This window comes from Peromyscus eremicus, chromosome 12 (assembly GCF_949786415.1).
Source record: "Peromyscus eremicus chromosome 12, PerEre_H2_v1, whole genome shotgun sequence".
Classification (NCBI taxonomy): Eukaryota; Metazoa; Chordata; class Mammalia; order Rodentia; family Cricetidae; genus Peromyscus; species Peromyscus eremicus.
The window spans coordinates 87823-158222 of NC_081428.1; the positions used below are offsets into that span (position 1 = coordinate 87823).

At 39.6% G+C, this 70400-nt stretch overlaps 1 protein-coding gene across 1 annotated transcript; it reads right to left on the minus strand.

Moving 5' to 3' along the window:
- Positions 1-5146: 5146 nt before the first annotated feature.
- LOC131922492 (zinc finger protein 431-like) lies at positions 5147-53135 on the minus strand. The gene is made up of 4 exons (XM_059277300.1): positions 53032-53135; positions 9515-9641; positions 9233-9314; positions 5147-8071 (listed from the first exon to the last, which is right to left on the minus strand). Exons 1-4 carry the CDS (start codon positions 53032-53034, stop codon positions 6691-6693), a joined length of 1593 nt encoding a protein of 530 aa, XP_059133283.1. The 5' UTR covers positions 53035-53135; the 3' UTR covers positions 5147-6690.
- Positions 53136-70400: the final 17265 nt, after the last annotated feature.

Below are 70400 nucleotides of genomic sequence, written 5' to 3' on the forward strand. Positions count from 1 at the left end.
AAGGCCTGATCATCACAGCTGAGTGGATACAAAGAGCACAGTAGGAGCCAGCTTATCCTCAGGTACACCCCAAGCGTTGCTCTCTGGCCATTTGATTCTTTAGCTTTCACACACAGAGCTCCCTCCCTAACAGTTCTTTCATACTCCATAGCTCTTTGTAAATGCCTGATAGCCCCAGCCTTAGAGTGACGTCTGTTTAAGTCTCAGGATCTCCTGACAACCTTGATGTCATCTGGATTCACCACCACAGCAGGCTTCTAACTGAGGCTTTTGCAGGTGCCAGGGAAAACAGAATAGCATCCCATACAGACAAGTCAGTCTTCATGCCTGCAAGTTCCTTTTCTCTCCTTACAGAAGGCATAAACCCTTCACCATATTGACTACCTTTATAGAGTTTCTCCAGTGTGACTTCTTTTATGGCTGCAAGGATAACTGGCACATGTAAAAGCTTTACCACATTCATTACACTGTTGAATCTTTGTATCTATATGAATTAATTTATAATTTGACCTAATTGTAAAGAGAAATCAGATCTTAAGGTTTTATCACTGTTTACACTCATGGTGTTCCCCTTCATTAGGGTTGTTTTGCATCTTTGAAGATACCTGTGATGGTAAGAGCTTTTATTACATGGCTCACATTTGTAGCATCTTTTTTCTATATGAGATTTTTCACATATTTGAAGAGAACTAGAAGAACTCAGAGCTTTACCACAAATACTGCATTCTTAAATTTTCCTATACTGTGAATCATGCTACATTTGAAAAGTAAACCAGGACAAACAGAAGTATTTATACATTGCTATTCTTACACATTTTTCTGCAGTGTGAATTTGTTGATATATTTTCAATGAAGTCAGAAAGCCAAATAATTGTAAATTTATATCACATTGAACAAATCTAATCAAAGTGGAACTGCTAAATATCTTCTAATTGTTCTGGGAGAAAGAGAAGTACATTGCTTCTTTCCATATCTCCATGTTCACATGGCTTGTATCTAGAATGACATATGAAATATCAATTAAAGGAAAATGAAAAATAATATTTTTCCATATTGAATTTACACAATTTGTCTTTTGGTTCCTCATGGACCTGTGCTATAGGGATTAACATTTCTCCACAACGTTCTTGACTAGTATAAACTGCCCTTCTCACCAAAATTAGCAAAGTCACAAGTATATGAGTAACACCAGTTTTGCTATGGACTATTTGCTTATTAGAAGGTTTTGGACATACACTTATCACATATTCAACATGTACACTTTTGGCAATATTTCAGTGGTATGAAACTAAACAAATTGTCAGTTCTACAGCATAGCTCTCATGTAGCTGTGATTCAAATGGTGATATCTGTAAAGGCATTGTTTCCTTGTTTTCTTTCTTAGAGGAATGCCTTGTAAACACATATCAGCCACCTGGCATTGAGGTACATGATTTTGGGGGAATTTAATAATCATCAATACACATTAAGCTGCACTTATTTTATTCACACTGTTACTTTGCTTTAAATTTTCCAAGTCTTCTAGAAATTTGACAATGTTCCTCAATATTATGGTCTTCTCATTGTAGCCAAAAATATAGAACCAGAAAATGTATGATTTATTACTGGATGGTTTGCAATATTTAAATTACTATCTTCAGTGAACCTTAGATTCATGCTTGATTTATTCACATCATTCTTCTTCTTTCTCAATTGAAGTTACAGAAGAGCATCAATACCCAAGTAACAGTTGTCCCCCTCTTTTAAATTGTGAGGGAAAATTCAGTCTTACCTATAGCATGAGGTTCCTGTAGGTCTCCAGCATCACATTTTTGGACAGACTCTTCTGGGAAGGATCAAGCAAAGCCTACTCTTCCTAAGTGAAGTTGACATGCACATCTTCATAGGTCAATGCATTCTAAAATATCCCATACATGTGTACAGTAGAAAGTGTGATACTAACAGCATGTAGGTGTATACTTATATGCATATAATTCTGGTGCTAGCCACACTTATTCCATGACACAGAAGTTCTAATGTAACCACCAAGTAATTTTGGAAGTAAACTGAATAGGAGGTTCCCATGTGTCATTTCTTGGCCCTTTGAATATATGTAGCCTTGAAAGAGAAACATCAATTAACAAAGATAAAGAGAGAGAAGCAAGCAGATCAATGGTACTGAGAATCAAAGAAGTTGTATGAACAATTAATTACTAACTAGAAAAGAGATGGGCAAGCTGGGTGTAATGGCTCATGACTTTAATCCCTGCACTCAGGAGGCAAAGGCAAGTGAATTTAATTGAGTCAGATGCCAGCCTGGTCTATGTAGTGAGCTCCAGGACAGCCATAGTTATATATTAATAGGACCCTGTCTCCCCCACAAAAATCAATCAAACAAAAACAGTAGAAAGAAATCAGATTTTTTTTTACTGAAGTTCCTACAAAGACTTATGCATTTACTCTAGTTCTATATTTATCTTTTAGAAACCTGAAATGTCCTAGTTTAAATTGTATCATGAATAAGATCTCAATGAAAGCAATGTGTGTTTAAACAGTTACAAATTGACAGAGGAAAATATTAGCAATGTAAATGTTTAAAAATAACATAGGACAGGAGACATGGCTGTTAAGAGCTCTTGCTGGTCTTGCAGAGAGGTGGATTCAATTGCTAGTACTTACATGGGGGAATCACAACTATCCATTACTTCAAGGCCATGGGATCTGAGGCCATCTTCTAACTACTATGAGGACTAGGCACACATGTGGGGCATATTCATGCATAGAGGCAAATGAATCATATTCATTCAAAAGAATTAAAAATGAACACAATAGGTAGGAAGAATGTCACACACTTGCAATCCAATGACTCAGAAGGCTCAAACAGTATTAATGTCATGAATGCTGCCATCCTGGGAAAGAGAATGATACCCTTTGCCAAATTTCAAAATTCAAGATATGGGTGAAGCTCAGCACAATGGCATATGCTTGACATATATAAAAAACTCCATTCTAGGTCTATCAGCCAATAATATATATAAAAAAAAACCCAAACAAACAATAAAAACAAACCAAACAAACAAAGAAATAAAAAAAAAAAAAAACCAGACAAGCATGTGTGGCCCACCTTCAATCCCAGTACTCAGAATGCAGAATCATTTGGACCTCTGATTTTCAGGTCAGCCTAGTATACAGAGGTACTTTCTGGACAGCCAGGGCTATGAAGACAAACCTTGTCTTCAAAAAAGGAAATAGCTGGGCATTGGCTTTAATAATAGCCTTTAATCCTAGCACTCAGGAGGCAAAGGCAGGTGGATCTCCATGAGTTTGACGTCAGCCTGGTCTATAGAGTGAGTTCCAGGACAGGCTACAAAGCTACACAGAAAAACCCTGTTTAAAAAAGAAAAGAAAAGAAATAAAAAAACAATTAAATTTAAAAAGCAAAATACAGGCTAGCAAAATGTCTTAGAATTGAATAGCAATTGCTTCAATTTTATATTATGTAATGTAAAATTGTAATGGTGGAGAAGACATAACAGAATGAGATGGAAGCTGGCTTATCAGTTTCAACAAAAAAAAATAGTAGATACAATTAACAGAAAATGGGTAAATGCTATAGACAAGCATATCTTATCCCTAGTGAGGAATTTCATCAGGAAATCCTCCTCCTATAACAGGTTTTCCCAAGCACCACAAGAAAACTGCCAAGGAGAGACAAATGTTCAAATACATCATCCAATCTGGAAGCTTTTCATCTAATCAACTACATTCTGACCCAGGTCACTATAGGTTCAAGGTCATCCCATGATGAAAATGCATTAAGCCTAACTTTAATGATCCTCATAGTCTGCAACAACCCCTACACAGTTCAAATGTCCAAAGTTTCTTCTGACACTCAAGAAAATTGCTTGACTGTGATATCTTATAAAACCAGAAAACAAGTTACATCTTTCCAACACACAATGGCACAGAATACAAATTTACATTCCAAAAGAGAGGAATGGGATATAATGAGGGAAGATGGGACCAAGGCAAGATTGAAACCCAGCAGGGCAACCATCAAATCCAGTAGCTCTGTGTCAGACACATGGGGCTTCAGTTTCAAAGAGTTTAGAGGCCCTACCCTGCAACTTTTCATACATCTTTCTCTTTGGTTATATTCCTCCCTATATGCAGCTCTCTGTGGCAGATTTCACATAGTTTAGGTATCTCAACCTTGAGGTCTCAAAATGCAACTTAGAATTTATCTTCGCAGCTTCTTGCAATGAACTCTCAGTCTCCTCACTAAGACTCTGACTCTGCCAAACATAGATGGGTGCAACAGTGCTGAACTGAAATCACAGAGGAGGATGCCATGACTTTAAATTTTGCATCTTTCTTGTTTCCAGAACCAGCACATCATGGATGATCCCCCTGAATTCGGCTTCTAAGTTGTGATGGATCCTGCCACACATGGACCATATTTTTAGCAGGCTCTATATGAAGGCTCCTGGGACTAGGAATCACTTTTCCTACTCCTTCCATAAACTGAAGGCTCAGCTGGATGGATTCTTACCCTTGGGGAATCTTTCTCAGCTTCCAATACAGAGCAAGAGCCTTCCCTTTAATGATTAAACTCCCTGAAAATTCCTGCCTCTGTTTCACCACTGGACTGCCATTTGAAACCATCTACTTCTGTTTTTCTCTATGAAACTGACTTTTCATTTCTTTCTGTCCCACTTGTTTCTTTTCCACTGTAGAACTGAATGAGTCATCAATAACAGCCATCCAACAAAATCAATACTTTGTCTCAGAAATCAGCAAACACTAACAAGCAGTAAGTCTTTTTCCATGCATAATCCAGCTTCCAGGAGTCAAAAGGAGAGATGAATGGATTCACCCAAAGAAGAGTGATTGACAGTTTCATTTACAACACAAAGGAGAGTGATTAAAGGAGGTGGTGTCAACTGAAGGCTGAAATCAGTTGAGAGATACTGAAAAGGGAATTTATGTTTTCAAACTATAATCTTAGAAGTGGCTAGAAAAAAATGTTAGGAGTCTACAATGTTAGTATAAATCATGAGTAAGATAAAACCGCCTATATTTCTTCAGGGCTCTATCTTTCTCAGTATAACTCAGCTGCACCATTTTCTGGCAGGGCAGGGGCATCTAGGCAGCTGTGTCACAGCTTGATGTACCTGGTATGCAAAAAGCCCTTTTGTTCTAAATTAAATATCAAAAGGGAAGTCTAGAGATACCACTAAGGCTGTGTAAGAAAGGAGGGTCTGAGCTTAATTTGCACAAGAAACAAAGCTATGTACCTAACATCCACCTGGCCTAGGTGGTGTCTCCATAGGGATATTTACCTTAATTCAGGAGACTAGCAGGTGGTCTGGAATGCTTATTCTGTCTGTCATTTGTCCTTGGCTGTTTGAGAGGTATGTCAGATAAAATGCTTTTGTCCAGAGCTGGCCCTGGCCTTGGATGATAGCTAGAGGAGATATTTGATTCTAAATGCTAAAAAAGAGAAACAAAAAGCCTAGAAGAAGGAAGCCTTGCCTGTGTGACTGTCATCCAAATATCTTAATTGTATATGCCCAAAGAATGATCAATCCACACTGTTTAGAAGTTCTTAGAAAAAAGAATCAATTGGGAACTCTATAATAGTGCACATTGAAATTCATAGCAGAAAACAGCTGATATATTAAAAAACCAAATAATACCAATACTCCTTGAGTCTTGGCTTTCTCTGGAAAAATCCTTGACTCTTCCAGCTAATAGCTTTGCCATAGTCAGCTGAATTCCTACTTCATATTTCTGCATTCTGTAGCACACATACCCACACAAACACTGACATCACATAACTATAATTAAAACTAATCTTAGAAAAAACAAATTTTTACTCTGACAGTTTTTCTCTTGTAAGCATTCAACCCTGTAACACAGGTGCTGAGGCATATAAAGGATTACTTATAGAGTTTTTCTTCATCATGAACTGGTTCATGTAACAGAAAGCAAACATGTAAGATTGAAGTCAGAGAAATCAATCCTTTTCAGTTGTTGGTATCATTTGGAAAGATTTAGGAAATGATGCCCTGCTGGAGAAAATATATCATTTGGGGTAGGCTTTGAGAATTTGCATCCACACACCATTTCCAGTTCTCACTCTCTGCTTCATGTTGCAGGTTAAGGATGTGAAATCCTAGACTCCTGCTTTAGCTGCCATGTCTGACACCTGTTACCATACCACTTTCATGGTGATCCTATATCCCTCTGAAACAAAGGGCCAAATTAAACTCTTTTATAAGTTGACATAGACATTATATCACAACACAGAAAAGGCACTAATACACATCCATAAAGTTTTACACTTGAACTAGCTGTTTCATGTAATTGAAGGTAAATATGAATTTCTCTAAGGTTTATCTTCTCATTTAAATTCATAGGGCTTTTTTCCCCAAGAGTTTGAAGGTGCAAACAAAATAGACAGACATCATAATACGTGAACAGGTTGTTGACACTGTAAAAATTTCTTCTCCAGAATAAATACACTTGTGTAACTGAATGTGTGTTGACTAAAGATCTTACCAAATACTTTATAGTAAGAAGATTTTCAGTAATAGTTTTTTCAGGTACTCAAAGACTATTGCAATATGCAAAGGCTTTAACAGATTGATTGCACACAAAAATTATTACTCTTATATAAAGTGCAAACCTTTATCACACTGACTATATTTAAATGGTTTCTTTGCAGTGTAATTTTTTCACATGACTTTGAATACTACTGAGACATGCAAAGGCTTTACCACACTGATTACATTCATAGGGTTTCTCTCCATTATGTGTCCTTTGATGCATTTGAAGATGACTATGCTGTGCAAAGGCTTTACCACACTGATTACATTCATAGGGTTTCTCTCCAGTATGTGTTCTTTGATGCATTTGAAGATGACTGCAACGTGCAAAGGCCTTACCACACTGATTACATTCATAGGGTTTCTCTCCACTATGTGTTCTTTCATGCCTTTGAAGAGTACTGAGATCTGCAAAGGCTTTACCACATTGATTGCATTCATAGGGTTTCTCTCCAGTATGTGTTCTTTCATGCCGTTGAAGACTTTTGTGAAATGCAAAGGCTTTACCACATTGATAACATTCATAGGGTTTCTCTCCAGTATGTGTTCTTATGTGTATTCGGAAATAACTGTGACTTGCAAAAGCTTTACCACACTGATTACATTCATAGGGTTTCTCTCCAGTATGTGATCTTTGATGCATTTGAAGAGTACTAAGATGTGCATAGGCTTTACCACAATGATTACATTCATAGGGTTTCTCTCCAGTGTGTGTTCTTTGATGCATTAGAAGTTGACTGTGCTGTGCAAAGGCTTTACCACACTGATTACATTCATAGGGTTTCTCTCCAGCATGTGCACTTTTATGCATTTGAAGAGTATTGAGATGTGCAAAGGCTTTACCACACTGATTACACTCATAGGGTTTCTCTCCAGTATGTGTTCTTCCATGCCTTTGAAGATGACCAAGATGTGAAAAGGCTTTACCACATTGATTACATTGATAGGGTTTCTCTCCAGTATGTGTTCTTTTATGCATTTGAAGATTACTGGGTTGTGCAAAGGCTTTACCACATTGATTACATTCATAGGGTTTCTCTCCAGTATGTGTTCTTTCATGTCGTTGAAGAGAAGTGTGAAATGCAAATGCTTTACCACACTGATTACATTCATAGGGTTTGTCTCCAGTATGTGTTCTTTTATGCATTAGAAGATTATTGTGACGTGCAAAGGCTTTACCACACTGGTCACATTCATAGGGTTTGTCTCCAGTATGTGTTCTTTTATGCATTAGAAGATTATTGTGACGTGCAAATGCTTTATCACACTGATCACATTCATAGGGTTTCTCTCCAGTATGTATTCTTTTATGTATTTGGAAATAACTGTGACTTGCAAAGGCTTTACCACACTGATTACATTCATAAGGTTTCTCTCCAGTATGTGTTCTTTCTTTCCATTGAAGATGAGTGTCATATGCAAAGGCTTTAACACATTGAGTATATGCAGAAGGTTTCTCTTCAGTTTTACTTCTTTCATGCCTGCAAGAATAATTGGCATATGTAAACACTTTACCACATCCAATACACTGTTGAATGTTTATAGCTGCATGAATTAATTTTACAATTTGGTCCAATTATAAAGAGGAATCAGATGTTAAGGTTTTATCACTGTGTTTACACTTTGTTGTTCTCCTTCATTAAGTATTGTTTTGCCTCTTTGAAGATACTTGTGATGTTAAGATCCTTTATTATATGGTTCACATTTATAGCATCTTTTTTCTATGAGATTTTCCACATATTTGAAGAGAACTGGAAAAACTCAGAGATTTATCACCCTTATTATATCTATAAATTATCCTGTACTTTGAGTCACACTACATTTGCTAAGTGAACTAGGACAAACAGAAGTATTTACACAGTTCTAATACTCATAGAGCTCTTCTGCAATGTGAGTTTCTTGATACATTAACAATGAAGCCAGAAAAACCAATTACTTGTATACTTGAATCAAATTCAACAAGACTACTCAATGTGAGGACTGCTACATATCTTCTAATTGTTCAGAGAGAGAGGTTGTTATGTCTTTCCATATCCCTATGCTCATAGGGCTTGTGTTCAGAATAATATATGATGTACCCAGTAAAGGAAAAATAACAAATAAAAGGTTTCCACACTGAATTCTCACAGTTTGACTTTTTGTTCCTCATGGACTTGTGGTACAGGGATTAAGGTTAGTCCATGACAACTGCCCCTTGACTCTTGAATCTAACTGCCCCTCATCTCACTAAATTTAGCACAGTTGCAAAAAATATAGGAGTTACACTAGCTTTATTATGGACTATTTGCTTATTAGAAAGTTTTGAAGATATACTTATCACCTCTTCAATATGTATACCTTTTGTAATATGAATAGCACAAAATAAATGGATTGACAGTTCTACAGCATAGCTCTCATGGCACTATGATTCAAATGGTGATATCTGTTAAAGGCATTTTTCTTTTCTTCTTTCTTAAAAGAATGCCTTGCAGATGCAATTCACCTACCTGAAACTGAGGTATATGGGTTTGTGAGAATTTAATAATCATCAATTCATTTTAAGCTGTGCTTATCTACATTGTTGCTTTTGTTTAAAGCTTTCAGGAAATATTACAATTTCTTCAGAGGTACATTTGTATCATCTTGCACAAGAAAATAATTACCTTTCATGTCTTCTAGAACTTTGACAATGTTCTTCAATATTATGACAATGTTCTTCAATATTATGGTCTTCCCAATTATATCCTAAAATGTAGAACCAGAAAGTGTATGTTACATTATTGAAAATTGTGCAAAATTTTAATTTACAATCTTCAGTGAATTTCAGAAGCATAACTGATTTATTCACCTCCTCCTCCTTCTTTTTCAATTAATTTACAGAAGAGCATCAATAACCAAGAACAATTGTCCCTTATTCTAAAACCTGAAGGAAAATTCAGTCTTACCTATAGTAGTGAGGTTCCTATAGGTCTCTAGCATCACATCTTTGTAGAGATTCTTCTGGGAAGGATCCAGCAAAGTCCACTCTTCCCAAGTGAAGTCAACATGCACATCATTATAGATCACTGCATCCTAAAATGTGCCATACATTTATAAAACAAAAAGCATGGTACTGACAACACTGTAAATGTATACATCTTTGACAGTATAGTCATATAATTCTGGTGTCCCCCACATTTATTCCACGACATGGACATTATAATGTAATCACCAAGTTGCTTTAGAAGGAAACTGAATAGGAGGGCCACCTCTGTCATTTTTGTACCCCTTGAACAGGATATCACCTTGCAAGAAAAATGACTATTAACAAAGAAAGAGAAGTAACAGTATAAAGTACATATGAGAGAAATTATATGAAAACTACTAACTCTAAAAAATAAAAATAAGATGGACAAATTGGATGTATTGGCTCATACCTTTAATCTCAAGACTCAGAAAGCAGAGGCACGTAAATCTGTCTCTGAGTTAAATGCCAGCCTAGTCTATTTAATCAGGTCCAGGATAGCCAGAAGTACATATTAAGACCCTGCCTCCCATACAAAAATCAGTCAAACAAACAAAAAAAGATTTAAAAAAAACACCTCAGAAGTTTTTACTGAAGTTCTTACAAAGAGTTATATATTCACTTCAGTTTTGTATTTATCTTCCAGAAACTTGAAGTGCCCTAATTTAAACTGTAACATCAATAAGATTTTACTAAAGGCATTCACTGCATGTTTAAACAGTAACAAATGAGCCGATGAAAACAATAGCAATGTAAATTTTGCTCAAAATAATCAACATGGGGCAGGAGAGATCACTCAGTAGTAAAGAGCTCTTGCTGGTCTTGCATATAGGTGGCTCAATTACCAGTACTTAGCTGGGGGATTACAACTATCCATTATTCCAAATTCAGAGTTTCTGAGACCATCTTTTGATTGCTGTGAGAACCACATGGTACATACCCATATATACAAGTCAAATACTCATATTCATTTAAAATTTTCAAAACAAACACAACAGGTGGGAAGAAGGTCATGCACCTGTAATCCAATGACTCAGAAGGCTCAGGCAGTATTAATGGCATGAATACATGCTATCCTGGGAAACAGAATGATACCCTCTGCCAAATTTTAAATTTTAAGCTATGGGTGAAGCTCATAACAACAGCATATGCTTGACATGCACAAAAACCTGCATTCCAGGCCCATCACCAAATAATATAAAAACAAAAAAAGCCAGAGATGTTGGCCCACCTATAATCCCAGGACTTGAGGGCCAGAGTCAGGGGGATCTCTGAGTTTGAGGCCAGTCTGGTGTACAGAGCTACTTTCAGGACAGCCAGGGCTACACAGACAAACCTTGTCTTCAAGAACAAACAAACAAAAAATTAAAACAGCAGGCTATTAAACTGCCTTAGCACTGAATAGCATTTGCTTCTACTGTATCTTATATGATTTAGAGAGAGTCTATAATGGTGGTAAAGGCATGACAGTACAAGAAGGAAGCCAGCTGATTAGTTTCAACCACAACCCAGTAGACACAAAGAAAAGGAAATGAGTTGAGGCTACAGAGACTGATATCATACCCCCAATAAGGAATTTCACCCAGAAAGGTTCCTCCTAGTAAAGGTTTCACAATCACACTAAAGAAAGCCACCAAGGAGAGACACATGTTCAAATACATCATCCTATCTGGGAGGTTTTTCATTCAATCAACTACATTCTGACCCAAGTCACTATAGACTCATGGTCATCCATGAAGAAAATGCATTTAGTCACTTCAATGATCCTCATAGTCTGCAACAGTTCCTACACTGTTTAAATGCCCAAAGTCTATTCTGACACTCAAGACAATCTCTTGACAGTGACATCTTGTAAGATCAGAAAACAAGTTACATTTTTCCAACATACAATGGCACATAATACCATTCACATTTCAAAAGAAAGAAATAGAGACATAGTAAGGGAAGATTGGGCCAAGACCAGATTGAAACATAGGATAAACATCAAATCCTGTAGCTCTGTCTCAGATTCATGGTGCTTCAGTTTCAAAGGGCTTATGTGGCCCTATCCCTACAAATTCTCATACATCTCTTTCATTGGTTACTTCTATTTCCTATATGCAGCTAGGTTTCCATGATAGATGTCTCATAGCTTAGGTATCTGAACATCTTGTGGTCTGAAAATGCAACACAGGCTGTAGTGGAATACTATTTTAAGATGAATTTTATTTATGCTTTGGAACATTTGTTTTAATGATGCAAAGATGTGCTGCATTCTTTTATGTTGCATTTGTTTAACTGTGAAGCTGTAATACTTTGCTTGTCTAAAATATCTGATTGGTCTAATAAAAAGCTGAATAGCCAATAGCTTAGCAGGAAAGGCTAAGTGGGGTTAACAGACAGAGAGAATAAATGGGAGGAGAAATTTGGGAGGAAAAAAGAAAGGAGTAAGAAAAGAAGAGGGCACTAGGGCCAGCCACCCAGCTATACAGCAAGCCATGGAGTAAAAAGTAAAGAAAGGTATACAGAATAGAGAAAGATAAAAGCCCAGAGGCAAAAGATAGATGGGATAATTTAAGAGAAATTGGCTAGAAATAAGCCAAGCTAAGGCTGGACATTTACAAGAAAGAGTAAGTCTCTGTGTGTATGTGATTTATTTGAGACCTGGGTGGCAGGCCCCCAAATGAGTAAAGTGTTTTTTTTTAAAGGGCAACAACACCAGGCTTCATCCTCACAGCTTCATGTAATGAACTCTCAAAGTCACCTCACTAGGTTTCTGACTCTACCAAACATAGATGCCTGCAACAATACTAAACTATAACCTCAGACTAAGAATCCATGAACTTAAATTTTGATTCTGTTTCCAGGACCAGCACATGATGGGTGATCCTGAAAAGTTTGATTTCTTAATTGGGATGGACACTGACACACTTGGACCACGGGCGCAGCAGGTATTGTATGAAGTTGCTTCCTGGGACTAGGAATCACTTTGCTTACTCCTTCCATAAACTGAAGATTTAGCTGGATGGAGTCTTACCTTTAAGGCACTTTGATAGGCCTCCATTCCATAGCAGGGTTCTTTTTTATAATAGTGATAAACTCCTAGAAAACTCCTGTTTCTGCACTTGATTGCCATCTGAAACTATCTTCTCATTTTCATTCATTTCTGCCCCACTTGTTTTTTTTTTCACTGTAGACCTGAAAAGGTCATCAGTAATAACCATTCAACAGATTCAATATTCCATTTAAGAAATTAGCCCATTATTTTTTAATTCTGCCTTACTAAATTTCCAGGGCATAGGCTGAATAAGAAAGATGTTGGAGCAAAAATATCACACAAATGACCTCTACCTTAATTTTTTATGGAGTCTATCTATTTCCAACTGAAATCCTATAATATCAATCTCCATTTTCTATTACTCTTTTTTTATTTAAATCAGTTTTATTTAAGAATTTCCAACAATGACAACTCTTATAAAAAAGCATCCAAGCACAGGACACAAAACTACAGCAAACAGCATTCTTATGAGTAGCTAACAGACATGAGAACTTCCACCCTTCTTTGAGACACCTGAGCTCACTAGTGAACTCTGCTTCCAAGTTCTCCTGCAAAGCACACCACAAGCTCAGTCCATGTTTGCAGCCCATTAGCTTCAGTTCGAATCTTCAGATTGGTTTGTTTAGTGTGGAGTATATTCAGCAGTATTTTTGACATTTTTCTTTAGAAAAAGAGGAAAAGCTAAATGAATTTTATAAGTTTTGTTATATAAAGGGTTAAAATACTGAGTGGATGAAAATGAACTGCTTGTTTGCCTAATTGGTAAACCAACACTACAGTTGATCTCAGAAGGTTTCTCTGCAATAGTCTATCATTGGACTTGTTAAATGGATTCTTTGCATGTTCAGAGTAGAAACCATTGGTTAGACCTACATTCTTTTCTTATTTTAATTTGAATCCCACCCTATGAATTTTTTTTCCTTAGGAAAATCTCCATTTGGGAGATCATGATGTCATGGTGTTTGGTTCTTTTGGTTTTGTTTTTAACACTTGTCTTCCTTCATATATGAAAGTACAATATGAAGCCTTCATTTAATCTCTGCAGTTCATCTCATTTCAAATGTTTATGGAAGAAGCACTTCATTGAAAGTAGTGCTGTAAATATTCTGCCATAGGAATACTTCTGTCTACATGCCTTCTCATCCAAGAATTCGTCATCACGCTGCACAGGCTGCGTCTTTGACGGTTGGTGTTCCATTTTTATCTGCTACTCTTTATTTCATGGAGTTGTATCAATGCTATGAATGCAAGGCTGTGATATGGAACCAGAAGGCTGTTTGAACTTTTGAAACCTTGTGTGGGATCGATGGTGGTGCTGAGGCATGAAAGGCTAGTATGAGCGAGGAAAGGAGAGAGTGCGTGCAGAGACTTGGTGGTGCAAATGGATATTTTTTAACTTGGAGAGATGTGTCACTCAATCCTGTGGCTTTGGTGAGACAGTGTTCAGACAGCAATGATAGCAAATAACGTACGAATGTTTTTGCATCAAAAGACATCCACATCTATTGGAAGACTTTGAGTTTTGTTCTTAGAAAACCCACTATAGTTGAATGTGTTAAGTGAAATACTTGTACTTCCCTCCCCCTCTGTCAACTGCTGTGAATGCTGTATGGTGTGTGTTCTCCTCTGTTACTGATTTGGAAGTATGGGAACGTGAACTGAATCTGCTATTACTCTTAACATTCTCATCTTCCTGGTCCTACAAGAACAGCCAATTATGTTCTGGGTATAACTTTCTATGGTTTTTGTGACCCAAAGTATTGATGTCTTTCACAGTCTTCCAAAAGACAACATTCCCAGGTTCCACCTAGTAACAAAATCAACTTTGGTATTCCATTTTTTGTTCTAACTTGCTTTTATGCTGCTTTGATTAAATTTTCTAACAAAAGTATTTTAGTCAATGAATGGGTTTATTTGGCTGATGGTGTCAGATCACACTCCATCATTTTGGGAGCTTAGGATAGAAACTCAAGCTAACAATTCAAGGTAAAACCCATGGGGCAAAGACTGTTTCCTGGCTTTCTCTCTTGCCTAGTCACTGTCAAAATGCTTAGATAGCTCCCTTTTTTAGCCCAGGCCCACTTTCTTAGGGATATTGCCACCCTCAGTGGAGGAGCCTTACCATATCAATCATCAATCAACACAGTCTCTCACAGACTTAACACTTTCTGGCAATTATGAATAAAGCCACTATGAATATAGTTGAGCAAGTGTCCTTGTGGTAGGATGGAGGGGCATCTTTTGGGTATATGCCCAAGAGTAGTATGCCTGGGTCTTGAGGTAGATTGACTCCCAATTTTCTGAGGATTGCATTTGACTTCCACAGTGCCTGTACAAGTTTGTACTTGCAACAGAAATGAACCCCCTTGCTCAATGTCCTTGCGAACATTAGCTGTCACTTGTGTTATTGATCTTAACCATTCTGACAGGTGTAAGATGAAATCTCAAAGCAGTTTTGATATGCATTCCCCTGGTGGCTAAGGATGTTGAACATTTCTTCAAGTGTTTCTTAGCAATTTTAGATTTCTCTACTGATAATTCTGTTTAGAAGTGTACCCCATTATAAATGGATTGTTCAGTTTGTTGTCCAGTTTCTTGAGTTCTTTATTATTCTGAGTGAGGCAACCCAGAAGCACAAAGATAAACATAATATGTACTCACTTACAAGTGGAAATTAGCAGTGAAGTACAATCACAGTAATCACAGTTAATCACAGTACAATCTAGAGATGCAGAAAGGGTAAGTAACAAGAACAACTCTAGGGGAGATGTATGGATCTCCCTGGGAAAAGGAAATAGAATAGATTTTGTGGGTGCACTGGAGGCAGGTGGGAATGAGAACAGGAAGGATCAAGTGAGCATGGAAGGGACAGAGGGGGAGAATACAGGGAGAGATGACCAAAATAGGGGAGCTTTTAGCAGAAAGTATGGAAAAAGGGCAGTGCAAACTTCCTAGAATCTTTAAGGGTGATCCTAGTGAGGACTCCTGGTAGTCAAGAATACAGAAACTTAATTAGCCATCTTATGAAACCACATAAGGCTCCCAGTGGTAGGAGTGGGACACCAAGCCAGCCACAAAACATTAGACCCACACTTGTCCTGCCTCCAAGATATGCTGGGACAATGGTGGCTCAGAGCTTCTATAGTGATCAACCAATGACTGGTCTAACTTGAAATCCAAGCTGTGAGAGGAAGCCCATGCCTGACACTGAACTTGGATGGCTCAGAGAACTAGGGTAGAACCAAATACAACTGACCAAGAAACAAATAATAAAATGATTCATAACTATATTCTGCTATAATCATAGATTGGTTCCTAGCCCAATTGTCATCAGAGAAGCTTCTTCCAGCAGATGATGGGAGCACATGCAGAGATCCCTACCCAAACTTTAGCTTGAGCTCTAGGAATCCTGTGGAAGGAGGGGGTGAAGACTGGAGGATCCAGAGGGGTTGAGGAAATCAGGTAAACATGGCACACAGAATCAACTAAGCAGGACTCATAGGGGCTCAGAGAAACTGAAGTGGAAATCATAGAGCCTGCATGGCTCTATGTCAGGTCCTCTGCATACATGCTATGGTTGTTTAGCTTGGGGTATTTGTGGGAACTAACTGTAGGAGTTGTGGTATCTCTTGACTCTTTTACCTGCTCTTGGAACCCTTTTCCTCCTATTGGGTTACTTTGTCTAGCCTTGATATGAGGGTTTGTGCCTATTCTTATTGCACCTTGTTATGATATGTTTGGCTGATATCCTTGGGAGGCCTGCTCTTTTCTGAAGGGAAACAGAATAGTAGTGGATCTGGGGGAATGGGAATTTGGGGAGGAGACTGGAAAGAGTGGAGGAAGGGGAAGCTGCAGTCAAGATGTATTGTATGAGATAAGAATAGATACAAACAAAAAATACAAATGCATTTAGTCTAAGTTCAATAATCCTCATAACTGGTAACAACCCAAACAATGCAAATGTCCAAGGTCTCTTCTGACACTCAAGACAATCTCTTGACTGTCATATCTTATAAAATCAAGAAACAAATTATTTCCAATATACAATGGTCACTGTCTTGCCCTAAGCTAGATCTCTTATCCATCTCAGGACCACTTGCTTAGGGTATTGAAACCTTAGTGGAAGAGCCTTCCCACATCAATCATCAATCAACACAATTCTCACAAACATAATAACTAGCAATTCTGATCTGAGCAAAGCCTCAATTAATATTCCCTCAGATGACTCTAGGCTACATCATATTGACATCTGAAGCTAATTAAGAATGAGACAATAATATATGAGAAGATTTTAAAACACAAAACCTATATATTAACCATATCAATCACTTAAGCAGTAAAAACCCAAACAGGAAGATAGCAACAACTGGAAAACATAGACACATCAAGAAATGAGAAGTGAGCCTCTAAGATCAAGAAGAAAAAACTAAAACTGTTTCTCCACAGAAACTTCCCAAACCAACATAAACTCAAGGAACTCATAACATAATATAGTAAATTTTCTGAAAAAAAAAAACAAAAACAAAAACAAAAAACAAAGGTGAACTGTGGTGATGTATTGTGTCCCCTAATATACTGTGTCCCCCCAATAAAATTTATCTGAGGATCAGAGAAAAAAGCCAGCCACTATAACCACTATAGGTAAACACAGAAGTCAGGGAATGGTAGCATATGCCTTTAATCCTATCATTTGTCAGGCAGGGATCTGTCTGAACCCCTGTGAGTTCAAGGCCACACTGGGGGACAGAGCCAGGCATGGTGACAGCACTAACCATAGAGGTCTGAAGGTCTGTACAGACAGACAGGAAGTGACAGAGCTGGGCAGAAAGAGGAAGTAATGTAGCTGGGCTGAGAGAGCCAATGAGAGAGCAGAACAGAAAGTCATATAGGCGTAAGTATACAGGAAGTAGCTCTCTTTGGAAGCTGCAGAGTTGATAAGGTGAGGTTAGCTGTAGCTTTTCCTATTCCACTGATCTCAGGCTTTAACCCCAATTTCTGGCTCCATGTTTCTTATTTAATAAGACTGTTTAGCAATTTGTCTTCAGTGAATATCCATCATTTTCCAGAGAAACAAAAAATTTAGATAATTAATAAAATCAACAACATGGCACCACTGACCAAACAAGACAAAAAGACATACCTAAAAATATAGATCATGGTCCCTTAAACAAGAATGACAAGATTCTAATCAAAATTAAACCACAAGAAATCACTGGCCAGCACTCATTCTGTGCATTCTGATTCTGTCCTTTGCCAATAACAAAAAAATGGATTGGGCAAGGAGAGCTATTCCACCAAAATTGGAGAGATTCACTTGAAGCTTTCTGACATTTAAACTTTGTAGAAAATAGTTTTGATTACTAAAAGGATCTCATTCTCTTATAATAAAGAAAAGGATATTTGTTAGGGTTACTTAGGCACCATTTTGTTTCCTATGACTGATGACTGTCTGTAAATCTGATCAGAGTGAGAAAATGAAAGCTTTTCCAAACCAAATGCAAAACAATAGATTTCTTTTAAAGATTTATTTATTTATTATGTATACAGCACGTATATATGACTGCATGCCAGAAGAGGGCACCAGGTCTCACAGATGGTTGTGAGCTACCATGTGGTTGGTGGGAATTGAACTCAGGACCTCTGGAAGAAGAGTCAGTGCTCTTAACCTCTGAGCCATCTCTCCAGCCCCAAGACAATAGATTTTTAAAGAAACAATATGTGACTTGTATTACACACCTAATGCAACTTGTTTTGCTCTAATTGCTTTATGAGTCACAAGAACTTTTGAAAACAAGATTATCCTCACATTTTGTATATGTTTGTGTGAGGGAAAACATCTTCCATGTGTATACAGGTGACATACAAGAAAAGAGGATGTCAGATCCAATGGATCTGGAGTAGCAGGTGGTTATGAGCCTCCCAACTTGGATATTGGGATATGAACTCAGGTCATCCCCAAGAATAATACATATTGTGCCACCTGCCCAGCCCCATAGTACCTTTTATTCAATAAAGTAAAAGTCTTTCACAGCTTAACAACAACAAAATGTAAATAAACAAAGAGGTAAATAAATGATCCATGGAACATGATGCATCAATATTAAAATATTGTGTATGGTAGATTAGCAGCATGAATTGAATACAATCCAAAAGAATACTCAAAATTTATAAGAATTCCTGATTCCAATGCTACATGCAACATGAAAACACTCAGAACGCTCAAGGGGATTATGAAAAAATAATATATATATTGACACGATTTGACATCTATGTTTACCATAAAGTTATAACAATCAAGAATATGTACAATAGTTGTGAAAGTAAAAAGAAAATAGAGTCAAGAACAAAAGCCAAAAAGTATACTCAACTTAAACAAAAGGCCAAAGGAAACTCATGACCCAGAAAAAGTGTGATCTTGACCAATGTTACCCAAGTACCTATACTTCTAAGTGTATAAAAATTAACACAGAGTTCACAACTCCCACAAAATTAACTCAAAGTGACCCTTAAACTGTTACATTTCAGACCCTCCAGCTACTGATATTTCATCCAAACAAAGAGGCCCCAAGCTCTAGCGCTCTCATGACAATTGGAGGTGATCTCATCCTGCAAACTCTCATGTCCCCTTGTGGTTTCAGGCAAACTCAGCCCCACTGATTCCCAATCACAAACCAGTGTACAAGAATAATTTAATGTCTATGTCCTGCCACATGGGTTAGGGCATATAATGTGGTATTTGCCCTATCCACCTGCCCAACAACATGCAAACCTTAAATATCTCTGCAGCTCAGAAACTTCTTTTCTCCCCTGGAACTGAACTTTTCTAAATTAGATTGAGACTGATATCAGAAATTTTAAAGCATTCTAATCACATATTGCTGAAGAATGATCCCCAATACTTCTTTCTACCCATTTTTAAATATTTCCAACATTTATAAGACAAATCTGAAAGCAAAGTGCAATGTTCAGAATTTCTAGAAACCAGACCTTCAGTTTTCCAATCTGTCTTTACACTTCACACTAAAAGCAATGCCTGTGTGTGCACACTGGACACATATATTACAAATATCAAAGGCTCAAATAGCCAGGGCAGCAGAGCCTCCCCCTCTCCACAGAATCCACATTCAGGGAGTCTTAGAGAAGAAGGGCCACTGCCCAGATCATTACATGGACCAAAGGAACCACAATCTGGCTCTTGTACATCCGAGTCACAGAAGCTGACAGCTCAGCAGAACTGCTGCTCTTGGTCTGTTCTCACTATGCCACTCACTGTGGCATAGCTTGTGCTTTCCCTCATAGCTCTCTATAGCAGAGTGAGAGGAGAATTCTGGAAAGAACCTGCGAGCTACCTCCCACTGGTACTCCTAAGTGCTAAGCCTTCCTAGGGTCCCACATTAGCTAAGGCCACCCAACTGGGACTCAGGATAGGAGCAACTCCCTTACTTGGGTGATAAAATGACACAGACAGCAGAGGCCTCCCCAGCTCTTCCCTTCCACCCCAGGGGCAGATAGGGCCCTAACCTGGGAAATTTGTATTTTAGTAGAAATGCTTCCACTTTCCCAGAGCACTTCCTGTTCCTCTTCCAAGGCACATAGTCCTTTTTGTACAAATTACAATGCACACTGATTGTCCAGTGCAGCCAACTCTTTGCTTCATAGCTAGAAAGTACTACAGCCAAACACAGGTCACATTCAAACAGTAACTGTTGTTACTGTGTAACTATTGTTAATGAAAAATGGGCCATGAATTAGAAAACAATGTGCAGTCTATGGTAGGGCTCATAGGCAAGAAGGAGACTGTGGGTATGATGTAGTCATAATCTCAAAGACTTATTTTGAAAAGTTGAAACAATTTATGGCTATGTGTTCCAGAGACTAGGGATTTGTATGAGAGCAAACCCAAGGATTATTTATATCTTTTTTATCTGAGGTGATATATCTTAAACAAGGAAAATAATAGTCCTGTTAGGCAGGGCCACATCATTTTATCCAGATAGCCTATATTGGTTGAATTAGTGTAACTACAGTAATTTGGTATCATGATAAAGTCAGTCCTTTATCCAGATTATAAAATGCTCTGGTCTATGGACCCCAAGAAATGACCAGTCAAGATATTCATGGATCATTTAAAATTGATTACATGACTCCACATTGCTAATCTCAACTACTGTTGAAGCAAGGAAGTTCTCACCCACCTTCCTGCCCCTCTCTTTCTGCATCATCACTACATCAACTTCAAAGTTGGTTGGCGAACTCAATTCTTGCATAGGTACCTCTTCATTTGTATGTGCTCCAATAAAAGCCAAAGAGATTTGGTGGACATTCATTAAGTGGTCTATTTTTCTTTCTTACTGAGCTGCCAAGGCCAGTCTAGAAGGAGTTGCAGGACTGTCTTTCCAGCACTGGTCAGCAGAAGCAGGATTAGGTTTTCAAAGCAATTCTCAATTACATAGCATGAGGCAAACCTAAGGTATAGCAGACATTGCCATAAACAGAAATCAATAATCAACATCACTTGAGACAAAAGGAATGAAACTATTAATGACCTAGAAACATTAGAGAACAGAAACAAATAGAGATATATTGATTACCCAGGGTCCAAGGGGGCTTTGCTATGTCCAGCGTGGGATATCAGGGGGAAAAAAAATCTACGTACACTATGTTCTTGGGTCTGTTAACTTTATTCCTCTAAGACAAAATTACATCAATTCAGCTATAGCTCTACCAGGCATTCAAGGCAGGAACAACTCTAGACATACCAAGCTCTATATCGTCTACTTTACTTCTCTGGGATGAAATCCTGTCTCCATAACTGCAGTTCTGTCCAGCTCCCTAGCTCATAGTCCAGCTAACGACTAACTCCTATGCTTTCAGCCTTGTCTTTGTCCTCTGTATCCTCTTTCTTCATCTCTGCTACTCTCTACTCCTGGCACTCAGAAAACTCTACTCGAGATCTGCTTACCCTCTATAGAATCTCTGTCGTCCTCTCTTCTCTCTCGCCACGCAGTTCTGTCCCTGTCTACAAAACATACCTGCCTTTTCTTTCCCTGGGCTCCTCCTTCCCTGCCTCCTCAAGAATGTTGTTTTATCTCTCACCTTGATATGTAAAAACATCTTTTGTTCTTAGTCAAAGTGCTCTGGAGAACCAATAGGCCTCCTCAAGGCAAAGGGATGGTCTGAGCTTCATTAGCACAGGAAACAAAGCTAGATATCTCCAGCCAGCTTGTCTCCTAAGCTCAGCAGGGCAGTTACTAACTTAGTAGGTTCAGCAGGTCTGGGGAGCTGAATTGTTTACCAATTGGTCTGGGCACACATGGATTTCATAGCAAAAGACAGCTGAAGTATTAAAGGCTGTGTAACACCAAATATTCACAATAAATGGCTTTGCCTTTTGACAGACCGTTGGCCAGTCAAAGTTCAGCTTTAATACACAGCTGAATCTCTATGATATATTCTTGTGGCCCATAAGAGAGATAAGAGCAGTAATACACTTAAAGAAAATATTAAAAAAATAATTCCAATAAGTGACATTTTAAACTGATAAAAACAATGTATTTTTAAGATAGAAAACTTAGCTATGTTGACTTTGAAAACTAGTAGGACCTTCTCTAGTAGAGGGAATGTCATTAATAAGAGACTGATTGATTTTTCCCATATGCACTTATTGGCTTCTGAGATCTGTAACCTGACACACAGAGTTATAGTCAGTGGCCTTTTTCTTAAACCTCTGAGCTGACATAACTGTGTCCAGCAGGATTGAGCATATTTGCACAGGAAAGTTCAATTGCCTAGTTGAAAATTCCATATTCTTTAGTGCAAGATGACCTTCCCAAATTGTACACCAACCAGTCTGGTCTGTTTTCATTCTTAAGACATTAATTAGTAAATGCTAATCACTCCTGAAGGGTTCACAACACGCCCCCATGGTTGGGTGTGTTTGCGCATGCCCGGCGGACCTGGACACTTCCGCCTAGCCAGTTCCAGGTCAAGATAGCCATTTCCAGGTCAAGGTGTCTCACGTGACCAGGATCTGTGACTTTGCATGTTTACGTAAGCACACAGCGTAGCCATGTGATCTACGCACATGTGTGGAGTAGTTACGTTGACCTGTGCACACCCAGCCTTTATAAGCTGGCACCATATTCCCGGCTCCTTCTTCTTCTCTACACATGTGTCTCCCATAGGCCTGAGCACTCTCTGTCCCTTTTATCTTAATAAAACTCTTATTAACGGATTCTGTTGTGTTTCGTGACATTTCCTTGCAGGGTAAGAGCACAGCACCACAAAATAACTAACATTTGGTGCTGTGACTCGGATTTGGTGCCGAAACCCAGGGGGTACTTCCGGGCGCCCTGCACCTGGAAACCCATAAACTGGTGACTGCTGCACACAAACCGGGGACTCTGCTCCGTACACGACAGTCCGCTGTCCATTTTGCCTGGCCGCACATAAATTACATCCAACACTGCTTTCTCCAATTGGCCAGTGTAAATGGTTTCCTGAATCTGTGAGAATGACCGTTGAGCGTCTGGCGCCTCACAAGTATTCTTGAGACCGGGGGAATCCCCAGCCACGATCTTTATTGGCTACGGTCAGGCCCTATCGCAGGTCTAAAATTCTAGCACCTCACAAGTATTCTTGAGACCGGGGGAATCCCCAGCCATGGTCTTTATTGGCTACGGTCAGCCCCTATCGCAGGCCTAAAATTCTAGCCATCTCCCACGTCTGCAGCCTGAGATATTTCTCGCAGTGGGACCACCGCCGTTGGGTGCGTCCTGGGGGCCACGTGAGGCCGACACGTTCATCAGGCTTGATGAAGCTGCAGATGCTGTCTGGATTCCCAGGGATTCCTTTCCTCGCATGCCAAGCAGCGGCCTGTGCCCAGTATCCGTCCTTGGCCTTGGGGATGCCTGGGGCTTTGGCTCCGGATCACATTTGTTTTTTCATTTTTTTTTATTTTTCTGCCTCTCCGCTGCAGACATGGGAAACAAGGCTTCCAATCCTGTTAGTCCTTCCTCTCCATTAAGCTGTCTTCTTGAAGCTTTAAAACCTCTCAACTTAATGCCTTACATAAAGATTCCTAAGTTGACCCGTCTCTATACTAAGAAATGGCCAAAATATGCTTTAGAAAACAACAAAAAATGGCCGCCGAGCAGCTCCTTAGATCCCGATATTTTACAGGAGTTCTCTAATTTCTGTCAGCATGCAAGCAAATGGAAAGAGTTTCTTCTTTCTCAGTGCTAAACTGATAATTCTTGATTCCTTCTCTCCTGCTCATATGCTCCTAGCTATACATAAACTGGAGGATTCTCTGACTCCGGAATCTCTGACTGTAGATCCTGCTAACAAACCTCCGATTAAAGTTATTGTTCCATTCTCTCCCGCAGAACTCTCTCAGATAGAAACTAAGCTAGGTTCTTATACTTCTAATTCTGCTTCCTTTATTAAACAGTTTCAATATACAACTCAATCTTATAGTCTCACCTTTCATGATATATACATGATACTTTCTAATAATTTACTTCCTGAGGAGCGCAGGTGGGTATGGGAACAGGCTAGGACCCATGCAGACAAAATTCATCAGACTAACCTTTCATACCCCCCAGGAGCTGAGGTGGTTCCTGACCAAGAACCACACTGGGACTATAACACCCAGGGTGGCTGTTACCTGTCTCCTGACAGGTCTCCGTAAGGCTGCCCTAAAACCAGTAAACTATGAAAAACTAAAAATGATAATTCAGTATAAGGACAAAAATCCATCTCACTTCTTAGAGTGGCTCACCAAGGCTCTACTTCAGTTCACTAGCTTAGACCCGGAGAGCCCTGAGGGCAGGCAGCTGCTAATGACCCACTTTGTCTCACAGAGCTTCCCTAACATTAGGGATAAACTTAAACATTTGGAGAACAGCCCTCTGACTCCACAGGCAGATGTGCTGGCGATAGCATTTAAGGTGTTCCATGGGAGGGATGAAAAAGCCCAGAAAAGGAGCTGCCAGATGCTGGCAAGCACCATCCGACTGGCTCCCCGAAAGCCATCTGGTCCCTGTTTCAAGTGCAGGAAAAAAGGCCATAGGGCCCGGGCTTGCACCACTGGCCCACGAAGGATACCAACAAAGCCTTGTCCAAAGTGTTGCCAAAACGGTCACTGGTCAGCTGACTGTCCTAATGTCCCAAGCGACATAGGAATGCCAGATGAAGACCACCCTCTGACTTTCTAGGCTTGGCCTACAGCGAGGACTGATGCTGCCTGGTTTCCGCCCCGGCCACTCCCATCTCACACAGGGAACCAAGGGTAATAATAAAAGTAAATGGACGCCCCATCTTGTTCCTTTTGGACACTGGAGCTACCTACTCTGTCCTGAGAGAGTTTTGGGGGCCCACCTCTCCTGCTCGGCTCCCTATTGTCGGGGTTGGGGGACAGCCTTACCTACCTCACCAGACACCACCACTCAATTGCATTTTCAGAGGCATCCCTCTCACACACACATTCTTAGTGGTGCCAAGCTGCCCTGTACCTTTAATGGGGATCTTCTAGCTAAGATAGGAGCGTCCATTTCTTTCACTCCACACATTGGCCTCATCCCAGACGTGCCAGCAGCTCCTCTCCTTCTCCTCCCAGCCACTCACTCTACTGACTCTAACAGTTATTTTCCCTTGCCAGCCTCTCCTCTCATGGAGGTATACCCGGTTTCTAATAAGCGGGCTCACACAGTTGCAGACTGCCTTCTCCGAGAAATTATTCCTCGGTTTGGGGTTCCTGCTTCTCTTCAGTCTGACAATGGCCCAGAGTTCACCTCCCAGATTTCTCAGACACTAGCTAAGGCTTTTAACATTCCTTGGCATTTTCATATCCCATACTGTCCTCAATCCTCAGGAAAGGTGGAACGTACCAACTGGTCTTTAAAAACTATTTTTACTAAGATGTCACAGGAACTTCATCTCGACTGGGTAAGATTATTGCCTCTAGCTCTTCTCAGGCTCAGGGCTCTTCCTAAAATCCCTCTTTCAATCTCTCCATTTGAACTAATGTATGGAAGGCCAGTTCTAACACCAGGTCTTTTATCCAACCCTCCAACTGTTCCAGATAGCCTGTTAACTCCTCTTTTATGTCACCTAAGATCTATTCTATGGAACTACACAGATTGTTCATTACTTCAGCCATGTGACAATAATTGTCCACCTCCAATACACATTGGGGATCAGCTTCTTCTCTTCCCTCCAGGCCAGCACCCTTCACCCCTTTCCCCTAAGTGGCAGGGACCCTTCAAGATAATTCTTGTGACTCCTACAGCTGCTAAACTCGAGGGCTTTCCTCACTGGGTCCACCTGTCTCATCTAAAACCTTTTATCTCACCTCCATCCCAGAAAAATCTCTCTTCATATACAGTGAAACAAACAGGGCCTCTCACTCTCAAGCTCCAGAGGACATCAGGATCCACTGCCTTGTCACCAATTCCAGAGGAATAAGGTATCACCCCTTCCTTTCCCAACCAGGGCCACACAGAGCCAGAGGCAAAAAGGACCATCAAAAATATCCAGGCGGTAAGGAAAATGTAATACAACAATCTATCATTGTTCAATATTCAGCAACTGATCACCTGCGTTTCCTAAATGCTAACCTAATAAGGGAAACAGGTGCCTTAAATAAACTACCTCTAATAAGACTTGTCTCAGATAAGAATTAAGCAGAGTACTAAGGCCAGCTCTACCTCAGATAAATGTCACATGTCTCCATCCAGGCAGGCCAGATCTACCTCAGATAAATGCCAACTCCAAAATAAAATAATAATGATTCTTTTTCTCTAAGCCTTTTCTATGTCAACAGTATCTTGTCAAACAGAAGGTTCCCAGCCACAGCACAGATGGACAGCTGCAGAACAAGGGGACGGCAGAACATCATTCCAGGACCTCCCGACCATCATCCCGGGACTTCACAAGATACCCTCCCATTCCCCCCCCAACCAACACCCACTATTCAACTGGAAGTTGTCTTTGAGAGAAACGTCGCCCCCATACCCAGTCAACCACAATTTTTTTTTTTAAAAGGAAAGAGTCAGGGATGAAGGGTTCACAACACGCCCCCACGGTTGGGCGTGTTTATGCATGCCCAGCGGACCTGGACACTTCTACCTAGCCAGTTCCAGGTCAAGATAGCCATTTCCAGGTCAAGGCATCTTGCGTGACCAGGATCCGTGACTTTACATGTTTATGTAAGTGCGCAGCATAGCCATGTGATCTACGCACATACATGGAGTAGTTACGTCGACCTGTGCATGCCCAGCCTTTATAAGCCAGTACCATATTTCCGGCTCCTTCTTCTTCTCTACACACGTGTCTCTCACAGGCCTAAGCACTCTCTGTCCCTTTTATCTTAATAAAACTCTTATTAGTGGATTCTGTTGTGTTTCGTGACATTTCCTTGCAGGGTAAGAGCACAGCACCGCAAAATAACTAACAACTCCCCCTGCTACAATCAGGTCCTTTTTCATAATGGTGACTCCAGCAGCTGATTACCTACTCTGTTTTCCTCGGCAGTGTGCACAATGAACTATTCCTTCTATTCTAGTCTGAAGGTAGAAACCATGCTCCATATGCAAGTCCTTTTCCTTTTACTGAAGATAAATAGACATTCAATTGCATAACTAGAATGAATAATTTTGAAACTCTTGAAGTGGTACAATCATTTAAGATTTTAGAGATGTAATAAAAAGGACAGCAAGATCATTGCCCTGCAGAGCAACAGACTGGGACCAAGGCCACCTGTGTCAACATAAGAGAGTTTGTCTCAGAAACATTTTTCTAAAAGGCTGGACGTGTAGCTGTTCTAAAAGTAATATGCCTTTCCAGGGAAAAAATCACTCCACACACTTAAGAGATTAATAAAGAAAAATACCTTTAATGATAGCATGCATTCATCTCTTGTAGTGGTATTTGCTCCACCCATGACCTTGGGCTATAGGGCCAAAAGGAGGTGGTGCTTCTTGCCATTGTACATGACCTCTTAAAAGGAAAGGGAGAAGGGTCACAAGTCCCTTCTCCCTGCTACCTGTGAGGTGGATTGGCTCCTAGTCAGATCAGAGGACAACTTCAGTGGCCTACTCCATTCTGTATTGGTGAGTGTATGTCCTCAATTTATATCTTAATAAATCCCTATTACTCATTAAATAGACTCACATGGATTGATCTTAATAAGTGGCCCCCATATGAAAAAAGATCCCACACTCCCTGTAGCTCCTGCACACAGCCTCCACAGCAGTGGTGGCAGGTATGCTGAGAGGTTCATGTGCTCACTGCAAGCCTGCCTTGCTAGCACCCCAAGCTGCTCAGTCCCAGCCACATGGATCTGAGCCCCACATGCCCCACTGGGGCTACTCATGTGACCAAACCCTAACTCATGCAGGTGGCTGCTGGTGAGTTTCTCCATCCTGCAGAGCCTGTGTGCAGTCCAACCCCCAGCCCAGGAACTATCTGACCTCTGCTCAGGTGATTGCCTGCATACAGTGGCTGTGCGGGGAGCCTAGAGGCCAGGTGGCTCATGCAGCTTACAAGAAGCACAAGTGATCGGTGGTGGATAGAGCACTGCATCAGAAAGAAAGGAGCCCATGCTAGGCACCTTTCTAGTTCTGGGTTTGTAGTGGCCAGATTGGGTCACAGACCCCCCACCTGGTTAGAGACTACCAGCAGACTGTTCCTTTTCTTTTAAAATTGTTCAGCACAGCTGCTGCCAACTCCTTCTTTTGAAACTCCTGCTGCTGCTGTTACCAGCATTTTGTGCACAGCGGCTGCACTTCATGCAGGCAGCCCTGTAGGCTGTCTGCAGATGTCCCAGCAGTGCTTCTAATTGTTCAGTACATTGCCTCATCTGTTGTGATCCAGGCAGCTCTGCCCAGTACTCACTGGTAGGGGCTGCCCGATTTAGTGTTTGATTCACAGAGCCCATTCAGGAAGATGAGACAGCTCACACCAGACTTGCCTTGTACACTACACCTGTGACACCTGCCGGCCAAACATCATTACTACACTCAAAAACCATTGCACGAACTGAACTGGGACATCTGGAACACCTAGAACTGTTAGGACCAGCTATCAAGGATTTCATCTGAGGTAAAATTACTCAATAATTTTACATATTAAACCAATTAATAAATAAACAATAAATTTTTTCTTTACAAATTTTGAATATTTCTCAAACAATGGCATGCAATTTCACCACTAGGAATTTAAAAACTTTCGTTTCTACTATGAATAAAATTTTACAATATACAACCAACCTGGGATGTATACAATGTTCACCATAACAGCAATTAGCAAGTGATATATCTTACATTATAGAAAAATTGGCTTAATAGTAACAGCAAAAATAGACATTAATGAGACTGATATAGGCTTTATAAAGCAGTAATAAGGACTTAAATAGAAGGATTATTTCTATGTAATCTGCTAATTTACCACAAGAACTTCAGGACTTAAAAAGAAGAATTCTTCCTTTGCAATCTGCTAATTTACCACAAGAACTTCAGTCCATTAAAAATAACTGGACAATCAGATGCAATTTTATTGATAATAAATATAAATATTTAATGGATAAAACAATAACTCTTTCGAGCAAACTTAATGCCCTTCAGATAATTTCTAAAGAGGAAAGATCATCGCTAATTGATAGAATAGTCTTTGGAATCTTATCTTTCTGATGAACATAAAAAATTGTATGATTCCATGAAATCTCTAGAATCCTTTACAACAGAGGAGGTTCAAACACTGCAAGAGGTGGTAGTTAATTAATTTCAAGCTCTGGAGAAGTCCCTCAGTAAACATAATAAAGAAACTAATAAGCAGAAGGGCAAAGTCATGCAAGTAATAACATCGCCAGGTGGCTCTTATAAAATGGCTTATCCTGTCACCATACATGAGAAGCCAGCAGATGATACACATCTTGAAGAATATATGGAATATATCTGACAACCTATTCATATAAGAGATTTTTTAAAATATTAAGGAAGTGGTAGTCACCTATGGAATATATTCAACATAAGTAAAACAGATGTTAAATATGTGATCTTCTAGAAACAGAATTATACCAGATGACTGGAATCACTTCATCTCAGCTGTGTTAGAATATAGCCAGCAGTTATAATGGAAAAGCTGGTTGAGAGAAGAAGCTACAGCCCTTGAGCAACAAGGAAAAATTTGAGGTTTTGAGATCTCCCAAGATCCAATTCTTGGTGAGGGCTGTTTTGCTGATATAAATGTAAAAGCTGCCTTTGATGAGCATACATTATCCCTATGCCATACAGCAGCTTTAAATGCTTGGGAAAAACAATCCCAGAACCAGGGAAAACAACTGAGCTATATACAATGGTTTTCCAAAGGTCCAAAGAAATGTTCACTGATTTTTTTTTTTACAAAGGCTGACCATGGCTGTAAATGAGTCAATATCAGATCCACAATTAAGACAAGTATTAACTCAATCTTTGGCTTTTGATAATGCTAATACAGAATGCAAAAGAATACTTACACCTTTAAAGGTCAAGTCAGCACTTTCGAAAGAATGGATTGAACATATAAACAGTGTTAAGTCTCTTAACTATGGTAATGAGGCTTGGCTAGGAGAGGTGATTTCCAAAGGTGGAAGGAGGCATCGAGGTAACAAATGTTTTAACTGTGGTACACCAGGTCATATAAGAAGAAATTGTATACAGGGTGCTCCTAGAAGTAATGATTCTTCTAGAAATAATCCAAAACAGGAGACCCCAACCTTCTAGATTATGCAGAATATGGGGCAAACATTGACATTGGACCAATAAGTGCAGATCAACAAGAGACATATGAGACAACCTTTTACCAGTGGGAAACACCTCTGGGTGCCTCTCACAGGCCCCCAAATGAAACGTGGTCCAAACATTTCCAATCACTGTAGGACAATTAAATAACCTGGTGTCTAATATAAAGAATGATACTGCACTGGATGATAGAACAACTTTGATAGATGAGTCAAACATTCCAAAAAAAAAAAAACTACTATAAAATGAATATTTTGGCAGACATCCATAAATGGGCAAAGACCAAAGCTTAGAGTAGGAATTAACAACATTTTCCTGGAAGGACTGGTGACACAGGTGTGAATATGACTATAATTACACCAAAATCATGGCATCTGAATTGTCCTCTTCAAGAGGTAACATGCCCAACTTCTAGTGATTGGAACTCTATCTCAGGTAAAACAAAGTTCTAGGTGGGTTGAATGCAAAGGACCAGAAGGACAAAGAGGAAGGCTGAAGCCATATGTGGCAAATGTAGCAGTGAATCTTTGGGGCTGAGATCATTTACAGCAATGAAATACCCAGATTAGCATTCCTCCAATCTCAGAAGTAGAATACAGACCAATTCATGTTTCTGAGAATAATATTATAAGATACTACAAAAAAACAGCCACCTACCATTCAGGCTGTACATAAACAGAGCACAACTGCTGTTGAACTCTCAGAAGTACCAATGGCCCTACCTTTAAAATGGCTAACTGATAAACTTGTCTGGGTTGGACAATGGCCTATGACACAGGAGAAACTATAAGCTTTAGAACAGTTGTTTCAGGAGCAGTTAAATGTTCAACACATTGAAGAATCTACCAGCCCTTGGAATTCTCCTGTATTTGTTATTAAAAAGAAATTTGGTAAATGGAGAATGCTGACAGATCTGAGAGCCATAAAGCAAATCAGCCTATGTGCTTCCAACAGAATGGGATGCCCTTGCCCTCTCTGTTACATAAAGAATGGCCTATTATAGTTATTGACTTAAAAGACTGTTTCTTTACCATACCTCTACAAGAAAAAGATAGAGAAAATTTTGCCTTCACCATATCTACTTACAATAATTCCCAGCCAGTCAAAAGCTATCAATGGAAGGTTCTCTGTAGGGAATGTTATATAGCCCTACCCTGTGCCAATGTTTTGTATAAAAACTGTTGGAAATAATTTGTGCAAATTTTCCACAATCTATAATTTACCATTAGATGGATGATATCTTATTAGCTGATCCAAAATTAGGTACCTTAGAAAACAAGTCTTGTAGCTGGAGTTTTCCTGCCTGGCCCACAGTCAGGGCAAATCTCTTTCACCTGCCAGTCCCACAGCCTCTCAGACCCGACCAAGTAAACACAGAGACTTATGTTGCTTTCAAACTGTATGGCCGTGGCAGGCTTCTTGCTAACTGTTCTTATAGCTTAAATTAATCCATTTCCTTTAATCTATACCTTGCCACATGGCTCGTGGCTTACCAGCATCTTCACAAGCTGTTTCTCATCGTGGTGGCTGGCAGTGTCTCTCCGACTCAGCCTTCCACTTCCCAGCTTTATTCTCTTCCTTGCCCCGCCTATACTTCCTGCCTAGCCAACGGCCAATCAGTGTTTTATTGATTAATTAGCAACACATTTGCCATACATCCCACAGCAAAGTCTGAAAAAGTAAAGAAAGTTTTGCCTCACTGGAGATTATAAATTGCTCCTGAAAAAAATACAAAGAGGAAATTCTATCTACCTAGGATATAAGATAAAGCTACAAAAAAAATTAGACCCCAAAAGGTACAACTCAGGAAAGATCGATTGTGGACTCCTAATGGTTTTCAAAAATTGTTAGGATGAATTTCCAACTTACAGACCATCATTGGAATACCTAAAGATGGACTAGTAAATTTAGCCAATACCCTAAAAGGGGACAAGGACTTAGTCCAAGAAAATTATCAGCTGAAGTGAAGAAGGAATTGGCTTTAGTAGAAAAGAAAATACAAGAGGCACATGTGGATTGTGTTAATCCAGAACTTAATTGCATTCTGGTCATATTCCCCTCTAGACATCCCCCCCATAGGTATTTTGATACAGAGGGAAGATATTATATTAGAATGGATATTTCTACCATGTAAACTGAGTAAGAAGTTAAAGACATATATAGAAAAGTTCTCTGATTTGATCCTAAAAGGAAAATTAAGACTTCATCAGTTGACAGGAATGGACTCAGCAGAAATTATAGTACCTTCAACTAATGAGGAAATTTCCTCTATATGGAAAGATAATGAATACTGGCAAAGAGCCTGGGACAGATTAACAATTGCTATCTCCAAAGCAAGAGAAGAGAGTTCATAAAAAGATCTGAATGGGTCCTTCCTCACATTGTATGGCAAAAACCAATCTCTGGAGTCCCCTCATCCTATACTGATGCAAATAAATCAGGAAAGGCAGGATATAAATCAGGAGATTTAAGTAAAGTGCTTCAAAGCTCCTACAATTCTATACAAAAGGCAGAACTGTATGCCATTCTTATGGTACTAATGGACTTCATGGAACCTCTCAATATAGTTACTGACTCAGTATGCAGAGTGAGTTGTTTTACATATTGAAACTGCTGAATTTATTCCTGATAATGCAGAATTAACTTCACTATTTCTATAATTACAGGAAATTATCAGAGATAGATATCAAATATATATATATATATATGTAACACATATCAGATCCCATATGGGTCTGCCAGGTCCTCTAACACAAGGTAACAATGAGATTGATCAGTTATTAATAGGTAATGTGCTAGAAGCCTCAGAATTTCATAAGAAACACCATGTAAATAGCAAAGGTTTAAAAAAAAAAAGGACTTTTCCATCACTTGGCAACAAGCCAAGGAAATTGTAAAAAAAAAAAATCCTAGTTGTTCCTTCTATACCCAAACTCCATTACTTGCAGGAACCAATTCTAAAGGTATACAAATAAATAAAATTTGGCAGATAGGTGTATTTCATTTTGCAGAATTTGGAAAATTAAAATATGTACATCATACCGTTGACAACTATTCAGGATTTCAATGGGCAACTCCTATGAGTTCTGAAAAGACTGACTCTGTGATTACACACCTATTATATATTATGGCCATCATGGGAATACCTGTACAAATTAAGACTGACAATGCTCCAGCATATGTCTCAAATAAAATGAGGCCGTTTTTTGCTTATTACAATATAAAGCATGTTACAGGTATACCACACAATCCCACAGGCCAAGCAGTCATAGAAAGATCTAATCAAACTTTAAAGGTTATGCTAAATAAACATAAAGAGGTAACAATGACTCCTAGAAATAGATTACATAATGCTTTATTAACCTTGAATTTTCTCAGTGCTGATGAGAAAGGAATAACAGCTGCAGAGAGACATTGGACAACAGAAAAACTCCAGAGCTAAACTAACCAGTTTTCTTCAAAGATGTGTTGACTTCAGAATGGAAATCAGGATACATTCTACATTGGGGAAGGGGTTTTGCTTTTGTTTTCTGCAGGAGAAGAAAAGCTATAGATTCCAATAAAATTAATAAAAATTTGCTTCAAACAGGAGAAACCCCTTGAAGAGGATAAGTAATAGCTCATCCACTGATGTGACAATTCTACAAGGTGTAAGAAAAACTCAACTAACAAGGGTTGGGGCAGGGTTCTATATATTGTCTTTACAGGATAATAAAAATACCCATCTTAAAGAAATCATAAAGCCTTGGACACCTAGACATCTACTGCATAAAGAAAGGACCTATTGGTATCAATACACTCTACAGGGTAATATATCATTGCCTAACATCAATATCTCTTCAACTCTAGAATTATTGTAGTCCTGATTCTATTATCAATCAAGCTGGCTTTGGAGTTGGAATGTGGCTCTCTCCTTCTCTAAACTCAAGCATATTGCTAAAAAAAAAATAGGAGATTCTGTCTCGTATCAGAAGAGCCAACTGGTGTGAGACAGAAGAAAACCAATAATCTAGGGACTATTGTTGCCAAGATTCTGTTTCTCTCTGTTCTTATTCTTAGTTTCTGGGAATCTTTCCTCACATGTCATGTCATCCTAATATCCAAACTTTCCATTTCAAGATTAATAATGTTCAAGTTTTCTACAGTGAAAAATAAGTCTTTCCAATAGTAACCTTTGAAATCTCTACAAGGAAGATGGGGCCTCACAAGAATGACTCTACTTGGTCAAAAATGATGTCATTACACCTAAGAATATTACTCAATGATCAGCCTTGTACTGATAATTCTTCAGGAAAGTTCCAAGATGATATGGTCCATCATACTACACTTTTAGCCAGAATCTCAGACAATCTTACCCATTACTTTTGAGACTGGCTGCAGACTCTACAGCTAGTCCTATTGAGACCTAACTATCTAAGCTCTCTTACAGGACCCCAAAGAGATACTGCCACCCCTTAAACAGCAGGAAACAACAATCCTCTTCCAAAGGTTTCATTTTTCTCAGGGTTATGGGTGGATAGTTATAGGGTTGGAGTGGAACAATAAAATTTAGACTCAGTATTATCCTCTAGAAAAGAAAAAGGGAAATGGATAGGTATAGTACATTAAGGTAGATTACTGTATCTACTAGTAAACTGATTTAGCAAACTATCATCCTTAGATAATTTGCACTGATATAGATTCTTGTATGTTTGATACAAATATAAACTATTCCTATATTCCTATTTAAGATAATTTGTATATTGATACAAATACAAAACTATATTTGTTGTATTGTACATATATTTCTACTCCTGTTTGAAATATTTTGTATATTGATACAAATATAAAATTTTATTTGTCATACTATACGTATGTTCTACCTCTGATTAGTATATTTTGTATATTGATACATATTAAGGACATTGTTGTCATATTGCATTGTATTGTATTTTACTATACATTTCTACCTCTGTTTAAGATATTTTGTGTATTTTTGTCACAAATTTTAGGTCATTGTCCTTATATGGTACATCTACTTACAGACTGTTTACTTTGTTAATGTGTAGCCTTAGTCCTTAGGTTATTTAAGTAGCTAAGACTTATAAAACTATAGTCACCCACGCTTGTCATTTCTATAGTTATATTAGTTAGGTTGTCTAGATTTACAGAAACATATGTCAGATATATAGTTAATCTTCAAACACTTCATAGACCTAGAGAATATGGCATTTAAATGTTTTGATAACTTAGAATTCTGTTAATGTGAGACACAATTGCTCCTAGCCCCACCAATCTAATCCCAAGAAAATGTTGGGTTTCTAAGACATTTTCGTTCGGAAGTTGTCTTCTTCTTGGCACAAAATGGCCTGCTGGGCAAAGAACTGCCCTTGCCAAGACTGCTGACAGTATGAATGCTGTAATTTCCAGATGAGCAGAACACAAGAAAAAGTGACTATGGAACCTTGCCAAGACAGGGTAAGATGGTCTTTCAAAATTCCTGCTTCTAAAAATGGTCTGTCAGATATTCTAGGCCTGTAGCAAAATTGGATGCCTCAATGATGCTGAGAAACCTTAGGTGACTATCCAGGCTGCCAGCTGTCTGTTCTTGCAAGAATTTCGGAAATTTCTTGCTTGCATTTTCCATTTTCTCAGCTATTATTATGTTCTTTCTTAGGTCTTTGATGGAGTTGAAGACTAGACAGTTACAGTTACAATCTTCTTAGCTAGAACATATTAAGTACTAGAGTTAGAATCTTCAGGATAGGACAGCTATTGAAGTAATCTCAGTAATTTTCCATTTACCTATGATCTGGACATTTATGGACATTTAGCATGTCTTTCTTATTTGATGTTGTTCTTGTTAGTTATGTTATCACCCTTTGTTTTTCCTGAACAATACTTGATAATCATTCTTATTGTATATAGTTTTCATTAAGTTTAGAACCTTCTTATTTAGACAAAAAGGGGAAATGTAGTGCTATTTGCTCTGCCCATGACCTTGGGCTATAAGGCCTGAAGGAGGTGGTGCTTCTTGCCATTGTATATGACCTCTTAAAAAGAAAAGGAGAAGAGTCACAAGTCCCTTCCCCCTGCTGCCTGTGAGGTGGATTCACTCCTGGGCAGATCAGAGGATGACTTCAGCTGTCTACTCTGTTCTGTATTCATGAGTGTATTACCTCAATTTATATCTTAATAAATCCCTATTACCCATTAAATAGACTCATGTGAGTTGATCTTAATAATCTCTGACTAATGCTTAAAGAAGAGCAACCCTAGAATAGATTTTGCATTCCACATACACTGCCATCTTTGTATCTTTTAGGTTCAGGCTCCAGGCTACACTTTGAACAATTTAAATAGGGACAGAAGTCTGCAAGTCTAGCTACTTAGGCAGATGTGAGACATGCATAGCAAAGATATTCCCAGAATAATTTCTTAAGTACACCAGTGACATGAAACAGTAGGACCTTCTTCAGTGACAGAATCCTGAGGCAGAGGGGCCAGGGGATGAAAAAGATAGAAAAAGTATAAAGTAGAAAATATAAAAGCTGAGTTGGGGAGGTCTTACACAAGCTATGTCTCATGCCAAGAAAGCTTCTTAAGATGATTAGCATCTTTTTTTTTTTTTTTTTTTTTTTTTTGGTTTTTCGAGACAGGGTTTCCCTGTGTAGCTTTGTGCCTTTCCTGGAACTCACTTGGTAGCCCAGGCTGGCCTCGAACTCACAGAGATCCGCCTGGCTCTGCCTCCCGAGTGCTGGGATTAAAGGCGTGCGCCACCACCGCCCGGGATGATTAGCATCTTATATACTACTTCCAGGGGGCAAATGGAATGAAATGGAGAACTTCTATTAAGTCAGCAGAAAGTGTCATACAATGGGACAAATTCAGAAGGAGGCTAATCTAACAATGTTGCATAAGTGGAACACAGGGTTTCTCAAGAACATTACTGACTAAGCCCACAGTGGCATTGGGACTGATAACCATAGCCCCATGTGGTAGGAAGAATTAGGTTTTCAGGATCTAAAACAACCCCTGCACAAAGGCCCTGGGCCCAAATCATTACCATCTCACAAACATATTCCTGGTTTTAGAGAAAGAGCTGTTTTTTATTCTCAAAACATCAGGCCCTTGGGGATAACTCCTAAGGCCTAGGTCCCAGGCCATTTCTGGCTCTGCCAAGCACATTCCTTCTCCTTGTGTGAGAGCCTAAAGGAAAAGTTGTTGATCAGGCCAGACCTCAACACAATAGTGTTTTCCTTATCAAATAGTTGTCACCTGGTGTCATATTGCCCATCTATCAGTACTTAGCTTTGCTCAAGAAGAAAATTGAACCTTTATGGCACACCAGGCCTGAATGTTGCATGTGACCTTGTAATGCCCCCTTGAGCAGTTTGTTAAGAGGCCTGTTCTTCAATATGGGGATGGGCCTAGTGGCTGGTTGTAAAACAGGGGTGGCTTCTTTGAAATAGTTTGTTGCCAAATGTCTGGATAATCCTGGTGAACAAATGTGTATCCTAGCATCCTAATCTCTAATAGGCCTAGTTAGCATATATTTACCTTTTGGGTGTTTAGAGGCAGTCCTTCCTCAGCTAAATTCTGCTTTGTGAGACTACTGCCTAAGCATTTGGAAATCCTTTGTATCACCAATTCTATTCTTCTATTTCACAGGGAGTAGAGTGCTACCCAACATAAGAGATGTCATTTATAACTTCCAAGAAATTAAACACAAATGGATCTTTCACCTAAATGTTAAATGTGAAGTGCAGAACCTCTAGAAGATGCTAGAGAAACTAGGCCTCTCTGAATTTGGTGACCTGCTTCCATAGATGTACCAAAAGCAAGTTGACCTGGACTACAAAGATGTTTTGACACACAGCTCCCTGCTAACAATGCTGTGTGCAGAGGCAGCCTGTGGAGTTAAGTTATTCAGAGGCAGGCACCTGGGTCTAGGGAGTTTCAAAGACCACATAGGATCTCACAGGACACCAAATCTGGCTACAAGCTCCCACCCAACCTCAGAGGGGAGCACCACACCAGCTCAAAGCTAACCATCTGCTCCTTCCCATATGGGAACAACAGCCCCTTGTTCACCATATCATGGCATCCCAGATTGCCCATGCTCCCCACTCAGCTCCCTACAGAAGCACTCAAAATACTGAGCAGAACAGCACAGAAAAACACTGAAGCCCACTCTGCTACAAAGCCAAGCCTGTGTCCTAGCCCCAGTATGAGCCCTGTACACTTCCTACTGGCAGGTCAGACTGGAGGCCCTGATTGGCTAGTGAGGCCTGATTGACAAGAGAAACTCCCTTAGGGTTACACTGTGCTTAAAGACACAGCACAATGGTTCCTGGTCCTGCCTTCCACTTCAGACCCAGACTTTTCCAAATCTACAGAGATAAGCATTTCAATAGCACTTGCCTTGGCTCCAATAGCTGACTCTTCTATCTTCCTGAACTCCATAGGCATTTCCTATTCTTCCTCCTGGACACAATGTGGCTAGCTTGCACAGCCATTACACAGTGTGGAGAAGAATGATTACCCTCTCCCCTAGATGGAAAGTTACCCACAATATTAACAATTAAAAGAGATTTTATGACAAAAAAAGGAGATGTTTGTTCTGTGGCTTCATACTGAGGTAATTTTTATCCGAAGGTACTTTTTATCTGATTGTCCCAGGATGTCACAGGCCATAACATAAATACAACAGATAGCAATTAATAAGTCAGGTATCGACCAACCAGATGAATAACTCCCTGGTGAAGGAATCTTGTTAATCAAGACTTGCAGGACTACAGACTCTGAAAACCAGTTGCTTCTGTCTGTAATTTTTCTCATGTGCCAGTACATTCTTCCTTAAAAACAGCTATCGGTATTTTCCCTATTGCTTGTGTGTTAATCTTGTGTATATATTCCATCAATTTGGCACACATATATCTGTGGATAATCATGAAGATGATCTCTGTAGCTAGAGTTTTCCTGCCTGGCCCACAGTCAGGACAAATCTCTCTCACCTGCTAGTCCCACAGCCTCAGACTCGACCAAGTAAACACAGAGACTTATATTGGTTACAAACTGTATGGCCGTGGCAGGCTTCTTGCTAACTGTTCTTACAGTTTAAATTAATTCATTTCCATAAATCTATACCTTGCCACATGGCTCGTGGCTTACCGGCATCTTCACATGCTTTTTGTCATGGTGGCGGCTGGCAGTGTCTCTCTGACTCAGCCTTCCACTTCCCAGCTTTATTCTCCTCCTTGCCCCGCCTATACTTCCTGCCTAGCCAACGGCCAATCAGTGTTTTATTGATTAATCAGCAACACATTTGCCATACATCCCACAGCACTTCCCCCCTTTTTTTTTTCAAAAAGGAAGGTTTTAACCTTAACAAAGTAAAATTACATATAATTTGGGAATTTGGGCGTAGCTTCTCTTACTACTTCCTGCTGGAAGGGGGCGCTGTATCTTATGGGGAAACAAAGAAAATTTTAGAATTATGGAATAGTCCATGAGGCTGTATCGTCTGAGCCAGATGCCTTCAAATCATTCTGGATGTTGGATCATCTGGGCCATGGTGTCATTGGAGACCTTCAGGGGGTCTTGGCTGGTCAAACCTGATGTATCTTAATCTGGAACAAATCCATAGCCTTTGGCTTTCCTTGGGAACAAAAGCAGAGACTCTTTTCCAAAGCAACACATTCTTACATCCAAATTTTGAAGTCAAGGTATCTTTAAAATATACATTTTGGCATAACTCAACAGCTTTTACAATCAAATGTTTTTTTGCAGTTAAAAATCCCAAAGACAACACAATCCAGAGTCTCTGTGTAATATTCATCTTCACGTGGCTTATTTTTATATTAATTTTACTGTCTCTTTAAAGACTTTATTTTTTAAAACTATGTATTTGTTTATATAACTGTATATATCACCTTTTTTGTCTCTTTCAAGCCTACGTATATTTTACACACATTGTAAACTACTACAGATCTCTTCTTAAGATATATAATTTTGATGAATAGAATACTAGGATATTTTTCATAACTCAGACTGATATAGGAAAATAGTAATATTTTCAGTTACAAAGACAGCTTTTTACACCACTAGACCACAAAACAAACAAAGCAGACTAGTCACCCCTGCAAGTGAAGTGCACAAGGACAAGTTCCCAAGTGTCTAATTGTGGAACCAAGGTCAGGCATGAAACAACTTTAGTGCCAGTTTTTCACTTGCAAAAGCTTGGCAGATAACATTAGAGATACAAAATTCCTGTACAAATCCTCTCAGCAATTGACTTTCTGCACACACTCCTAACCTCACTTTTATGATATAAGGCTCAAGGTTCAGCCAACTAACTGTTTATTGCTTAGGTCTTGAATTTTAATGTCACTCTCCATAATGTCTCACAGGCTACATGCCTCTCATCTGTATGGCCAAGCATTGCCATGGTTACTTACTTCCAGCTGGTCAGTGTGACATCCTGAGAGAAACTGTGTTATTTCTCATGGTTCTGTTTCTTATTGTTTATTCAAGAAATGCTATGTGATCCTGAAAGTGTAATTCATCTCTGTCCAGAGTTTGTACTATAAGGAGGGATGCAGAAGAGAGATGTGTAGAGAGAAGAGAGAACTGTGTCGATGAGATGTATAGCTGTGAGGAGAACATAGCTGTGCTGAGACAGAGAGATTTTCAAAGAGGATTTTTCAAGATGAAGTAAAAAAGGAAGTTACCATCAAAACATGTGTATTTTTCCTGGTTACCCCTCAGATAGAAAAGTCTAGCCTTGCTGCATTCATGGATATTTCTGCATACCTAAGTGTTGCCAGGAGGCTGGCCCTCCAGGCAGTGATACCAGGGACTTCAGACAAACAGGAAGGAAAAGTAGGAACCAGATCACAAACAAGATAAGTCTTTCTCCCATCAGAAGGCTGGATGATGGCTCCATTGCTTTAGGAGTTTTCTTCTAAAATTCATTTCAATCTCTTGACAATTTAACAATAAAAAGTATAGTCTTCACAATAAGTTGAATATTTAGAGTGAAATGGAGCAAGGAAGAATGCCTTTATAAGCACTATTGTTAGCATATCTCACTCAGCAGGCAGCTGGAAAAAAAACAGCAGTATTAGTCAAGGTTCTCTGCTTGAACAAAACTGATAGGATAAATCTCTGTATGTATTTAGAAAGTGGATTTGTTAAAATGTCTCACAGGCTGTGGTCCAGCTAGTCCAACACTGGCTGTCTACCAATGGAAAGTTGAAGAATTCAGTCCATGAGGCTGAATGTCTTAGCTGATCTTCAGTATACATCACAATTCCTAAGAACTGGGCTCTAAAGAGGCTAAAGAAATGACCTTTCTAGCCACAGCCAGGGCAATCAGCTGAAGAGAAACATCTTCCTCCTTCAATATACTTTATATACTTAGACTGCCACCAGAAAGTCTGACCTAAATTAAGGGTGGATCTTATTACCTCAAAAGAACTCTTCTGACCCATGCTTTTACCTTTTTAAATCAGAATCCTACACAAGCCTCCTCAGGAACTGACCTATGATCCAGTTACCAAAGAGAAGGAGAGACAGAAAGACAAAGGAGAGTGAGATAGAGAAAGACAAAGAGACAAAGAAGAGAGTGTGAGAGAGACACACACACAGAGACTCCCTAAGAACCTATTAAAATAGAACATACAAAGTCACCAAAACTGTAACATGGCTTTGTATCAATTCTTTTTTTTTTTTTTTTTTTTTTTGGTTTTTTCGAGACAGGGTTTCTCTGTGTAGCTTTGCTCCTTTCCTGGAACTCGCTTTGGAGACCAGGCTCGAACTCACAGAGATCCACCTGCCTCTGTCTCCCAAGTGCTGGGATTAAAGGCGTGCACCAACACCGCCCGGCTGTATCAATTCTTAAGTGCAGCTCTGCCTCACAAGACCACACTTTTCCAAAGTCCTTTCTTTCTACTAATATCTGTGCTAAATCCATGATAAACATCTTCTTAGCCAGGTGTGGTCACATGAGGTGAAGGAAGGTAGATCTCTTCAAGTTCCAGGCCTAGCCTATATATTATATAGTGAGTTCCAGGCCAGACAGGGTTAGAAAGTAAGACTGTGTCTCAAAATGGACTCACTTCAAAAATCTCTACTTAAAAAACTTTAGGGCTGTGAAAATGGTTTAACAGATAAAATACTCACCTTGCAACTATCCCTTTACTTCTGTATTATAAAGACAGTTGCCTATAACACAATGCTTTTAAAGCAAGATAAAAGGGAGACAAGAGAAATCCTTTAAGTCTATTTACATGTGATAGCAAACTAGAGACCATGTCTCAAATATCCTGAAGGGAAAGGGTCAACACCCAAAACTGTTCTCTGACTTTTACACCCAAACCACGACACACATGCACAACTTAGCACACATAAATGAGCACATACATACAAACAGACATAAATAAATAATAAAATTATAATTAGATGATGTGGCATACACCTTTTATGCCAATACTTGGGCAGCAGAGGCTGGCAGAGTTCTGGGAGTTTGGGGCCAACCTCATCTACATTCTGAGTTCAAGGATAGCCAGAGATACATAGAGAAACCCTGTCTCAAAATAAAATTCCAACTCTGATTTGTATTGACTCACCCTGAAATCCATTTCCAAAATGAACTGAAGTACCCCAGCTTAATCTCAGCAGAGGTCCCAAGGTTCAGGGACAATATCATTTCTTGTGTCAGCCACTGGTCCCTGTCAAATTATTCCCAGAAGACTATAACCCATAGCTCCAGAGAAGCTAGCTAACAAGGAGGACCCAAAGAGGGATGCATGGATCACTGGTAAGGGAAAATATATGAGATCTCCATGAGTAAACTGGGGGTAGGGGGAGGGCAATGGAGAGTAGAGGATGGGAGATGAGAACATAAGGGAATGGGATGGTCAAGCTGGAACAGGGATGGAGTGGGAGAACAATGAAAGAGATACTATGATAGAGGGAGACTTCATGGGGATAGGGTTAGCTAGGGAAGTTCCCAGAAATCCACAAGCATGACTCCAGCTTAGACTACTAGCAATAGTGGAGAGGGTGCCTGAACTGGCTTACCCCAGTAATCAGATGGGTGAATACCCTAACTGTCATCACAGAGCCTTTCTCCAGTAACTGGAGGAGGGGCTTGGACTTGCCTCTACTGAAAGTACCAGGCTCTGCTGACTCCTGATGGGAGGCCTTACCTTCTTGTAGGAAGGAGAAGGGTGTGGGTTGGGGGGAAGGCTGAAGGGGTGGGAGGAGGGAATGAGGGATCTGTGATTGGTAGGTAAAATAAATTAAAAAATTAATAAAAAAAAAGAAAGAAATGAACATAGCCAAGTATAGTAGCAGAGCCAGGCAGATCTCCTTGAATTCAAGCCAGTTTGATCTACATAGTGAATATGATAGTAAGATATTCCTCAATAACACACACAAATACACACACTGACAAATATAGTTGAATATAATTTTGCTTTGTTGTTTGAGACAAGATCTCACTAGAAAGCTCCAGCTAGCCTAAAACTCACACTGTATAATTTAATGAACAATATATATTGAATATTTTAAAACAAATTAAACATTTCATTCTATATCATTGGCTCATTATTCAAAGCATGACAGTTTTCTATAAGAGGGAGCTTCCAAACAACCATCTTCATATTTACTTATATTTCAAGAGAACTGAAAGTGGGAGAAATTTTATACTGTTTACATTCCTAGGTTGTTTTCCTCCATCCAATTATTCTATAAAATCAATAAATTTTTTCTTGAACTTTTTCTAATTTAGAAACATTTTAACTAGTTTATTTGTAAAATGAGTTATTTGCACATTTTGTTTTAATACTAAGACTCCAATTGTGGAAGCTGAAACAATGACCCAGTGAATTTTAAGAATGTTTTTCTAAAATAGTTAGAAAATTTCCAAGTATTGTATTGAAATTTTTCAAATACCACTCTATTTTTAATTTTACTGGGATCAAAAAATAAAAGGTGGTTGTTGATCTCAAGAGATCTTTTTTTGTTTGAATCTAATCTTTATCCATTTTAATGGTATCTATAGTCTCCCCCCTCCCCCTGGAAACAAAAGCAAAACCTCTTCCCCAACATAACACATATGCTGGTTTTTATTCTGAGGTCAACATATCTTAAAAGTATACAGGTTGATTTAATTTAGCAGGTTATTTTTATTATTATTATCTAATGTCTCTCTCCAGCTGTCATTTCCTTTTTATTAGCATTTAAAAAATTTAAAGTTAATAAACTATTATGTAATCTATCTCTGGGGGTCTTAATTACCCATTTATTAAGCATGTCTTTTAAGGTGCCAGATGATGTATTAATCTAATATCTTTATCAATAAAAAATAGGGAGTCAGATTTCAGAGTAAGAACCTAAAAGATCAGAGAAGCAGTGGAGCAGCCATCAGTAACTCCTACCTCTTCAGTTCCTCCAGGCAAAAAAGGGAAAGATCCTCTCTCAGTCCCACCTTACTGTTTCCGGTCTCCTATCTGTCCATAGTCCTCCAAATTTCTATGGTGTTTAGCTCTGCTCTCTGACTCCAAACAAGGTTTATTATCAAATTATCACACAACACCCTGCATTTCTCATATATCTCCCTCTTTTGCTACTTTCATTCCCCATATGCAGCTCTCCATGGCAGATGTCTTAGCTTGGACATCTCAACACCCTGTGGTCTCAAATGCAACCCAGCTTCACTCACCACTTCATGCAATGAACTCTCACAATCTCTTCACTGGGGCTCTGACTCTGCCAAACATAGATGGGTACAATAGTGATAAACTGACCACAGAAGAATCCATGACCTTTACATTTTGCATCTTTCTTGTTTCCAGAATCAGTACAACATAGGTGGTCCTGCCAAGATTTGATGGACCCTACCAAGCCTGGACCAAATTTACTCCAGGTTCTGTATGATGTTGCTCCTAGGACAAGAAATTATTTTGCATATACCTTCCATAAATTAAGGGCTTAGCTGGATGGAGTCTTACACTTGGGGCACCTTCCTAGGCTTCAAATGCAGAGCAAGGGCCTTCCCTTTAATGGTGTTAAAATCCTTGAAAATCCATACCTCTTTTTTACCACTGGACTGCCATCTGAAACTACCTAGTGCTGTTTTTCTCAACAAAACACAGAGTTTTCATTTCTTTCTACTTGTATTCTTTTTCACTGTAGACCTGAATGAGTCAACAGTAATAACCATCCAACAGTAGCAATATTTTGTCTAAGAAATCAGCTCATTTGCCTTAGTCACTTTTTCAGGACATGGAGATAATAAGAAAGATTTTGGGCCAAAATATCACCAAAATTAACTGTAGCTAAAATTTTCATGAAGGCTTCTAAGCACCTGAGCTTACTTACCAGGTCAAGATCACCTGATAGGACTCAAGGAATGAAGCCAGGCTTGGGCTGGAGGGGCCACAGCAAGACAAGGCTGTGACTGTTTTATTGAGAGCTTTTTATATCTTTATCAGAAACTGAACATAATGACAATTTCCAGGATCAATATAGTTGTAGTTGCCAAGATATAGTGAAGTTTGCAAGCTATACAGGGTACACAAGATTAATGTCTAAGACCAATCATCTTGTTAAGTTTCCATGCTTCCTTGACTACTAAAGGATCATACAGAGAAACACAAATCAGCCTGAATGCTTCACGGCCTGAGGGAGTGCCTCAGTCTGTCAGGAACTAGACAGCACATTGTGACCCACAAGCCATGGACTTTAACCAGAAAAACTTATGACTCATGTCTCTCAAGGTATAGGTCAGGCCAACTTCATGTTCCCTGCAGAGTCTATTGCCTATTAAAATCCTATGACCTTGATCTCCACTCTCTGCCATTACTTTAAATACACCCATCTTCCAGGACCTGCAAGAACAGCCAGTTAAGCTCTGTGTCTAGCTTTCTATGGCTTTTGCCATCTTAAGTCCGAATATCTTCAACATTTTTCCAAAAGTCAACATTCCCAGGTCTTTCCCAGCAACAATTGCTTTTGAGGTACCATTTTTTGTTCCAACTTCCTTCTCTGTTGCTGGGTTAAAATTATCTAACCAGCTGGGCGGTGGTGGCGCACGCCTTTAATCCCAGCACTCGGGAGGCAGAGCCAGGTGGATCTCTGTGAGTTCGAGGCCAGCCTGGGCTACCAAGTGAGTTCCAGGAAAGGCACAAAGCTACACAGAGAAACCCTGTCTCGAAAAAACCAAAAAAAAAAAAAAAAAAATTATCTAACCAAAAGCAACTCAGGTAATGAACAGGTTTATTTGGTTGATACCCCTAGGTCACAGTTCCTCCTTGTGAGCTTAGGATATAAACTCAAGTTAATAACTGAAGGCAAAACGTGGAACCATTGTTTCCTGGCTTTCACTCTTGCTTTGTCACTGTCTCATGCTCAGCTAGCTCTCTTATCCAGCCCAGACCCATTTGCTCAGAGATACTGCCAACTCAGTGGAAGAGCCTTCCCACATCAATCAAAGTCAACACAATCTCTCTCAGAGTAACCAGATATTCTGATCTAGGCACAATCTCAATTGATGTTCCCTCAGATGACTCTAGGCTCTGTCATATTGACAGCTCAGGCTAATTAAAAGAGACAATAATATATGAGAAGGTTTTAAAGATCCAAAGCCAATGTATTAATCCTATCAATCACTTAAGCAGCAAAAACACAAACATGAAGATAGCAGCAATTGGAAAACACAGATATGCCAGAAAATGGGAAGAGGGAAGCCTCTAATACCAAGAAAAAACTAAAATTGTCTCTCCACAGAAACTTCCCAAACCAACAAAAATTCAAGGAACTCATAAGAAATTTTCTGAATATAGAATTGGTGAAGGTCCATTGTTTTCCAGGAAATGAACAATATAATTAGATTACAATTAATAAAATCAACAACGTAGATGGCATCACTGACAAACAAAACACAAAGACAGAGCTACAAATATATATTATGGTCCCTTAAACAAGAACTACAAAGTTCTAATCAAAATCAGACTCCAAGAAATCACTGGTTCTCTCCTTTACCAGTAACAGAAAATGGGTTGGGTGAAGAGGGTTGTTCCACCAAAATTGGAGGGATTCACTTGAAGCCCTCTGATGTTTTAACTTTGTAGAAAATAGTTTTAACTACTAAAAATATCTCATTCTCTTATGATAAAGAAACAGATGTCTTTTAGGATCACTTAGACACCATTTTGTTCCTTATGATTGATGATTATAAGTCTGTATCAAAGTGAGGAAATGAAAGCTTTTTAAAACAAAATGCAAGATAACAGATTTTTAAAGAATCAGTATACACCTAAATCAACTTGTTTTACTCTAATTGCTTTATAAGTCACAATCACTTTTAAAAACAAGTTTACTGCTAGTTTTTTGTATATGTTTGTGCAAGAGAGAGAATGTCTTCCATATGTGTACAGGTGACATACAAAAGAGGGTGTCAGATCACCTGAATCTGGAATAGTAGAGAGTTATGAGCCTCCCAACTTGAATGTAGGTATCTGAACTCAGGTCATCCCCAAAAAGAATATGTGCTGAGCCACCTGCCAAGACCCATAATACCTTTTATCCAATAAAACAAAAGTCTTTCACAGATTAACAACAAGAACAACAAAACCTAAATAAATAAAGTAAAGAAATGATCCTTCAGAACATGATGCATTAAAATTAGGATGTTGTGTATGGTAAATTTATACCATAAAATGAATACAATCCAATGACAGTGCCCAACAATTTATAATAGGAAAGTTGATTACAAAGCTACATTCACAGTAGAAATACTCAGAATGCTCAATGGGATTATGAAAAAATAGCACACAGATTGACATAATATGACTTCTATACTTACCACAAAGATACAACAATCAAGAATGTGTGTAATACAATACAATACAATGTGAAAGAATAAAGGGGATGGAGAGAAAAAGCCAAGAACAAAGGCAGGAAAGTATAGACAACTTTTAATCAAAAGACCAGAGGAAACTTAGCCAGGAAAAGTGTGATCTTGACCAATGCTACCCAATTACCTATGATTTAATGTGTATAGAAATTAAACAAACACAGACTTCACAACTTTCATAAAATCTACACAAAGTGACCCTTAAACTGTTGTTTTTGACCTTCCAGCTACTGATATTTCATCCAAAGACAGAAGCCCCATGATCTAGGACTCTCTCTACAAATGCAGATGATCTCTTGCTATGGCTCTGCAGCCCCTTATGCCTCCATATGGTTTCAGGTAAACCCAGCCCCACTGATCCCCAATCCCAAAATAACATAGAAGAATAATTTAAAATCTGCTTTCTAACACATGGATTACAGCACAAGATGTGGATTCTGCCCTATCTACCTGCCCAACACTATGCACAACTGAGTAATTTCTGCAGACCAGAAACTCCTTTTGTCCCCTGGAACTAAACTTCACTGAATCACATCATTGCAGCTGGTAGTAGCAGAAATTTAAAAGCATTCTAATCATGTATTGCTGAAAGGTGATCCACATCATCTTTCTACCAGTTTCTAAACTATTTGTAATAGTTATAAGAAAAACCTGAATGTGGAATGCAATATTCAGAATTTCTAGAAATTAGACCTTCAGTTTTCCAATCTGTCTTCCTACTGCACACCAAAAACAGTGCTTGTATGTGCACACTAGACAGTGGTACTATAAGCATCATATCCTCCCATGCCAGGGCTGCAGAATCTCCCCTACCCCAGGAAATCCATACACAGGGAGGTACAGAGGACAAGGGCCACTGCCCAGGTCACCACATGGACCAACAAAACCACAGTCTGGCTCATGGTCCATCCAAATCCCAGCAGAAATGACAGCTCAGAAGACCTGCTCTGAGCACCTTACACCCACCATGGCATGGCTTGTGGTCTTCCATACAACTCTCTAAAGCAGAAGCAGAGGAGAATCCTGAAAAGAACCCACAAGACACCTGCCACTTCTCCTGATTGCTATGGTTCCCCAGAATCCCACATTGGCTAGTGCCACCCAGCTGGGCCTTAGAATATTAGCAGCTCCTCTACTGGGTGATCAGAGATCAAATGACTCAGATAGCACAGTCCTTCCAGCTCTGCCCTTCCATCCCAGCAGACAGGGCCATAGTCTAGAAAGTTTGTATTTTAGTAGACATTCTTCTACTCTCACAAAACACTTCCTATTCCATCCAAATACAGGGTCCTTTGTGTGCACATTCCATTACACACTCAATGTCCAGTGCAACCAACCCATTGCCTCATAGCTGGGAAATCCTGTAGACAAACACAGGTCATATTCACACAGTAACTATTGTTAAAGAAAAATAGACCATGAATTAGAAAACAATGAGGGGTCATGGTAGGGCTTGGAGGCAGGAAAGAGAATGTGAATATGATATAGTTATAATCTCAAAATTATTTTGAAAAGTTGAAACAGACATTTGTGGCCTTGTGCTCCAGAAACTAGAGATTTGTATTAGAGCACATCAAAGATTTCTCACACCTTTTCTCTAAGGATTAACATCTTAAATCAGAAAAACAACAATCCTGTTAGGCAGGGCCACGGCATGTTACCCAGATCTTCAATTTTGGTTTAACCACTGTAACTATAGCAATTTGGTTTCATGATAAGGTCAGTGTCCTTTACCCAGATTCTTGATTGTCCTGATCTGTGAACCACAAGAAATGGCCAATCAGAGTATTTATGGAGCATCTAAAATTGATTACCTAATTTCACACTGCTAATCTCAACCACAGTCCTGCTTCTCCTTTTCTGACTGTGACTCTACCAGCTACAAAGTTGGTCAATGAACTCATTTCTTGCACAGGTCACTCTTCATTTATAAGTCCCCAATAAAAGCCAAAAAGATTGGAGGTCTCTCATTAATTGGTCTACTTTTCCTTCTCACTGACTAGTCACTGCCCAGTCTGGAGGGAGTTTCAGGACTGTCTTCCCGGCACTAGGCAGCAGAGTCAGGATTAGTTTCTCAAGGCAATTTTCAATTACATACCATGAGGCAAGCATAAGCTATAGAAGAGTTTGCTCTACACAGAAATCAATAATCAACATCACTTGAGAGAAAAGAAATGAAACTATTAATGACATAGAAACATTAGGAAACAGAAACAAATAGAAATAACAGCAGTAATGCACTTAAAGAAAATATTTAAAAATAGGTGATTTTTTAAATGATAAAAATAATGTATTTTTAAATTAAAAAAATGTAGCTATATTGACTTTGAAAAAGAATAGGCCCCCTTCCCTAGTAGAGGGAATGTCATTAATTAATAAGACAGAGATTGATGTTGCCCTTATGCATATGTTGGCTGCTGAGATCTGTAACCTGATACACAAAGTTACAGTCAATGGCCTTTTTCTCAAAACTCTGAGCTGACATAACTGTGTCAAGCAGGATTGAACATATCTGCATAGGAGAATTGCCTAATTGAAAATTCAATATTCTTTGGTGCAAATTGTACACCAAATTGTACACCACCCAGTCTGGTCTGTCTTCATTCACAAGACATGAATTAAAACATGCTGGGAAATTACAAAATCACTCTCCCTACCACAATCAGGTCCTTCTTCATAATGGTGACTCCAGCAGCTGACTGCCTATCTTGTTTCCCCTGAGGTGTACACAAGAAACTATTCCTCCTATTTTGATCTAAAGGCAGAAGCAATGCTCCACATGGAAATCCTTTTCCTGTGACTGCATTGGATAGTCAACTGCAAGACTCAAATGGATAATTTTAAAACTCTGAGATAGTACACTCATTTAATTTAAGAATTTTGAAGGTATAATACAGAGGACAGCAAGGTCATTGTCCTGGAGGGCAACAGACTGGAATCAAGACAAGCTGAGTCAAAATAAGAGAGCTTGTCTCGGAAACATTTTTTCTAACAGGATGGAAATGCAGCTCTTCTAGAATTAACATGCCTTCCCAGGGAGAAATCACTCCATACACTTAAGAGATTAATAAAGAAAAACCTCTGTAAGGATGGTATGCATCCATCTCTGGCTAATACTCAAAGAGGAGCCAGCCTACACAGATTTAGCATTCCACATATGTCATCATCCTTAAGTGTCTCTTAGGTTCATGCTCCAGGTTACTCTTTGAACAATTTAAATAAAGACAGGCAACCTGCCAGTCTAGACACTTAGGCAGATGGGAGAGTTACACAGGAAAGATATTCCCAGAATAATTTCTTAAATACACCAGTGACCTGAAACAGCAGGTATTTCTTCATTGACAGGGTCCTGAGGTGAAGGTCACAGGAGATGAGGAAAATAGGACAAGTAGAAGGTAGAAGGCTGGGGTGGAGAGGTCTTGCACAAGCTATGTCACAAGCCAAGTAAGCTTAAGAAAAAATAGCATCTTGTATACTAGTTCCAGGGGGGAAATGGAAAGAAATGAGAGACTTTTATGAAGTCAGCAGAAACTATATACAATGGGACAAATTCAGAAGGAGGCTAATCAAACAATGCTACACAAGGGAAACACAGGGTATCTCAAAACATTACTAAGCCCACAGTGGCCTTGGGACTGATAACCATAGTTCCATGTGGTAGGAAGAGTTGGGTTCTCAGGATCTAAAGAAATCCCTCCACAAAGGTCCTGGCCCCAAACCATTTCCAGCTCTCCCAAGCATATTCCTGGCTTTAGAGAAGGAGCTCTGTTTTATTGTCAATACATCAGGCCCTTAGGAATAACTCCCAAGGCCTAGGTCCCAGGCCATTTCTGGCTCTGCCAAGCACATTCCTTCTCCTTGTGTGAGAGCCTAAAGGAAAAGTTGTTGATCAGGCCAGCCCTCAACACAATAGTGTTTTCCTTATCAAATAGTTGTCACCTGGTGTCATATTGCCCATCTATCAGTACTTAGCTTTGCTCAAGAAGAAAATTGAACCTTTATGGCACACCAGGCCTGAATGTTGCGTGTGACCCTGTAATGCCCCCTTGAGCAGTTTGTTAAGAGGCCTGTTCTTCAATATGGGGATGGGCCTAGTGGCTGGTTGTAAAACAGGGGTGGTTTCTTTGAAATAGTTTGGAGCCAAATGTCTGGATAATCTTGGTGAACAAATGTGTATCCTAGCATCCTAATATCTATTAGGCCTGGTTAGCATATATTTATCTTTTGGGTGTTTAGAGGCAATCCTCCCTCAGCTAAATTCTACTTTGTGAGACTTATATAAATTCTTTATATCACCAATTCTACTCTTCTACATCACTGTGTAGTAGTGGCGTGCTACACAACATATGAGATGCCTTTTACAACCTCCACAAAATTAACTATAAATGGATCTTACACATAAAGGTTAAATGCAAAGTGCTGAATGTCTAGAAGATAATGGAGAAACTAGGCCTCTCCAAGTTTGGCAACCTGCTTTCCATGGATGCACCAAAAGCATGTAGAGGTTTACTAGAAAGATGTTTCTACACACAGCTCCTTGTTCCCAATGCTCTGAGCAGATTCAGCCCACAGAGCAAAGTTATTCAGAGGTCTGCCCCTGGGTCTAGGGAGTTGCAAGGACTGCATGGGACCTCACAACACAGGGAATCTGGTGCAGGTTCCCACCCAGATCCGGGAAGGACTCACCACACTGGCTCCCGCACCTCCCTATTTGGGGACAGCAGCCCCTAACTCACCATGTCGTCGTTTCACAGCTCACCCAAGCTCTCCACTCAGCTCCCAGCAGCAGCAATTACAGCACAGCACACAAAACTACTGGCGCCAGCTCCTCTTCAAAGCCACGCCTGAAGCCTGGTGCCGGAAGAGCCCTGCACCACTTCTGACTGGCAGGTCGACTAAAGGGCCTGATTGGCTACTGAGGTCTGAGTGACAAGAGCACCTCCCATAGGGTTACAGTATGCTTAAAGACACAGCACAATGGTTTCTGGTCATGCCTTCCACCCAGACACAGACATTTTCCAGATTTACAGAGATATGCATTTCAATAGCACTTGCCCCTGGCTCCAATAACAGACCCTGCTATCTTCCTGCACTCCATAGGCACTCCTCTTCTTTCTCCTGGACACAATTCAGCTAGCTAGCTTGCACAGCCCACTATACTTTGCAGGTGGAGTGATTCCCTGTCCCATGGGTGGAAGGGTGCCCAGAACATTAACAATTAAAGAGAGATTTAAGGACACAAAAGGAGATGTCTGATCTGTGGCTTCATGCAGAGATCAGATGAACTGAAGGTACTTTTTACCTGGTTATCACAGGGACTTTAGACACCAAGAAAGAAAAGCAGGAACTAGATCATATTGGTCTTTCTCCCATCAGAAAACTGGATGATGGCTCCATTGCTTTAGGAGTTTTATTCCAGAAATTCAGAGCAAACTGTTGGCAAATGAATAATAATAAAGTGTAGTCTTCATGGAAAGTTGAATACTTAGAGAACAATGGAGCTAGGAAGAATGTCTTTATGAGCACTATTGTTAGCCAGCACATCTTTCTCAGTGGGCAGGTGAAAAAACAAAACAACAACAACAAAAAAAAAAAAAAACTGCATTATTCAAGGCTCTCTACGTGAACAGGACTGGTAGAATGAATCTCTTCATGTATGTGGAAAGTGGATTTATTAGAATGTTTCACAAGCTGTGGTCCAGATAGTCCAACAATGGCTGCCTACCAGTGGAAATTTGAGGAATCCAGTAGTTGTTCAGTCCATGAGGCTGTATATCTCAGCTTGTCTTCAATATACACCAAACCAAAGAAGTAGGCTCAAATGCTAGTAAAGGAATGAGCTTGGTAGCCAGAGCTAGGGCAAGCAGGCAAAAAGAGCTTCCTTCTTCAATATCAGCTGCTACTAGATTAAAGGTGGATCTTATTCTTTGATTGTTTTGAGGTTTTTGGCGGTAGGGGGAGGTTGGTGTTTTCAAGACAGGGATTATCTGTGTAGCCCTGGAACTCATTCTGAAACCAGGCTGGTCTCAAATTCAGAAAATCCAATGCCCCTGCCTCCTGAGTGCTGGAGTTAAATGTGTGCAATGCTATCAAGCAGCTAAAGGTGGATCTTATCACCTCAAATGATCCAGATTAAAGATGGGTCTTTAATTTCAAAACCTTTAAGAAAAATCCCTCACAGGTGTACCCAACTCTGTGTATTAGTTAATTCCAGAGGTAGTAAGTTTGACTACCAAGAATAGCCATCACAACAGCTAAGACAGAAGAAATGAAAAAGATTTCCTACCTGCAGGAGTCAAGGAAAGCATGGGACTTGTTTCCAAAACAATTATTTTCCTAAACAAAGGAAGCATGTGGATATTACTTAGGGAGTCTGAACATATTCATGTAGAGTTCTTCCTATTACCAAGCAGGTTCAGTTAACAAATCCACTTCTGAACATGATCACAATGTAAAAGCAGAGACATTTAGGGACATTCTCACCTCAAAGTCATACAAGAACATATATAAATTGTAAAAATGATGGAAAGAAATGTCTCTGGCATGTTCATCTTGAACCACAAGGCCTTAGCTGAAAATCAAATAAATGACACTGTGAAAAATAGATTTCTTTGGAGCCTATGTGACCTATCAATCTTGATGTTTGATCTAAAAGATAACTATCAATGCCACAATTCTCACAGATACCAAAGATTAAGAACAAAATACAGAAAACTTCAAGGAAAAGTCACTTAACAGCATTGTTTACTCTGCTCCTAGATGAACAGTAATGATGATCTCTAGTAACCTCAGAACAAAGCTGCTTTTGCATCTGAGTAGGCTGGCTCAGCAGAAGGTCACAACAGCTTCCATGCAAGACCAGAAGGAGTTCATTTTAAATATCCCTGGCTTGCTGTCTGTCTCAGCATTTCATTCTTTACTTTTTCTAACTTTTTCTTTAAAGTATAGTTACATGATGTTTTGCCTGTGTATGTCTGTGCATAGTACCTACAGAGGCCAGAAGAAGGCAGGAGATGCCTGGGACTGGAGTTACAGCAAATGGTTAGCTACCATGTGGGTTCTGGGAATGGAACCTGGGTCCTCTGTAAAAACACCCAGTGCTCTTAATTGCTGAGCTGTCTATCTAGCCCCTCTTTTTTATTTAAAATTTATTTTCATAAATTGATAATTAAAAGATATTACATCACTTTCCCCTTTTATTTCTCTATTCTATCCCTTCCCAAATCCTGTCCAACTACTTCCTTGTTAAATATACATGAATAAGTATTCTGATATACATTAATACAGCCTGCCGCATCCATTTTTGTTGGCTGTATATATATGGATAATGGGCTGACCACATTGTATTGGATAGACAATTAGGGACCTCATCCCTGCCTAATGCTAATTCACTCAAATGGAGGAGAGTTCTACTTTTTAATCAACATCAGGTTTCTGACCCTGACTAGGCTGTCTTACACAGGAAACATAATCAAGAATAGAATACATAGGGTGGAAAATATCTTACTGGTTAAAAGCACTAAAGATTCTTTCAGAGCATCCAGCTTCCATTCCCAGTACACATAGAAGCTCACACACACACACACACACACACACACACACACACACACACCACTGCTATTCAAAGCTGAAAGAGATAACATTTAGAGAGAATAAGCTTGTTCCAAAGTTTGCTGGTCTCTGAGCATCCATTCAGAAAGATCTTCTTATGGTAGGGTGAGCAACTTTGCCTACCATTCCCATCAAGCAATTCTTTTCATGCAAATGAGGCCATTTCTGTGGTATCCAGTTGCAGACAATTCTGATTGGCTGCATGATTCTGACATTCTGTAGCTCTAGTTGAGTAAAGCGGGATCCCGGGTTTTTTGTCTAAGGAATGCTTTTTGTAACTTGGTCAAAACGTGAATATGTACCCCATCTGTGCTTTCTCTCCCTCCCTCTCCCCCTCATCTCTCATTTTATTATTTTATGTCTATGAGTGTTTTGTCTGCTTGTATGTGTAGGTGTACCATGTGCTTGCCAGGTGTGGACGAGGTCCAGAGGACAGCATTGCCTATCCTGGAACTGAAGTACAAGTAGCTGTTAGCCTTTGTGTGTGTACTAGGAACCAAACCCAGATCCTCTGAAAGAACATCAAGTGCTTTTAACTGCTGAAGTATCTTTCCAGCCTCCACCCACATGCTGCTATCTAATACCCTTAGCTCTTCCTCTATATTTCAGTCTTTCTGTAACCTTTTGATTCCACCTGCCATAAAAAAATGACTTCCAGGATTACACCATCTATTTAAATTAAGAAAATAAGCAACAAACAAAGGAACATTTCTGTAACCCTGGGTTCCCTCGTAACTTACTCCAATGGCAGGAGGGAGGAAAGTGGAAGTAGTGGTGCTATGTCACTGGTTAATATACACCTAGGAACCATTCTAAGGTTGTCTTTTTTTAATTGACCAATGACACTTGACAAAAAGGACAGAAGGTAGATAGCATGTGCAGCCCTCTATGAACCACTTTATTTCTCCATGAAAAATGCATAAAATCTGATTTGTCAAAAGAGGTCGCCAAAACACCATCTTTAGATTCCATCCTTTGCATTGGAACCTCCCTTTTGTTTGTTTTTGTTTGTTGAGATTCAGTTTCTTTGTGTAGCTCTAGCTGTCCTGGGACTGGCACTGTAGACCAGGCTGGCCTTGAACTCAGAGTTCCTCCTGCCTTTGCCTCCTGAATGCTGGGATCAAAGTTGTGTACCACCACCCTCAACCCTGAATTGAGACCTTCTTTACACATGACTCAGGGCTATGGAGAGCACATTTCTGTTCTGGCAGGCGCGGGGATTGGGGGGAGTGGGTGGGGGTTGGGGGTGATAGGTGTGTATGTGAAGGTCAGAGGACAAATGCAGGTGTCTTTTCTCTTCTAACAATTAAATTGCTAGGCTTAGTAGCAAGCACTTTTATCCCAAAAATAGTCTGCCCTCACTGGCTCTATGTGATTTGTTAATTTGTTTGCTTGTTTGTTTAAGATACAGTTTAGGTATGCATTCCTGGCTGTCCAGGAACTTATTAGGTATAACAAATCTGGTCTTAAACCATACATACATAGCGGCCTATCTCCCTAGTATCTGTATTAAAAGCCTGCATAACCATGCAAAGCCCAGATGCCTTTTTTTGACAGTCTTTCTGTGTAGTCCCAGCATTCCTGGAACTCACTAAGCACACCAGGCTGGCCTGCAAATCAGAGATCTGCCTGCCTCAGCCTCCTCAGTGCTTGGATTAAGGCATGGACACTGCATCCAGCCCAGAAGCTATTTTTAAAGGACTGTCAGTTATAGTAGCATTTGCTCTGCCCAAGGAGGTGGTGCTTCCTACCGTTGTATGTGACCTCTTATAAGGGAAGGGGAGAGGGGTCATGTGGTCCCTTCTCCTTGCTGCCTTCTCCCATTTATTTATTTGTTTGTTTGTTTGTTTATTTATTATCCTGGCATAATCAGACTCCAGACAACCTGAGAATTGAACCTGGTTCTTCTGGAACATCAATCAGTGCTCTTAACCACTGAGCCACCTCTTTCCTCTCTTTATAAGAAGTCACATATCCACCATGCTGCACTCAAGCCTGAATGGTGCAGCAACGTTTTGGCTCCATTTTAGAATCTCTTATTAAGTTCTCTCAGGTTTCAGGTGAAAACTCTTGCTCCACATTGGGCAACCGAGTTGAAGACTAAATAGTTACAGCTGCAGTTTTTGTTTGTTATGAGATAAAGTAAGTTAGGTGTAAAAGTTAGGATTAATTAAGATAGGATAGATAATGCATTATTTTCTCTGAAAATGCTAACTACAAATGGACAGAATACAGTGAATGCAATCCTCACTTGATCATTGTTATTGTAGATAGTGGTTTTTTTTTTTTAAATGATAAGTGGCACTGGTTACCATGCAGGATGGTCATGAGGCATGAACCACGACAAAACCCAGTATCAGAGCTTTATTAGGAAGAGCCACACACACATAATCACCAGCACGCACTGATGACATAAGACACAAGACTCCTTTGCTTAGCTCCTGAACTGTGCATGTGTGGTCATGCAGTTGGAGTGGGGGCAGAATCCTAACATTCTAGACTTTTTATTTATTTTTTTTTTTTAAAAACGGGTGAACAGTAATAGGGGAGTCGTTTCTCCCAGAAAAACTGCTTCCAGCTTACTTGGTGGGCATTGTTTGACTCTTGGTGGGGTAGGGAAGGGGGCTTCTGAGGTAGACAGGTATCTTGGGATGGTAGGCTGTCATCTGCTGCCTCGGAGCTGTTCATCTTTCTTGGCTTGGCATTCTGGCTGCTTGTGTCTGACAGGATGCTGGTGAGATGAAGAAAAGCTTAGAAGAGCTAGGCGGTGGTGGCACATGCCTTTATTTGTTTTGTTTTTGTTTTTTAGTTTTTCGAGACAGGGTTTCTCTGTATAGCTTTGCGCCTTTCCTGGGACTCACTTGGTAGCCCAGGCTGGCCTCGAACTCACAGAGATCCGCCTGGCTCTGCCTCCCGAGTGCTGGGATTAAAGGCGTGCGCCACCACCGCCCGGCTGGCACATGCCTTTAATCCCAGCACCTGGGAGGCAGAGGCAGGCAGATCTCTGTGAGTTAAAGGCCAGCCTGGTCTACAGAGCGAGTTCCAGGAAAGGCACAAAGCTACACAGAGAAAGCCTGTCTTGAAAAACCAAAAAAAAAAAAAAAAACTTAGAAGAAAGAATTTATTATTATTATTATTAATTATTATTATTATTATTATTATTATTATTATTATTATTTCCTTGGGGGGTTCCCAGGGTGATAGAGGGGGTCCCAAGACCAGGAAAGTTTGGGTTTGACACTTATCTTGAAGTAGATCTGACCTGTTGGATGGGTTTAAGCTTGGGAAAAAATTTAAACATATTAAGAAGCAGCCATGGGAAAATCAAAGTCTTGGGCTGGTGACCATTGTAGTGTTTAGTACTCTGCTAGTTAATGTTAATGAAAGAGAGAGAAAGAGAGAGAGAGAGAGAGAGAGAGAGAGAGAGAGAGAGAGAGAGATTGGAACATGTTCTTAATTTTTACCTGAGATAAGCTTTATCAGAGACAGATTATTTTAAGGCACCTGTTTCCTTTATTAGTTTAGCATTCAGGAGACACAGGTGATCAATTGCTGAGGGCATTTAACAGTATTAGATGGGGGCTGGAGAGATGTCTCAGTGGTTAAGAGCACTGGCTGTCCTCCCAGAGGATCTGGGTTGAATTCCCAGCACCCACATGGCAGTTCACACCTGTCTGTAACTCAGTTCCAGGGAATCTGACACCCTCACATCAATGCACATAAAATAAAGTTAAATAATTATTTTTTTAAAAAACAGCAATAGATGGTTATATTAAAGTCTGTTTTGTTTTGTTTTGTTTTGTTTTCAGAGCCCAGACCCTTTTGGTCTGGGAATGTAAATACCTTTTAATTGTTGCTGTTTCTTTTCCTTACTGCCTGGATATATCTGATGGTCCTTGAATTCTGGCTCTATGGTAATTCTGTAACAATTAGCTGAGTAGTTAATTAGAAGAGGGAACCAGGAAAAGAAAAGCTTGTGGGGTAAGACCTCATTCTTCTGGAATTGGTGACAAGGCAGTGGATCCTGAGGTCCTCTGAAACTTGGGAGAGAGGTAGGCCCTGTCTGTGTCACTGTACATGAGAAGCTCTTCTGACTGGTCTAGAGTGAGGCACATGGAGGGAGCAAATGAAATGAAAGCTCCTACCTTAGCTGGAAAATTTTTTCCCATTAAGTACCCTTGAAAGCACAATTAAGTCTGGTGAGGTGGGTAAGGCTGTCTCCCTACCCGGACAATAGGGAAATGTGAAGGAGAGGTGGGACCTCAAAACTCCCTCAGGACTAGGTAAGTGGCTCCGGTGTCCAGAAAGAAGAAGATAGGTTGCCCAGATATTATTATTACTACCCTGGGTTCCCTGTATGAGATGGGAGTGCCTGGGCTAGGAACCGGTCAACCCTAAGAAGTCAGCTGGAGGGTGGTCCTGATTTGATGTCCCCATGCCGCTAGGTGCACTGGGGAAGTTAACTGACCAGTGGCCCTTCTGGCAGCACTTTGGGCAAGGCCCTATTGGTTCCCCCCATGGACATTGGTACAAGCCCAAACCCAATGACCTTCTTTCCCACACTTAAAACAGGTACCCAGTGGCTTTCAGGGAGCTGGTCGGATAGCATGTGCTAGCATTTGGCAGTTTCTTTTGGGGGCTTTTTCATCTCTCCCATGGTACACTTTAAATGCCACCACTAACACTTCTGCCTGTGTGGTCAGGAGCCTTTCTCTCCAGATGTTTAAGTTTTAGCCCTCATGTCAGGGAGGTATAAGAGACAAGAGATGGATTTTATTCCATGTCTTGAAATTTTTTTTGATAGTTTGCTGGCTTGAAGATAGCTTTAGGAAGACCTGCCAGGAGGCAGGCTGTAAACTGATCTCTGGCTAGAGAACCATCCAGATTATTGTGATCTGTAGTGGGTAGCCATTCCAACCTTGATCTGGAAGTTCCAACCCCCATTGAGGCTTTAGTAACTGTCACGCCTACAAGGTGGGGCCAAGAGAGGACCCTGAAGACCCAAGATCCGGATGCGCTGGCTCTCTTGTTTCTTGGACCCTGGATGCTGGAGGTAGACCAAGCAGAGTTCTCCAGAGAACACCGCCAGACTGCGACACACCTTTCCCAGACCCTGCAACCTACCTATCCCTTCACTTATAAGTTACGCCACTAAATAAACCTCCCTTTTAACTACGTGGAGTGGCTTTAATAATTTCACCAATAGTGATCCCCATGTGAGTCCTGATCAAAAACTTATTTGCATGTGTCCTAGCCTGCTTTCAGACCTGTCCATGCTTAGTGGCCCACCTGGTACTGGAGAACAGAGCAGAGAACAGATAAGTTTCTTTGGAGTCAGAGATTCCTTAGGTTTAGGAATGCATGTGGTCAGGAGAGAGAATCAGAAAGGGAGGGTTTTGAGCTTAGGTAAAAGTGTGGGGATAAGGTAACTCGTTTCATTTGACCATTCGCTAGCAGAAGTTAGATAATTCCCATGAAATATCAAGGTTGAAGCAGCCGTTATGTGGCCAAATTTACTGGTATCTGGGGATATTTAAGGCATTTATCAGAGGAGGAGTGGAACTGCGAGGAGGAAGCCCCCATGTCCCATGACTGCAGCTGAGAGAAAAAGTAAAAAATTAAAATAACAAATGGGATCCCAGGCTCCTATCTTGGGAGTCCTCTGTTATGTATGCCCAGCCCTTGCCCTTTTTGTGGCAACAACTGGGTAATTTGTGCTGTTAAATTATGTCGATCTATGGACTCCCTGGGAGTCCAGACAGCATTCAATACTTTGTCAAGAGAGAATGTGTCATGGTACTCAGCTGAGGACCCACGGGGGTCCAGTGCAAGGAATATATCTCAGGCTAAAGTCATGAGAAATGGTGGGGAATTCACCAATCTTGGCAGCATTTGTGGTGTGTGGAGCAGTCCTGGTGGCTGGTTGTGTGGAGTGGTCCCAGCAGCTGGGCAAATGAAATAAATGGAGTGGGCAGTCACAGGTCCAATAAACCACCATACAGGATCCCAGATGCAGAGCCACAGATGCAGAGTGCCAGAAGAGCCTGTCTTGTCACAGCACCAATATTGTTTTTTAAAAATGATAAGTGGCACTGGTTACCATGCAGAAAGGTCATGAGGCATGAGCCAAAACAAAACCCAGTATCAGAGCTTTATTAGGATGGGGGTGGGGGACAAAAGAATCAGACCTGGGGAGAAGTACATGCAGAGAGCATAGAGAGAAGGAACAGAGAAGAGATAGTGGGGGGAAGAGAGAACAGAGACAGGAGGAGGGGGTCTGTGTCTGGCTTTTTAAGGAGCAGATGAGCTTACAGAGCTATGCCAGGCATGCACTGATTGCATGACCACACCACTCGCATGTAGTCACCAGCACAAACTGATGACATAAGATGCAAGACCCCTTTGCTTAGCTCCTGAACTACGCATGTGCAGTCATGCAGCTGGAGTAGGGTCAGAATCCTAACATATAGTCTTACTGTGTTTAGGTTAAAACCTTTTCACTTTTATTTAGACAAAAAGGGGGAAATGTAGAATATTATTTTATGGTGTGTTACTTTTGTTTATGTTGCATTTGTTTAACTCTGTGAAGCTGTGTTACTATGCCTTTGAAAAACACGTGATGGTCTAATAAAGAACTAGCCAATAGCAAAGCAGGAGAAAGGCAAGCCACAGAGTAAGAGTAAGAGTTACAGAAGTTAGGCAAAAGGAAAAGCCCAGAGGTAAAACATAGTCGGGATAATTAAAGTTAAGGAAAGCTAGCTAGAAACTAAGCCAAGCTAAGGCTGGGCATTCATAATTATGAATAAGCTTCTGTGTGTGATTTACTTGGGAGCTGGATGGCAGGCCCCCAAAGAGCTAAAAGAGCAAAAACCTCCAACAACAGTCAGTAAACTCAGGAAAACCACTCCCTCTTCTGTTGATGGGGTGGTACTAAGCAATCACAGTGAGACCTGCTTTGTCATTCAGGTCAAAGTTACCAACAGATGTCATCAAAGTATGTTACCAGTCAGTAACATGTTCAGCAGCATCTGGTTGGTTCTACTCAGCTTCATGATCAACTGAAGGCTCACGGAAGGAGTGTGCAGTTCTCTCAGGGAGCATGTGCCAGTCACGCAATACCCTCATCAAAGATATAGGGACAATATAGAAGGTAAGATACATGGGTATGTTGCTGTAACAACTCAATAAAAAATTTCAGAGGCTGGTGAGGTGGCTCAGAGTGTAGCTGGAGTTTTCTCCAGTCCTGCCCAGCCCCACGGACCCCACAACCACTTATAAAATAATCACTCAGAAGCTCATATTAATTAAACTGCTTGGCTATTAGCTCAGGCTTACCATTGTCTTGTTTTTACACTTAAACTCAGCCCATTTCTGTTAATCTATATGTCACCACGTGTTTCATGGCTTTACCTGTTGCCTTTACATGTTGCTCCCTGGACAGTGGGCTGGTGTCTCCTGACTCAGCCTTCCACCTCCTAGCATTCTCTTCTCTGCTTGTCCCGCCTATCCTATACTTCCTGCCTGGCTACTGGCCAATCAGCATTTTATTTATCAATCAATCATAGCAACATATTCACAGCATACAGGACATCCCACAGCATCAGAGAGCACAGCTGCTGGCCAACTGGCCTGATGACCTGACTTTATCATTTATTTTGTGTTAGGTGTTTTGCCTGCCTACTTGTTGACTGCCATGTGGGTTGTGGGACACGAACCCACAAAAGACAGAAACATGACAGTCAGGAAGAAACAGAAGCAAGCGATTCCATTTTAGTGTTTCAGAGCTATGTATGAGGAGCCTCCCTCCTAGTTACAATAAACAAAAACAAATTCTTTCAAATATCCATATGTCCTCTGAGGGGAATCAAGTGGTTGAAAAAAAAGCAACAGTTTTTTAGGAGTTCCTAAATCCTCAGGGACACTCAGACAAAATTTACCCTTAAATGAGGTGTGGAGAAGAGCAAGAGTTCTTTTACGATGATTTAAGACTCTAGTTTTTATTTGATAGAAATGTGTTCCCTCTAGCCCTATTGGCTGTACAACTTTGATCACAAAAGTGTGTTGGATTTCATCAAAGAATTTCTCTACATTTTATATTTCAGCTTTGGTTGTTATTATTTGCCATCTAGTTAGTTGGTGTTTGATTTGTTTGTATTTTTTCTAATTTTTGAGTGGTGCAGTAAAGGCATTTCATTATAGTGGGTTTGTGTTTCATTTGTTTATTTTTTTTTTATAATTTTTGAATTGTGTGCTGAAGTCAATTATTTGAGCTCTTAGATTTTTTTTAAAGGTGGGCAATTAGACCTATAAATTTCCTCATAGGACTGATTTTACTGTGTTTCAGGGGTTGTGTAGTGCTGTGTTTTCATTTTCTTGAGGGTGTGTGTGTGTGTGTGTGTGTGTGTGTGTGTGTGTGTGTGTCTTTCCTACAGACTAAATGTTCATGACAGAGTCAAGGGGAAAGATGAGATGGAAATGATGGCTTAGGGTTAAAATAACATTTTTTAAATACAGGATAAATAAACTATGAGTTTGTTTCATTGTTCTTCTGAACAAAGATATGCTGCTATTTTGGACATTGCTATTTGAGTTTCCCTCACCATATGAGACTTTACTTTTTATTATTCACATCAATTCTATTGAGGGAGGATATTCAAATACAAATAGTTAAAGATGAAAACAGGCATATTAAATTATTCATAAGTTCATAAAATATTCAAAATTTATTTTTTGATAATTATAATTTGCTGTGGGATGGTCTATATGTCAAGTGTGTTGCTGATTGGTCAATAAATAAATCACTGATTGGCCAGTTGCCAGGCAGGAAGTATAGGCAGGACAAGGAGGAGAATAAAGCTGGGAAGTGGAAGGCTGAGTGAGAGACACTGCCAGCCACCACGATGACAAACAGCATGTGAAGATGCCGGTAAGCCACGAGCCACGTGGCAAGGTATAGATTTATAGAAATGGATTAATTTAAGCTGTAAGAACAGTTAGCAAGAAGCCTGCCATGGCCATACAGTTTGTAAGCAATATAAGTCTCTGTGTTTACTTGGTTGGGTCTGAGTGGCTGTGGGATTGGCAGATGAGAGAGATTTGTCATGACTGTGGGCCAGGCAGGAAAACTCAAGCTACAAATGGCGCCCAACGAGTTGGCAAGAGTTTCCACAGAGAAAAGATTCTAAAACGGAGCTAAAAACAGCTTCCTAATTGTCTCTCTCAAATGAGCGGCAGCTGCCTGTTTGAGCTACTGGTGGGTTCCTAGCATGCACGCTCGACCTGCTGTATGGCGGGAATGAGGCCTCTGTAAGTGGCACATTAAGCTGCGTGGTGGATTTAGCCTTTGCTAGTACAAAACAAAAAAAAGAGGTTTCTGGGCTACATGCTGCTTGGATAAAATCATAGACCCATGATAGCTCCCAGAGCTTGCGGTAAGCGTACCACCGCCATGTTGGGAAGCTGAGGTGGGCGGAGCCAGCAGCCACAGCTGCTGCAGTTTAAAGCAATAGATTCACAATAAGACAGATTCAGATGTAATAGTTTACAATGTGTGTAAAATACACGTAGGCTTGAAAGAGACAAAAAAGGTGATATATACAGTTATAGAAACAAATACATAGTTTTAAAAAATAAAGTCTTTAAAGAGACAGTAAAATTAATATAAAAAATAAGCCATGTAAAGATGAATATTACACAGAGAATCTGGATTGTGTTGTCTTTGGGATTTTTAACTGCAGAAAAACATTTGATCGTAAAAGATGTTGAGTTAAACCAATATGTATATTTTAAAGATACCTTGACTTCAAAATTTGGATGTAAGGATGTGTTGCTTTGGAAAGGAGACTCTGCTTTTGTTCCCACAGAAAGCCAAAGGCTATGGATTTGTTCCAGATTAAGATACATCAGGTTTGACCAACCAAGACCTCCTGAAAGGTCTCTGATGACTCCAAGGCCCAGATGATCCAACATCCAGAATGGTTTGAAGTCAACTGGCTCAGACGATACAGCCTCATGGACTACTCCATAATCCTAAAATTTTCTTTGTGTCCCCACAAGATACAGCGCCCCCCTCCAGCAGGAAGTAGTAAGAGAAGCTATGCCCAAATTCCCTAATTATAAGTAATTTTACTTTGTTAAGGTTAAAACCTTCCTTTTTGAAAAAAAAAAAAAAGAAAAGAAAAGAAAAGAAAAGGGAAGTGCTGTGGGATGGTCTGTATGTCAAGTGTGTTGCTGATTGGTCAATAAATAAATCACTAATTGGCCAGTGGCCAGGCAGGAAGTATAGGTGGGACAAGGAGGAGAATAAAGCTGGGAAGTGGAAGGCTGAGTGAGAGACACTGCCAGCTGCCACGATGACACACAGCATGTGAAGATGCCGGTAAGCCACAAGCTATGTGGCAAGGTATAGATTTATGGAAATGGATTAATTTAAGCTATAAGAACAGTTAGCAAGAAGCCTGCCATGGCCATACAGTTTGTAAGCAATATAAGTCTCTGGTTTACTTGGTTGGGTCTGAGCAGCTGTGGGACTGGCGGGTGTCAGAGACTTGTCCTGACCATGGGCCAGGCAGCAAAACTCTAGCTACAATAATTTGTGCTTCACATGCAAATTTCTTAGTCATTGTAACATCTTTGTTAATCACATAAGAGAGGAAAATTTTTTTCAAATAGGGGCATTGTAAAGATGGAATTGGTTTTTAGAGTTGAAATATAGGAATATAATCATTCATTGTGGAAAAATATAGCAAGAGGAGTTTAAGAACATAATTGCTGAATCAATCCTGCAGGTATTAGAAAATATAAATTCATAGAATAAAACTAGAACAAGATGAATTTCATATAAGTTATCAGTTATAGGTGTCACAGCTTGCCAGATTTGAACAGCTGAAGTTTACATGACTAGCAGGATGTTCATGAAGTTAATTTTAGAAGCCTCACCACAGTTGCATTATTGAATAATGTCTATGCTTGGATAAAGCCTTTAGTGCTAATGATGAATTGTTCTTTATTAAATATTTGTTGATCTGTTAGTTCCCATCAAGTGTAACAATATTATTAAACAAAGAGACTTTATAATTATGTGCTAGAAAAATCAAAACATGGTAAAACTACTCAAGATACAAAATATGGTAAAAATTTTTAAATAATACAGCAATTTAGAATCAACATTAAAAATCTAGATACAGAGCATGGTAAAAAAATTTCAAAATAGTACAACATTATAAAATTAATTACAGATGTTTTTTTAAAGAGATAGTATTGATAAATTATTATCTAATATAATCAAAAGAGAGTGCCCAAACTAAGAAAATCAGAGATGAATAGGGAGTCAATAGAAAAGAGTCCAGTGAAATTCAAAGAAACATTAGTGAATATTTTAAAACATTTTCCCAAAAGTTGAGAAATATTGAAGAAATTAGTAAATTCATAAACATATATAGGCTGCCATAATTAAACCAAGAAGATATGCACAATCCTAATGGACCCATGGAGATTAGACAGATTGAAGCAATAAGTAAAAGTCTCCTCCCAGGATATTCCACTTTCACTGTGGAATTGTACCAGACCTTCAGCTTTTAATAAATTATTTGTCTTTGTGTCAGTCTGCTTATTGCATACTCATATAGAGGTCAGAGCATGATTTTGAGTAATTAACTGTTTATTTCTACTCCTGAATCAGGAAACACAGACACCTTTGCCCTCCTGAATCCAGCCTGAGAAAATTGGACACTACAGGATCTCCACTTACATTTTCAGCACTTCTGGGTAGTCTTGGATGCCAGAACTATATGAAAACTTTTCCTTGGAGGCAAGTTCTAACACTAGAATTTCAACCTTTTCCTTCCCCAGCTTGAAGGTCCTGAAAAAGATAAGGCCAAGCACATGTGTCTTTATAGTATCTTATATTAAGATTATTGAATAATGATGAATTGACAAGGAAAGGTGGTATGCTGGTTGTTTGATTTATGTTTGTGGAATCTTAGCTAAACTATTCTTGTCCTGATCTTGTTTTGTTTTGTTTGTTTGTTTGTTTGTTTTTGGCTCTGATTTGCAAAGAAGTTTTGAGAGAAACAAGGCACATTTGAAATCTCTTATTTCATGGGCATAGTTGATGTTTCCTGAGTTATTATTGTAACAGTACTGTGCAGACTTTGTTTAGAACAGTGCTCACTTTATTTGACATTCTGCCTATGCCAGCACAGCACTCATCTGCTGAGGACTCACTTTAGGCTTTATCTCTACATTGAAGTGTGACAGCCATTTAGGCTCACTATGGATCACTTTGCAGCCCCAGTTGTTATGAGGTAAGTAGTATTCTCTGAGTAGTTATTTTTTGGTACTTGCATTATATGATAAAGATTCAATGGGCTAAAGTTTTCAGAAATTTGTCTTTTTCATTTGCATCTGAGTAAAATTTTAAATCTCATTTATAATTTGTGTAGGCATGGGGCATACAGTCTATGCTCTCTTGGTAACATTGAGGAAGAAGGCTAGCTAACTGGTCCTTTTGCAATCTCAAAGTTTACATTTAATCAACAAAATTTATTTTAGGTGTCATTTTTGTGTTTATCCATGTATTTGAAATTAACTGTGTTATCATAGTGCTTTCTTTTATAGTTTAATTTGAAATGTATGTGTGTGCATGTGTGCAATTGTGAATATTTTAAAGAAAAATTTAAAACTTTAGTTATTTTTTCCTGTTCCTTATCCTGAGTATTGAATATATTTATTTCAGCCAGCTGTACCTGAAATGCAGACATCCAAAGATTAACTCTGACTGAAGGAAAACAATGTGTCATTTTAAGCCTAAGCCCTTGCTACCAGCAAAGACGTTTCCAAAACAGGTAGTAATATGGTTTACAATAAAGGTTTAAAATAAAAGCAGATTACTTTAATTTCTTCCACAATCATAATTTAACTGTTCATAGATTTTAATAAAACTATACTGTTGTACTATACAAACATATATAATACTAACTTCTTAAACAATTAAAAGTGGTACACCTGCACCTATTTTTTTTTTCCCGATACAGGGTTTCTCTGTGTAGCTTTGGAGCCTGTCCTGGAACTCACTATGTAGCCCAGGCTGGCCTTGAATCACAGAGATCCACCTGCCTCTGCCCCCTGAGTGCTGGGATTAAAGGCGTACGCCGCCGCCGCCGCCGCCGCCGCCACCACCACCACCCGGCAACCTGCACCTTTTAAATATGCACCACTATTTAGTCTGTGAAACAAAAACAAATATTTCAGGGAGATGGAAGCTTATAAGATATATAATGCATAGTTATGGTAACGTGATAGTTAATTTTGGATTTCAGCTTGATGTACCTGGGGAATTCAGCTCAGGAATTGCTTCCAACAGACTGGCCTTTGGGCCTTTCTGTGGGACATTTTCTTGATTCCGGTTGATACAGGAGGGCCCAGCCCACTGTGAACCTTGCCAACCTCTGACAACTGGGTCTCAGCTGCAATAAAAAGCTGATCCTGAGCCTAAGAGCAAGACAACGAGCAGTGATCCCCTGTGGTTTCTATTTCAAGCTCTGCCTGAGTTCCTGCCTTAGTTTCCCTGGATGATAAATTATAACCTGTAAGATGAAATAAAACTTCCCCAAGTTGCTTTGGGTCAGGGTGATTATTGAAGCAACAAAGCAAACTAGAACAATTATAATAGTTTTCATTAAGTCATAAATACAAAAGTTTTGTTAAGTTTCACAATCTTATATTGAATATGTAGATGATGATAAGGATTTTCTTTGATAGCAAAGTCTAAATTTTACATTTTTTCCCTGAGCATTCAAGGATAATATAAAATAAAAATCATTAAAATGTTTTATATATGGTAACCAAAATTCATTCTTCTGAAAGCATTTGAAAATTAATGAATGAAAAATCAAAATATTATGTGACTTCCTTGACAAACAGAGAGTTCCAAGGATGAGCTTGCTTTGATATATAAATATTTTAGCATATAATAGTAGAAAAAATCAAAATACCACTGAATTCTGTACATTAAAAATATTTTCACTGGTTTTTTGTTGTGGGTTATATTTTTATAAAATAGTTTTATAGCTAAAATTATTTAATTTTATTGAGGCTATGATGCAGATAGATTCATGATATATATCCTTTTCAGATAATTATGTTAAATTAATGAGACTTTCTCTTTTATATGAGATTATAGAAGAATTTTTTGCTTGGATAAATGAATGATAATTGCATAGAATCTGAAAGATTAGTCAAAGCATGAATCATAGGCTAGCCAGGACAACAGCCTGAGCTTTTAACTGTAGACTTTTTTTAAACTACCATGCCCGTGTGCTGTGGGATGTTCTGTATGGCAAATGTGTTTCTAATTAGTCAATAAATAAAACACTGATTGGCCATTGGTTAGGCAGGAAGTGTAGGTGGGACAAGGAGGAGAATAAAGCTGGGAAGTGGAAGGCTGAGTCAGAGAGACACTGCCAGCCGCCACCATGACAAACAGCATGTGAAG

What these genes read in the sequence shown, in the direction of transcription:
- LOC131922492 (XM_059277300.1), bottom strand. An exon ending in TAGGAACCTCACTACTATAG is followed by an intron (nt 9,315 to 9,514) that starts GTAAGACTGAAT and finishes TCTACATTTTAG; the next exon opens with GATATAATTGGGAAGACCAT. An exon ending in AGTTCTAGAAGACATGAAAG is followed by an intron (nt 8,072 to 9,232) that starts GTAATTATTTTC and finishes TTATTCTTGCAG; the next exon opens with GCATGAAAGAAGTAAAACTG.